The following is a 72089-nucleotide window of genomic DNA, read 5'->3' as shown; positions in this document are numbered from 1 at the left end:
TCAGAGTTTTCATTCTCCAGAGTAGGCAGGGCTAAAGAATTTGCAGAATTCGGTGGTCCTGGCTGTTTGTTCTCCTCGGTAGGTATTTCAGCACAGTTCGCAGCTAGTCCCATTCCTGATGAGGTGCACACAGCTGGGCACAGCTGGAGCTGCTGATGGACAGCTCCAGTGAGTGCAGTGTCATAGAAAGCCAGGATTGGGGTGGGCTCAAACTGGGCCTTTGTTTCCATGCTGGAGACAGGAAATGGCTTTAACTGTTCTTTGGATGCTGTTGATTCACAGGAATTCCCTGCTTTAGAGGTTTTGCTTTTGGACTTTGTAGGCTGAAAAGCTGTTAACTTCAAGCAGTTGTTTTCCAGGCTCCTATGATGGCTGTGTTCTGAACTCTCTTGTAAACAGGGAATTACTGCAGCCTTTTCTTTAAAGACAGAAACTGATCTCTGGGTGGCTGCTCGTTTGCTAATGACCTTACTATCTCCATGCATTTGCAGTTCCTCCTCAGTAAATGCTGCTTTATTCTGGAATACCCTTTCAGAATCACAATTACTTCTGCGTAGTTGGTCTCCTGTATCTGTTTCAAATTCTTCTTCATCAGAGATGTCTTGCAGGTCCTCCCTGCTTTCTGGCTCTTCATTACCGTGGTCAGTTTTGGCATGATAGTCAGTTGATGGAAGACTCAGTTCTGCAGCAAAGCATGACCTCATGGAATAGCTGTCTTTCTGAGGAACTACTCCACTCTGCTTTTCTTTTGTCATTGTATCAGAGATTACACAGAACGTGTCCTCTTTCTTCTGCATTATTTCGGGGGATCTGCTGCATGAGCCCATGTTAACTGAATCAGCTTTCTTTTTTTCAAAAGGTGAGGCTACCCTGTACTTCTTTTCACTTAAATTATGTTCCATTGACCAGGAGTCATAGCTTCTGGACCTCTTTTTCCGTTCTGCAGCTTCCTCCCTTTCCTCCTGGCTTCTGAAGTATAATGCCCCACAGGGCCAATGATATGCATGTCCAGATTCACATATCCACAAAACAGAATTGTCCCTGGTGGCATTTCCCATATTCTGTATAATTTCCAAGCTTGGGATTTGACTGCATATAGTTCCATGAGTATGTGCCCAAGTCACTAAATTAGATAGATCCATGGCAACTGAGCTCACATTGTTGTACATGTCATCACAAACGTTCTCGTTCTGAAAAAGGGTTAGAATTATCTTAAGCTACGTAAGAAAAACAGGATGATTTTAGCAACAGTTAGTGGGAGCTGTTCTCAATCCCATCTATTTAAATGTTAAATATTAGAATAATTAGCTTGACAAAACTTGTGAAATTTTTCAAATGATTTGTTTGAACAGTTTCTTTGCTCAGCTATAAGAGATGGAAGGGAATTTGTGGATGTATTTATTAACTTATTTGATGAATTTCACAACAGACATAACATACAACTTGCACGTGTATCCAATGATCTGAGCAAACTCACGGCTGAGGGGTTCTTATTCAATGAAATGGGAATTCTGAATGGAAGATGCATGTATTGGATGAAACCATTCAGGTTAGCATTCAGCCAGTTTACCATCCTGAAAATAATTATACTCATTCAAAACTAAAAAATATTTTAATTTATAAATCATCCCCCATGCACCAAGGTGTTCAGTGGCCCTGTAAAATAACTTCATAATTTTTATATAATATGTATTTAATAAAAAAAACTCAAAACTACTCACAAGGCTAAACAGCAGGGAATTTTTACATAAGAAAAAAGGCAAAGGATTTTTTTTTTAGTTCACATAAATATATATTTAAGAAAACACGGTTGAATGTGCAATTATCTATGAGGTCATTTAAAGTGTACTCACCATGCTGCTGTTTTTATTTGATGGAATATGCTTTCAATGGGGATTCAAGGGATAAATGTCTCCAGATCTTTAAGCAGTCCTTTCTTTCACAGAACCTAAAATAAGTATCATATATATTTTTACTTTTTTTATTTTTGGAGGCAAGTTCCATTCCACTAAACTTTACAATATTCACTGAGCACAAACTAAATGGTCCCAGTCCTGCAAATACTTCACTTATGTGAGCAGTACCATTAAGCTTAATGGGACTACACACAGGAGGGGTCACTCAGGCCAATTTAAAGGGAAACAAAATATTAATCATGAAAACAGAATTTTTAAAATTTAAACGTCCCTCCGGACTACTGGAAACCTGACCACAATAGCACTGTGATGGGTCTTGTTTAATTCTTCAAGCTGAGGAAAAAGCAGAAAAAGAAATATAAACATTGAAAAGCATATTAAATTTTAATAATTTAACTTTTAATAAAGTTGCTAGCTACACAAGTGAGGAATTTTCTGTGTAATTCCTATTTATCCCAATAGACTTAGAAGAATCTCTTAAAAGTTGCACCTGTAACAACAAAGAGTCCCGTGGCATCTTATAGACTAACAGATGTATTGGAGCATAAGCTTTTGTGGGTGAATATTCACTTCGTCTATACATAGGCTCTTTTGAAAATCCTAGCCTTAATTCATTAACACTTGTGTGGTGGGATGGAGAAGAGCATCAGTTAAAGTTACTGTTAGTATGTACATGGTGGTAGAGTCAAGAGCAGCGGTTCTCAAACTCTGGGTCAGGATCCCAAAGTGGGTCACAATCCTGTTTTAAAGGAGTCACCAGGTCTGGTGTTAGACTTGCCTGGAGCTGAAGCCAAAGCGGTTTGCTTTGATGTTCTACCTCTGGCTCCTTGCTGAGCTCACTGGCCTGGTTTTGGGCAGCAGGGCAAACAGAGCTGGAAAACTGACATCAAGGAGTATTTGCTGGATAAAGGTAACACCCGCTCTAGGGTGTTTGGGGGCTGTTCAGGGGAACAAACCCGCACAGACACAAACCGCTGTAGGGCTGAAGATGGTAAGCTGTCCTAGGTTCACCATAGAGGGTGGGGATGGTAAGCCTCTAGGTAAGTCAGGCGTGTGTATGGACTATTTTACAAAACCTCCTCCTCTAATGCTGGTTCCTCCTGCAAAGATTAAACAATACTTTGGGGTCAGAACGCGGCGTGGTCACTGCCTTCCCCAGTGACCAGACTCCTGAAGGGGTACCGAACCCAGTCGGACTTGCTGGGTAAGCACGTGCATAGTACCGTAGCCCACGGCCTGGTCTGAGAGCGGCAGAATTGCAGGATTCCACGGCACGCAAGCGCAAGGCGTGAGGCCGGACAGCTGCGGGTGTGCCCCCAGAGAGGGTTCAGAGGTGCCGCTAGCCCTGCAGTTGTGACACCCTGTACCCGTAAAAAGCAGGTAGTGGGAGGGGGTTGGGGGAGCCAGGGCCTCTGTGGGGCGGGGGCTGGCAGAGACAGAGGAGCTGGGGACAGGGGGGGAACTGGAGGGTTACCAGGAGAGTGACCCTGGATGTGGGGGGAGTCCTGCCCCTGCTCCCTCCCCCACTCGCTGCCTGGCCCCGGCCTCCTCCCCTCCCTGGCAGGGCAGAGGCTGCCCTGCCCCGCCTGCACCTCCACACTGGTGGCTGGCTCCAGCCCAGGGAGGTGGTGGGAGAGGAGGCCAGCTCAGAGGCTTGCAATTCCCCCGCCGCAGCAGCCCCTGGCGGCCAGGAGGAGGAACTGACGGGGAGAGCTCTGAGCCCGGCTGCAAGCCATTCCAGCAGGGCTCTGGGGAGGCGCCACTGGAGCTGCCACATGGGATGGATGTCATGCTCTTGGCCTGAGATTTGGCACAGACTGGGAACAGATGAATGATAGCAGTGCAGCCTTCCCCACAATACCCTGCAAATGTGCCTCAAGCATGACCTGAAGGGAGCCCATGGAGGGGGAGAGAGTAGCTCCATCTTATTCAGTGGTTGGCCTCTCCCTTGGGACTGCCCAGCAAGGGGCTTGTTCGTGCTGGCGAGGATGCACGTTCTGTGATATATGGGCACCTGTCCACTGGGAACTGGACTGAGATCTACCAAACTCCTAACACTTTTTCTTTTCTTTTTTTAATTGCTGCCCAAATCCTATGGGGCCAAGCCCCTCAGAAGAGTGAGTAATAGATACACATTTTACCAATCTACAACTTCCAAATAACTTGGTTTTGATGCTCTCGCAGTGTAAGGCTCTGAACTGGCAAGGCAATGAAGCGCTCATTTAAAGTTAAGCATGTGCTTAAGTCCCCGTGATTCAAAAATTAAGCATGTGCTTTGCTGAATTCAGGCTCAGGGCCTAAAAGAGGGCAAGATCAAAAACAGTGAGAAGTCTTAAAAGCCCTTTGTCTCAAGGGGGAAGAAGGCTTTAAAAATGGCCTAAAACAATTAATCAAAAATAATGAGTGATCTTGTTCCAGATGATGGGGACTAGGGTTAATAACCCAATGACAAATACCTGAGAGGAACACTGAATGAATTAGCAGCAGCTCAGCAAGGTAACTACAGTTCTAACAGGGAGGGAAACAAAAGTGCCACTGACAGTTCTGGGTCAAATTCTCTCTTGCCAAGTGTATTTTACCGCCTAACAGGGAATGGGTAATAGTCAGGAGAACTCTTCCTGCTTAGGTGTGAAACGTCCTGTATGTTAGCAATGCTGTGACATTGCTGCACTGGGGCCCCTTGTAAAGCTCTTTTACACAACTGTATCTCACTAGTGTGTCTCCCCAACTTTTCCTATTTATGGCTTTCCAATGATGATAGGGATAGCTTTAGCCTGCAATGCTGTTTCTAACAGGATTTTTGCCTGTGCTGGGCATTTGAACCACATGTAAGGCTAAGATTTTCAAAGGTGCTTGAGGGAGTTAGGTGCCCATTCCCACTAAAATTCATTGGCTTCTTTGAAAAGTGCTGGCTAAAACATTTTAGCTGAAACCGTGTTTAAACTGAGTCTTATGCCACTTCAGCCAATGCACTTTGAACCCCGGGCCTGTCTTAATTTAGGGGAGGCATTACATTGAGCCTACCATGATCCTTGTCCCATTCTTGCCTATGGGTCTGCACCTGTTCCCATTGATGTCGGTGGGAGGTATGACACTGACTTTAGTGAATAGTTTCCCCCTAAAGGGCTGCACTACCTGGACAGAGCAAAAGAAACTTCCACGTCAGTACTTTGGCATTTACAGTTACTGTGGAACAAGCGTAATAAAAACAGAAGCTCTGCCTGGTCGTAAAGCATGGAGTTATTAACTTGGCAGCTAATTGCTATCATGTCCTTCTCGAAATTGGACCTTTTGATCTCCCTCTATCTGTAAGCATGTCTTCCCTTTCCTGATCTCTCCTGAAAAGCCTTTTCTTTTGATACTTCGCTCCTAATAAAACTCCAATGATCGGCTATAGTACCTTCAGAGTCCAGATCTGCTCTGATGTTGGTGTCAATCTGGAGTAACTCCATAGAAGTCAATGGGGTTACTCTGGATTTACACCAATGTAACTGAGAGGAGAACTTTGCCTTTACAGTTAAATATTTACTAAATAAGAATGAGTCAGATCCGCACCTGGTATAAGTCAGCAAAGCTTCAGCAAAGCCACTAGAGCCACACCAATGTACCTCAGATACAGATCTGGCCTGATGCCTATAATTTAAAAAGAATCTTTATAAATAGCAGTTGCTGCTTGAGTATCTTGTAACTGTGAATACTGGGACATTTTAATGATATTCCAGCAAGCACTTCCATTTGATAATGGACTTCACAGTGTGAAAACGATATTCCAAAGTTGTAAGGTAAATGCTCTCTTCAGATGAAATGAGCAGGGGTTAAAACTAGTATTAAATAAACCCCACCCTCACCAAGAAATGAACTTACATAAATAAAAAGAATGAACCTTCTTAAATGGCTATAAGATTCTTACAGTCCTACTCTGAATAATTGAACAGTCAAGATGTCAGTTTCTTATTCGGTAACTTTTTCCATTCAGTATTAAAGATGGCTGAGTGTCCCTAGCCTCTGTTTGCCAGCAGCTGGGAGTGGATGACATGGCATGGATCACTGAAGCACCTGGCACTGATCTGACCCAGTATGACTGTTCTTATGTAAGATAATTTAGGCTTGGCATTTTCAAAGGGGCCTAAATGAGTTAGGCACCCAGCCTCTGTTGAATTTCAATACCAGTTTTGAAAATCTCATCCTTTAAAGATTTTTTTGGCCTAAATTTTCAAAAATGGCTAGTGATTTTGTGTGCGCAATCATGCCCAATTCAACACATTTCAAAGGGGCCCGAATTTCATAGGGTAGGTGCTCAGTGCTTTCTGAAAATCTGTCTACTGCAAGGTACCACAAAAACTGAGGCACCCAAAATCACCAATCACTTTTGAAAATGTGAAACTGTGATTTATTCCACTTTCATAATTAGATGACAAAGTCATTATGGTTCATAATACATCAAAGGTTCCTTGAAATCTCCTATAACAGACTTATAGTTTCTTTATTTGGTTATGCTTCTTGCATTTGTACAGATCTTAGAAACCTCCTTAAGTGACATTTGCTTTGGTTTTAGTTCCTTTTCCCCCTCCTTTCCTAATAGTCTTGGTTCTGTTTCTCTTTGGTCTTTTATTGTCTATTTCACAGTTTTAGTTCAAGAGGCAGGAGCAGATCCACCTCCTGACAGGACAAAACAGGAAACTGGAACAATCCTAGTAAGAAAAAACAGGATTTAGAGCCTGTCCACTTAGTCCTGTGAGGGACAGCAGGTTCTCACTGCATGTGCCAGCTTTGGGAGACACTCTGCTGGTAAGTGCTACTCCACAGAAACCTCATTATGTGACTTGATATATTTTCATAGAATCAGGCACTGTTTTGTTTTTACTTCCTTCAGATCCCACATCATCTTCCCCACAGCTGCCCTGAATTACATCTCCTCTCTCAAGTACCTGTTACAGAGACACTATTCTTGCAGTGCTCCCTGAGGCAATTATTTATTATTATTATTATTACTTTAATTTTTTAAGTCTGACAGACACTAAAAAACAGATTTATGGGGGAAAATTAATTACAAAATATCCACTTATATAAACAGAGCCTCTTATTTTATCACACTGAGAAGGAGCATGAGGGAAATTGAAATTAATGGGAAACAAATTATGAAGCAGCTTGTCAAACATTTTTACTAAAAACTCTCAAATGTAGAAAATAATTTCAAGTCGTGATCCTGCAAACACTTACACACGTGAGTAACTCCATTAATATGAGTAGTTGCACAAGGGAACAACTTGTGTTATGTAAAGTTACATGCAAGTTTGCAGAACTGGGTTTTTTTGCATAAGATTTTTTCTGGGCATCACTCTTGGAATGTTAGGCCCCAATCCTGTACTGTACATGAGCATACCCCCACAGTGCTCATTGCAGGATCAGGGCCTTACTTTGTTCTTCAGACCCATATATGCAAATAGTATCATAGAACTGGAAGAGACCTCAAGAGGTCATCTAGTTCAGTCCCCTGCACTCAAGGCAGGACGAAGTATTATCTAGACCATCCCTGACAGGTGTTTGTCCAATCTGCTCTTAAAAATCCCCAATGACAGAGATTCCACAACCTCCCTAGGCAATTTATTCCAGTGCTTAACCACTCTGTCAGTTAATGAAATTTTTCCTAATGTCCAACCTAAACTGCCTTTGCTGCAATTTAAGCCTGTTGCTTCTTGTCCTGTCCTCAGAGGTTAAGAACAATTTTTCTCCCTCCTCCTGTAACAGCCTTTTATGTACTTGAAATAATCCATCTTTCATCACTGAAGAACTGGAAGAGGGATATCAGATGTCAAAAGTGCATTTCTCAAAGACATTAAAGGAGTGTTGTCAACTCATAATTTTCAAAAATCGCATGATATTTTATCTGCCTTAAAGCACCAGCTTCTGGAGTCGTGTCCTCTGCTTTAATTTATTTAAATAAGCTTCAGTCCTTATGGTTGCAGAAAAACACTTGAGCTCAGAAGGCAAATAAAACCCCCCAAAATGCATACATTTGTTTTTAAATCATGATTTTGGGGGCTTGACTCATGATTCTTGAATACTGGGGTTGGTAATCCTGCAGTAGTAATTTGTTTTCTGAAAACAACAGATGCTAACTTAAATTTAAATTCAAGATGTCTTTTGTATTTAACAATTTAGGTGGCAAAGTCTTGCTGAAATTTACAGCAGAACAAAGCTGTGAATTAACAGTTCTTCTCCACCAGAGGCTGCTACATTGTTAACAATAATAGTGAAACCTGGCTAGGAAGAGCCAATTGATTTCAGTCCTATTTTAGGCTCACACCCAATCCAGACAGAAAGCATTCCGTTTGTGCAGGGTAGGCTGACTGAAAAGAGTGTTTACACATTTCCCTTTGGCCTAGGCCTAACAAGGAAAGCAATGTCCTGATCCTGAGTCCGAGAAAAATCTTACTACTAATCCATGGTCCACTCTTCTGCTAAACATAAACTTTGCAAGGGTGAAAAAACCCTCCCAAAATACTGTTCTCCATAGCTGCGCAAAAAAAAAAAAAAAAAAAGCTTGCTATCTTAATACTAAAAGTACAATGCAATTCTAGGTTGACTAGTAGTGTTATTTTAGCTGAATACAGAAGCGACTCCATTTATAATCCTTGTATGCAGGGGCGGCTCCAGGCCCCATCACGCCAAGCGCATGCTTGGGGCGGCAAGCTGCGGGGGGTGCTTTGCCAGCACCGCGAGGGCGGCAGGCAGGGTGCCTTCGGCAGCTTGCCTGCGGAGGGTCCACTGGTCCGTGGCTTTGGAGGACCTCTCTCGGGACCAGCGGACCTCTGTAGGCAAGCCGCCAAAGGCAGCCTGCCTGCCGTACTTGAGGCGGCACAGTACAATGGCCTCATAACACATGGAGTGATAGGAAAGCCTTGGAATGAATAGGGAAGAGTGAGGGATTTGGTTACTGTCCTTCAGAATGATAAAACAGCTTTCCCATGTGCTGCTCAAATGATGTAGGAGTGAAATGGGAAGCAGAAAAGGAGGCAGTTTCTCCACACTATGGCCAGCATTTTCAAAAGTGTGAGGAGAGTTGCCCTAATAGAAATGTTTAGTTATTAAAATTTAGTTTGAATTTTTAGTGCCAAAACTGCCTGAGTACACAATGCTGGATGCGGTTTTCAAATGTTCTCTTAGAAATTCCCTGCTTTGGGTTGAATAGAAATGCCCACAAGGTGCATATTCGCTTATGTAACTAATCGCTTTACATATGCCAATTAGGCCTGGATCTTCAGTTGTGAGCAAGGCTCCTGAAAATCTGCCTTTCTATCTTTCTCCCCTCAGCTCAGCACAGATGTGCTGGTGGATGGCTTCATGTGTGAGCCTGTGCATCTGTATGACCCATGCTTCAGTGAGGGTGAAGAATGTCCTATCAAGCTGAAAGATCCTCTGACCCTTTGCTTGCCATTTTCTTTCCCTGAGATGTCTCATGATGCTCAGACCATGTGGTTAGACACTGTCCCTCCTAACTCTTGCCTCTTCCAGCTTTATCTGAATTTCAGCTCTGCCTCTCCTTCCCTGGAGCTAATCTACAACTTCCTCAGTAAATCCAGTCTGTCTGTCTTTGTCCTTTCACGTCTGTCCCTCTCTTGTGTGGACATGGTGGCGAAGGAGAGGGACAGACTGGATTGAGGGACTCATTGTGATGTCTGTTTTCAGCTTTGCACAGACTGCAGAGCAGTCAGTGAGAATATTACTCAAGAACCTTAACCTGCATCATCATGAGATCAATTTAAATTAATTGAGTTAAACCAGTGCAAACTCCTGTGTGGGCACTCTTATTTTGGTTTGAATGTTTTGGAAGGGTTTTATTTTGTTTTTTCAGTTTAGCTTAGGATGATTGGGAGCAGGTTTAAGTAAACTTTAAAACACTGAAATTAATGTCCATACAGGGATTTGCACCACTTTAATTAAATCACTTTGAAATACTGATTTAAGGTAAATGGGTACAATCTTCCAATATAGACAAGGCCTTAGCTGTGTCTCTGACGTGACTACCTTTGAGCACCTGGACCAGCCCTTCAGTGTCCCAGGCCCTTCAGAAAATACAGTTTGGCCACTCATTCTTCTGCCCACAAATCCACCCAACTCTACATCTGGACTGCTTCAGCCAACAGGCTCACTGATAACAAGGACATAACTAAACATCAGTTTCAAAAATCACCCAGGCACTCTGCTCAAAAGGCTATTTGTTTTTAGAAACACAGGCCTTATTTGTTAGAGGGCTGCATTGTAACCAGAGGGATGCTCTTTCTGTTCATGTAAAACCCTTTTTGTTTTTATGACCACTTGTGTACTGAAGTCCTCAGGTATGAAATCGAGAGAGAACCATTACCTTGCTGACTGACTTTTTATTGTTGCTGAAGTATCTGACCAACTTACAAGTACAGAATTAAATGTAGTGCTACACCTTTACCCCGATATAACGCGACCCAATATAACACGAATTTGGATATAACACGGTAAAGCAGCACTCCGGGGGCGGGGGGCTGCACACTCCGGTTGATCAAAGCAAGTTCAATATAGCGCAGTTTCACTTATAATGCAGTAAGACCGCGTTATATCAGGGTAGAGGTGTATTATAAAATGTAGCACTTTTTAAATATAACTCTTATGGTCTGATTTTAAAGTAATTAAAGCAAGGAAATCAATTAAAATAAATTTAAATTAAACTAAAATTACATTAATTTAGCCTCCTGGAGAAATATTGTAGCACTATTGCATTAGCAAGGGCATATCTGAGAAACCTGCAGAACACAGATAATATGAAGTCAAAGACAGACATACACTGTATTTAAAGATACCATTTTGATTTTTTGGTTTCAATTGTTAGTTATGGTTTCAAAGTTTAATCTTACTGATCTATGCTGTGCCTGCAGAACATGCACAAACATGTAATGGTATATACAAACCAGGAAACCGATCTTACAAATGACAGTTGTGCAAACACATACCAATTTATTGATGCAATTACCTAGTTTTGCACACACAGATTAAGCCCTTATGATTGACATTTCAGGCCCAATTCTGTAAGGTATTAAGTACCTCCTGCATGGTGCTATCTGTCATTATGTTCACATTATACTCATTGCCAGAGTATCTGAGCATCTTAAACATTCAAGAGGATATTACGATGTTTTTCATTCCTTTGGCTGTTGAAGTCTGAGTGCCCCCAATTCCCACTGACTTTAGCATCTTGCAGGATCAGTCCTTTTGTCAATATTCTTTTAATGTTCTAAAGGTATTTTAATACGCAGCAGAATTGGAAATATGCACTACACTAACTTCAGATGAGTTAAAAATTCAGCATAAACTAAATAACAGCAAGGATTCTTAGCATGAGGCAAGCAGCAGCATTCACTTTCAGAGACAATCTGGAAATGTGAAAATAATTTAATGAGAGTATATGGCCAGCCTCTCTTGCTTTAGACCCGTTGTTTAATTTATTTATGACACAAGCCATTTCTCTTCATGCACTTCCATCTAGATAGTTCAAGTAAGAGTAATGATAGTTTAATTATCAGACCAAAATTGGAACATTAGTTCTCAACATTTTTCAGCTGAAACATAAGCAAGTCCTCATGCCACAACAGAAAAACTGCATAGCTTTGGGAACGAAGCACCACTGTGTTTTTCCATGACATAACATCCTTCAGGAACATATGGGCCGGCAAATAGAAGATGCCCGCTGCATAATTAAGGCACTGACAAACCAATTGAACCTCAGCAGCTGCCACTGGGGAGGTTTAATTCATTCCTGGTATTCTTGCCTTTTAAACTTAAGTGGCACTGGAACAAACCCATCTTTGATCCAAGCAGGAAATCACTTGGAGCTTGATGTTTAATAGCGCTTAAGATCTGAGAAAATGATGTCTTTATTAGCCTGTGTGACAATGCAGGACTCATGGCAGGCATGGTATACACAAAGGTTTGGTGTCTGAACTGAACTCTATTACTCTTTTGGACATACTTGAGTAAATGCGTTACTATATCAATAAAGAGATGATTACAATAATACATTGTGTTTCATTAGCACATGCACTGAGCATCCCTGACTCTGCAGGGAAGCTTAAAGGAGCTGCACAACTCTCACAACCGTGCCAGCTGACTGCTTCCAAAGAGGGCGAAAACCTCTCTGTAGCCTGGACAATAGAAGGAAGGGGCTGGGATAGACCTCCCCCCACCACAACTCCCTGTGGGGACCACTTAATTTCTCCTTTTGTCTCCCATGGCAGCTCCATGGGGGTTACTACAGCATCAGGCTTAGAGCAGCTTCCATAGGACTTGTACAAAGAAGAGAGAGGGCACCAGGACCCCACAGTAAGTCACCAGGTGGGCATCGGAGATCACTGGCATCAGCTCCTCACCCCATCCAGGAATTTGAGTCCACCCATGCCCTTTCTATGCCTGCCTAGCCATCCTCAGGATTACTCAGGGCAGTACAGAGCCCCAGTCAGGGGTACGACGAACTCCTGCCATTTACTGTAGCAAAAGATGTTGTCAGTATTTATCCCTAAGAGAAACGTGATCTGACTTCATTTTGATTGAATGTACTTTTTGCACACAACATAAGGATGATACAGTGTGTTGCATTACATAATTCAGTAATTTATGAGGTGGTTAGATACTATGGTAATGAGGGAGCATATAAGCACCTTATATAAACAGTCCTTCTCTGATGGAACTAAAATGTCTGATCGTAACTTTGTTGATATAATTTCATGGCAAATATTAAATAGCCATAGGAGAACTCTTCACACAGCTGTGTAACTATGTAGTGTGTGCTCCAGGACATTCATTATAACTTGCAAGCTTAGAATTAAAATTCTACCCAGAATGAATCTGGTGTAGGGGAGGTAGTGGTGAATTGCCAGCTGCATGATCAGCATGAAGTTGAGAGTTCAATCCTTGAGGGGGTGATTTGGGGATTGGTCCTGCTTTGAGCAGGGGGTTGGACTAGATGATCTTCTGAGGTCCCTTCCAACCCTAATAATCTCTGATTCTATGAAGTTGTTCTACCCCACCAGAGCAGGATGTCTCAGAACACATGTTGTTGCTGATGGTAGCATATGATGTACTCAGTCAGAACCTAGCCTACCCCTTTTCCTGCATACAACACCCCTGAAGACCATAGTACACGGCCTTGCGTGTCATGAGTGTATTATGATAAAAAGGAGCAAACCTGTCGTCTGTATCCTATGTAACTATAATTTGATAAGGAAGGGCAGGATTTAGCCCTAATACCACAGCAATGGCTTGTGCATTTGCAAGCCTTGCAACAGTGTAGTTATTGAAAAGCTAATAAATCAGAGCCATAAAAAGACCAGTAATGATTCAGTGAATACAGGCAGAGAGAACTTATGCTCAGAGTTCATTCATTAGAACAGTTCATCACTCTCTGGTTGTGAAACATTAGGAAAGATGCCAGTACTCCCCTTCTGAAAAGCCAGTATCAAGTGTGTATTTTTTAAAATAAATTTCACTTCCCTCTTGCGTTTTAACAATATTCCACCTATGTACTTGAGACACCATTTTAAAAAATCCTAAATACATTATGTTTTCAAAAGCTGGTTCAGAAATGCTGACAAGCAAGTGCCCAATCAAGCTGTGATTGATCAAATACATTGGTGGATTTAATTTTAAAAGAGATGGAACCCAAGTTCTGCTCTTAATTAGTTCAACTAAGAGCATTTGGTGTATGCTCAGGGCAAATTTTGACATCTTTAGACAAGATAGTGAGTAGCTTGCAGATATATTTGTCTATTAAGACACAAATTAAAGAAATTATCTGTATAGGGCCCCAGTTTCCTTTACATTGGCTGCATTCAGATCTTGAAACTAGCCTGTTGTAGTCATCTAGCAGCTGTGTAATCCACAATTAAACAGCAGATGCAATGGGAGGTGGCCTGCTGCCACAAGCACACGGGTGATGAGCTAGCATTTCGGTGAATGATACTGCTATCTGACAGGTGAGAGATGGAGAACTGGAAGAAATAATATATGAGCTTTAACTTTGAGTTGTGTTACCCTTCTTGATGGTGGCCAGATGCTGTTTCATCTACCACTCTGATCACTTTCACACTGTCAGCTTGTGCATTCAAGTGTTGAAATAATTAATATACACCTCTACCCCAAAATAACAGGACCCAATATAACACGAATTCGGATATAACCTGGTAAAGCAGCGCTCCAGGGTGGGCGGGGCTGTGCGCTCCAGCGGATCAAAGCAAGTTCGATATAACGTGGTTTAACCTATAATGTGGTAAGATTTTTTGGCTCCAGAGGACAGCGTTATATCAGGGTAGAGGTGTACCTCCATGGCCTGCTCAGAGGTTTGCGGAAAACTGGGTTCTCAGAGTGACTGAGAACAAACAAGCCCTAGGGTTCTGGAGACTGAGTTTCTAAAAGATACACAGAGACACTGGGATCCTAACCTGTACCAGGACTATTTTTTAAAGGAAATTGTCACCATCATTAGAGGGTACAAAAAAATATAATTGGAGTAGGGAAATGGACCAGAATGCTCTTTCATTTTTTAACAGATTTGCAGCCATGGGGAAGTGACTGAACTGTGCTAATCTTTAATTGAAGAATTGCCTCCTGATAAAATGTCTAGCAATGCAGCAGTGCAAAGGAGAACAGAAAGAAAAATGATGTTTATTGCTCTGCCTTAGGATAGCACACTGAGATGTGCTTGCAAGCATGGATGTTTGTATAAATAAATGTTCATTCTTGACTGTGGAATGCAAACTATGCTGCAGGGTTGGAAACAAACCACTTTGTAAAGTTGAGGCCAGGGTAAGGGAAAGACACAGGGATTGTGGGGAAGAAATTCACATTCATTTTTAGCAATTTAGGAGAGTTTCTCAAGCATTTTTGACATTTTTAATTATGCTGTGGAGTCTATTCCAAGAACAATAGTCATGCTTTTTCAGGAGACTAAAGGGTAAACAATTAAGAAACTTAACGCAGATCAACCTAATGGTGGTGGTACTGGTTGTGGGATAGGAAACCTAGCTTCAGCACAACTTAATATCTTGTGTTTTGTGGACAAATGGACTTCAGATGAATTGTACAAATCATGTGCAAGGGACAGTGGATTCCCAGGGAATTAGGGCCCAATCCTGCAAACATTTTCTACTGGGATAGTAACTACTACTAAGAGTAGTCCAATTGCATTGAACAAGACAAGGAATGGATGAGTTCATGCTGTTGCTATTTGATCAGAGAATTTCCTGCAAGGCTGGGAAACAACACATTGCTGTGTTTACATTGGCCGAGTTAGGACCTGTAGCTTTGCAATGGGAAAAGGCAGAAACTAAAATTTATTTTTTTAGACATAATATTTAATTCTGCTGAAAGGCATTTCCACAATTTAAAAATCACAGAAGCCACAGGGTTGAGCTTTTTTTTTTATGTCCGTGATTTACTACTAACCTTGCAAGCGCACCTTTCATGGTTATACCATTGAGAAGGGTGTGATGGAATACCCATCCACCTTCCTTACTGAAAAAAGACAGGGAGTTAGAAAATATTGTATATAATATAAAAATATTATAATTCCATCTGCCTGACTTTGATTAGGTCTGGCATTGGAGAGGAATGTGCTCCTATTCGTGGCTGAGTACAAATATTACTAAATAGTACGGGTGTGGTTTTGTGCACACACACCTGCTCTAAGTAGCTGAAGTATATTTGATAGATGCCACATTTTGAGTGCTAACGAATAGAAGACAAGGGCTGCTGTGGGTCCTTGTACAATATATTCAATTTCATTCTATTAAAGTTAATGGAAAATAACAGAGGAGGTATCCAGCTCTTGTGCATGAATCAATCATTAAGGGTATGAATTATTCAGTGATAATCCACACAGCAGTGCTATATGCAAACTCAAAAAGGGCAGTATCCCTAACCCAACAATTCTATTGTTTAATTTCCTTCAACACGTAACAGATGTATGACAGGCGAGTAAACAGGAATATTTAAAAAAAAAATAATGGGAGAAGACTTTAAAAGGAGTAAATCGCTTTGGAGCAACAAGGTATTATTTGAAAGAGTTGAGACACTGCAGGCTGGGGAGAACACTACTGTCAATTGGGTCACCACAGCAAGGCCAGCCTCTAGAACAAGGGTCTCCAACGCTGTGCCGGCAGACACCCACATCCTGGCCGGCGGTCGAGCATCCACCAAAATGCCACTGAAATCGGCAGTATTTCGGCAGTGATGCCTCTCGATGATGCCGCTTGCCGCTGACAAGCGGCGTCATCAAGAGGCATAGCTGCCAAAATTCAGCAGCATTTCGGCAGATGCTCGACCACCACCACAGTCCTTCGTTTGGCGCCCGCCAGACGAAAAGATTGGGGACCACTGCTCTAGAATAAGACATTTTGCCCAAGGTAGCTTTCCACATCATAGTTATAGGGTCGCACTAAGATGAATAATTGGGAAATAGTTGTGCAAGAAACTAAGGGTCTGGGGATGGAGGTAAACTGAAATTATAAAAACAAAATTAAGAGAAAAGAACAATGTCAAACAATGTCCTATTTGCATGCATTGAAAATGATTGGATTAAATTAAGAAAAGGTTTTGGTTCTCGTGCACTAAGGTATAGTACCATTAAATTTGGATGTATGGGATTATTTTAATTCCAACACACATAAAAAGGATATTGAAACCCAGACTGTAGGGGGCATACTAATGATCCCAAAGCAACATTGTGACAATCTGGCAACATTACCCTTTCATAACATTGAAATCAACATTCACAGTTCCAGCCTAACTTGGAGGGGAGGTGTCTGACCAAACAATAGATCAACCCACTCAGATACTTAGTGCTGACTGGTAGAAGAAGTTCCTGAATTCAATAGCCAGGAAATGGCTGGTTCATGCTGCACAGGAAATGAGTCAACCAAACGCATCCAAGAGGAGCAATGAAGACAGGAAAGAGCTGAAACAACATGAACTGATAAAGACTGGAATAGCATGGACCAGTGGTTTTCAACCTTTTTTTCATTTGTGGACCCCTAAAATATTTTGTATCATGGTACCCCATGTGGAAATCCTAGACAAAGTCTGTGGACACCATAGATTGAAAACCACTGTTCTGTGGTAATGACAGCCTTTTGCAGACACCTTTAGACATAGTCTGCAGAACCCTAGGGCATAGACAGATAGCACTCTCTCAGCTTGTAAAGGATTAAAGAGGGAAAGAAAAATAGTCACTAGGTTTTGTAGTTAAACTTGGAATTTTCATTTGTTCAGTTTTATACCTACAAATTATATCTAGGTTTGATTTGATACAGTTATCACATTAAAACCCAAAACCCAAAATTTATAATGGAAACACAGATAGACATTTCAAGAATAGTGCTTGGGTAGTACAATGCTTAAGGCCCTACTTGAATTGCGGGATGAACGTCAAAAAATTGTAGCTGAGTTGTGAACATGCCTTGGAAAATTGGAGAAAAGTAATAATGGATTTTATTATTTTGGGTAATAAAGTCCATTATTACTTTTCCATGATTTTCTGTTGTTGGGCGCCTGGGGCTGAGAGCCGGGATCCTGCTGTTGGCCACCCAGGGCTCAGATTGAGGGTCCAGGGCTGAGAGTGGGGACTCTTGCTGTCGGCCACCTGGGGCTGAAAGTGGGGGCCCAGGCCTGAGAGTGGGGAGTTCAGGTTGACAACAGGGGCTCCGCTTTCACCCTCTGGGTGGCCAGGGCTCCCACTATCAGCCCTGTGCATGGTGGTGGCTCCCACTGTCAAAATTGTGGTGGAAGTCTAATATTGCAGAATCCACAATTTCCACAATATTGCAAGTTAAGTTGGGCCTTTACAATGTATTAACTGATCTCCGAAAGAGAAGTAGCCGGAAGTACCAGCATTGGGCTGTGCCACCAAAGCAATTCCATTATAAAAGTCTATTTTAGGGAGTCGTTAGCCTGGTTATAAAAAATTCACTCCTCGTTGAAACTTAATATCAATATAAAGGTCTCAGTTCCAAACCCAATTTATTTAGTAATACAGTGTTGCTACTTGTAAGATACAGTTACAGAATGCAAGCCCACTAATTTAATTTATTTTCATTTTTAATGCTTCTATATCCCCAAACTTTTGAACCAATGGGGAAAATCCTCCAGTTTCTATCTAGGTTGCTTCTGAATCCATATCTGAGAAATATGTAAAAAACCAACCAAACAAAAACGCAAGGAGTGTTTTAGCAGGACTGACAGCAATACAAAGATACTTCTGCAACAGAAACACAACAGGAAGTGCTCTCTCCACTACGTCCAGCCTAAGGATTTCCAGAGCTGCACTGTGATATCATTAATAATGCACAAGAGAATGTTCTGGCATCTTAAATTGCTGCAAAAGTTGCAAATTTTGTTTAAAACAAAACAGCCATGTTAATTGTAGGCCCCTTTTAAAAAATAAGGGGACTATTTTTTGCCATTTGGCAGAATGATAGAAGTGCCTTGGGGATGATTTTTAAAAAAGTCAAAGGCCTCATTCCTTCAAACACTTGCAAGCATGCATCTGCACTGGTGCACACCCTTCCACCCCAATTTACTACCGTGACTAGTTCCATTGATTTCAGTGACACTAGTCACAGCAGTAAAGTTATACAAATACATGTTTGCAGGATCAGGACCTAAGAAACTATTATAAACAATGAGGAGGATAAGGAAAAATAGAAAGTGACTATGTTTTTTCTATAACAAATTGTTTAAAATCTTATCATTGTGTACAGTATATTTGAATGCAGACGACCTTCTTGGAGAGAGAAGAATTGTTTGTTTTCATTTATCTTGAAAAGCAGAGCAGCTGTCAGGAAAGCAAGGTCATGGGGGCTGCTTGTTTTCACAGAAAAAAAATACATGGAAAAATTACCTGCACAAAGCATTTTCAGTTTGAAAACCATTTAAAAAAATTCATAGAGAGAGAGGCAGGTAAAGTTTCTGTGAAGAATGGGTTAAAATCATCAGAAGATAACACATATAGTAAAGGTTTAAAAGGGGGGAAATAACCTGGGTGTCTCTCCCAAAGAACCTTCAACCGAGACATGAACAACCATAGGACTGGGGGTCAGGGAGAGGCTCTGTAAATCAGGCAGGGCTCCCTGCTGACCTGTGCAAAAGAGGCTGAATCATGCTGGAGTTTAGCCCATTTTAGTTGGGTGGCTGTTTTTTGTTTTTGGTGGAGAGAAGGTGAGGCAATTCCTTTTTCCATTAAGTTTCCTAGGGAATGGATATTTTTAAAATGCATCATGTTCACGCCAAAGAAAAATTGTATATTACCAGATGGTATATTTACTAAATGCACTAATTTTCTCTGTCAAAAGAAAAAGACATGATAAAAAAATAATTTAAACAAATTGAGTAACTTTATTACCTGGGCAACACCCTTACCAGTACACACAGGACTGAACAAATGAGTAGCTGAGTAACCTAGGACACTTCAAAATCAGACTTCCTTTTATGTTGTCCACAATGAAGCGCTGTAGGAAGAAAGCTGGTAAAATATTGCTCAATCTGAAAATCTGTTTATCTGATATATTTCTGGAAATCTGAAGAGGAGTGCATGACATTAAATAACAAGTTTCAGTTACATTTCATTCATTCTTTCTGTTTTTTATAAACCACATCATGACTATGTGAAAGATGGCTTGCACGAGCAATAGATTCTTGATGCCGAGTGCCTGTTTTTGTTCAAAATAAGTGGGATGTCTGCATATGCTATAAATTGATTTGTTAATTTTAATAATTGTCAGTAAATTGAGTTTATTTTGTATAATTAATCAGTGGATTTAGTGCTAATGAAATTTCCCTTGCTAATTTGTTGCTTCCATATCTTTCCATATTGTGAAATGAGGATAATAATCCTTTCTTTTCCCCCATCCTTTGGATATGTTTATGCTACAAGCACTACAGTGGCACAGCTGCAGTGCTGGAGTGTAGACACTAGAGTGATAGAAACGGTTTTTCTGTCACTGTAATAAATCCTGCACCCTAGAGAGGTGGAAGTTGGAAGAATTCTTCCATCAACCTAGTTCTATCTACAGTAGGGGTTAGGTTGACCTAACTACATTGCATAGCGCATGCAATTTTTCACAGCTCTGAGTGAAGTAACCTAGATCGACCTACATTTTAGATGTAGATCAGGCCTTTGTCATGTTAGATTGTAAACTCGCTGGAGCACAGTCTGTGCTTCTTATTTTTAGTACCTATAATAACAGGATTTTGGTTTGAGGACATTAGGTGCTATTTAATACAAATAAGTATTAACAGGTAAGAACTTACCTTTTCCACACCACAGGGGCAGTAATTAACACAGTGATCCATATTTGAGGAAAAGTGATGGTATGTTCCAACACTTTCACAACTTTTTTTGACCTTCTCTTTCAATCTGACAGCAGTAAAGCCTTAGGCTAAGAAATGCACTTATGGTATACTCGACCAATTTGCCTGAAGCTACATGGAATCAGCAGCCTGCAAGATTTGCCTCCAAATCTATGCTAGACTATTATTTTTATACATCTATATTTATATATCTTCTGTCGTTACAGATCCACCAGTGGTAGCAATGACGGGATGGCTAGACAGAATTCAGGCATTTCTACCACGGTGTCACTGGCATTCTTTTACCCATGTGCTTCCATTTTGCTACCACCAGTGAAGCTATGCAAGTGCAAGTGCAACAGTGAGAACTTTTACAGAAAAATTTCTAGAGTGGGCCCAGCAAGAGAAGGAAACATGTCATACTAAAGATCCTGTCTACAGGGCGATCAGAAACATGTCAGTTACAACAACCTTTCAAACACAGTTGTAACCAATGCAGCCCTGATCCCAGGGTGGATGAAGCATTTAATTCAGTGCTGCAAAAGGGGATTTCAGTGAGCTCTGAGCCTTTACTGAAGGATATGGCAGAGGTTAAGAGATGGGATTATTACAGATAAGAACAATGAAAGTTAACTGCTGCTAGAATTCCAGATGAACAGACCTTATCCAAATTTAAGCAGAAAATTATCATTGTGTCTACGGAAGCATGCTGTTGTACAGCAAAACAAGCTAGAGAAAGGAAACCAAATAACTAAGGTGCACCATAAACAGGTTAGTAAGGGGGAAGAGGAGTGATTATTATTTGAATTACAGTGAGCGCTAGAGGACCTGCTTAAGGTCCCCTTTGTGCTGCATAGAGGCAAAGTAAAAATACAGTGCCTGTCCTAGAAAGCTTACAGTGGGATTTCATTTGGGCACAAGCAGCTATCTGCATGAATCTCTCTGAAGGAGTAGGGCCTAAATGCACACAGCATGATTGAAAGACAGCTATCTCTGGAGTGGAAGGCATCAACTAATCCAGGGGTTCTCAAACTTCATTACACCGCGACCCCCTTCTGACAAAAAAAAAAAAAAATTACTAAACAACCCAGGAGAGGGGACCAAGCCTCAACCCATCTGAGCCCTGCTGCCCCAGGCAAGAGGGCCTAAGTCAGACCCCGATCCCCACTTTTCCAAGTGGGGGCACCAAAGGCAAAGCCCAAGGGTTTCAGCCTCATATGCGGGACCTGTAATCTGAGCACCACCACCCAGGGCTGAAGCCCTTGGCCTTTTGCCCTGCATGGTAGGGCTCGGGATTCAGCTTCAGCCCCAGGCCACAGCAAGTCTAACACCAGCCCTGGCGCCCCCCCTTAAAACGGGGTTGCGATCAGGGCAGGCTCCAGCTCTTTTGCCGCCCCAAGCGACAAAGAAAAAAAAAAAGAAAAGAAAAACCGGATTGAGCTGCCGCCGAAGTGCTGCCAAAGGTGAAGAGAGGGAGTGAAGCATCCACCACCGAATTGCCACCGAAGACCTGGACGTGCCTCCCCCAAAACGGACAGAGCGCTGACCCTTTCTATTGGCTGCCCCAGGCACCTCCTTCCTTCATTAGTGCCTGGAACTGGCCCTGGTTGCAATCCACTTTGGGGTCCTGATCCACAGTGTTGGGGGGGGGCAGGCCCCGAATAATTGGCAATATGGCGTGGGGTTAAAAGTTTACATTCTCAGGCCTGCCATCGCCCTCGAATTACCCCTTAGATTAATCAATATGTTCCTTTAAAGCTAGCATGAGTACATGTAATCATTTATCATTTTCTTTTGTTTATGGTATAAAATGTAATCAAGCAAAGGGGGGCTCTGTAGTGTGGGTTAAAGGATATAGTTTAATTAAAGGATCCGGTACTTAATAAATTGTAAATGATAAATTGTGGCACCTGTAAGCATCTTTGTAAACAAGTGGGGTATATAAGGTGGGAAAAAGAATAGTAATTCGTGCATAATCTAAGATTGTATATCTCCTTGCACCTTATTTGACTCAAATAAAGATACTTGCTTCTCCACTCCGGTGTGGTCATTGGAAATACGCACACCGGGCAAACGAATTCCAACTGTTGCCCGGCTGCAACAACAGCACCGGCTTTATGACCCGCGGGGCCCAACTGGAATATCTGGCGGCGGCCCAGGTCTTCGGCAGCACTTCGGCGAGGGGGGTGTGTTCTGGGTTTTCTGTGGCACCGAAGGATCCCCGGAGCAGGGCCCGATTCCGGGGAATCGGGTGAATTGGCTTAAAGCCGGCCCTGCTGATCCACAGTTTGAGAACCACTGAACTAATCAATGCAACCCACGATGGGTGGGGGTGGGTAATGAAAGGGGAGATGTTGGTCAAGGAAGCTAGTGCAACCCTGACTCTTATGAAGAGAATCCTAATGTCTGGACTGAGCAGATACTGTAGTTCTTTATCTTTTTCATGAAATATTTTTGTGCTCTCCCAGACACAAAGAATAATTTTCTCCCCAAAACACCAACTCCAGTTAAAATAAAGTTGATTTTATTCTATAATTTTTAAAAAGTAAAATAATTTGATGTATTTGTAAACGTTAATTAACTGCATTAAAAAAAATGACAAAACGTGCTCAATATTTTAGTAGTTACAATGTACTTTTATAACAGGCACATGGGCCTTTTAGCTTCCTGTCCACACTGGTTGCCCAGTGAGTGAGGCCCTTTTGGGCTTCCTTGCCCACATTCACTATGGCTGCCTAGCGTGGTCTTTGGACTGTTTCCCCATATTTAAGATGGCTACCCCCTGCACGCGTACCCATATTTAATATAACAGCCCAACAGGCACGTTGGAGATCTTGCCCATATTCAAGATGGCTGCCCACTGTTGTTATTCTGTTCTTTGCCCCTATTCAAGATGGCTACCCAGTGTGACCATTGGGCTTCCTACCCGCTCTCAAAATGGCTTCCCTTAACAATGCCGGACGTTCATCCAATCTCGCTGCGCACCCACTCTTCAGCCCGCCCCTTACCTCCCTTCTAGCCAATAGACTTCGCAGCAGCATCCCCACGCCCCGCCCCGTGAGACGAGTGATGCCCGCCTGTGTCGTCAGGCCGACACCGGCGGCAGCCAATGGGGTGTTGGCGCGGGTGAGGCGGGCCGGACGGCGCCGCCATTTTGTGAGTCTATAACACGGAGCCGTTGGGTTCGTTCCTGCTATTCCGGCGCCTCCACTCCGTTCCCTGCGGGTCTCCTCTGTGTGCAATGGACGGGTGAGTTCCCGCTGGGCCGGGCCCTGCTACGGGCGGAGACAGGAGGGGAGATGTTGGAGCCCTCACCGGGCCGTGGGGAACTCGGGACCTCCTGAGGGGGCTCGGGCGTTACCTGCGGGGGCGGCGGCGGCGAGCGTGTGGGGGAAGGGTTACCTGAGAGGGGTCCGTTGTGGCGGGGGGTTCCCGACTGGATCCCCGCCGTCGCCGCCGCCTCCTACTTCCGCCCCGGTTCCCTGTGTCGCCGTGCGGGGCCGCAGTAAGGGGGAGGGGCGGTCCCCCGATGCCTCCGCTCCGAAAGTGAGGCGAGGCGCGGAGCGCGTGCGGTGCCTCGCGCGGCCACCCCGGCGTTCGGAGCCGCGCGCGCTCGGAACTTCCCTGCTCTTCTCTCCCCCCTCCCCGCTCCCCCCTCCAGCTGCCTCGCGCTCGGCTGCCCGGGCCTGTTCGCCCCCCAGTGCGTCCGCATACGGGGGCGCGTGATACTGGCGTCCTCGTCGGCGCGTGGCTGGGCCCTGCCCTGGGCCGTGCACCTGGGGGTGGGGACGCGCGCTCACCCCTGGTGGCGCCCCCATTCCGTGCACCCAGGGAAGGGGGATGGCTCTTTCACCCCCCCCTTCCCCAAAGGAATCCAGACTCCCTCGTGCGGTCGTGGAGTGAGTGGGAGGAGGTTTGCCATGTTTCCTGTAAATTGCCTGGGTGTGGGCCGTAGCGTCTGCTTGGGGAGGTGCCTGGGAAGCGCTGCAACATGCACCCACTCACCTTAGGAGCAGCGATCATTCAGGATTGTACCGGGCGGGGACTCTTTCAAGCGGCAAGATTGTGGAGCTGCCTCAGTAATGGGTTACACTGCCATTGTCCTGGCCTTTCCACAAACGCATTTTGAAGTGTAATTTGGCTTATACACTCTAGGCTTTGAGGAGCTTTAATGCCTTCAGGCATAGTTCGGGAATTTATTGGAAATATGGCTTCCCTTGCGTGCTACCTGGGTATCTCAGGTTAAGCTGTAACAACACAACAATCCTTGTGGTAGTGTTTCCTTGCCCTTCTGTAGGTTTTCCAGATAAAATGTGCCTTGCTAATGATGTGGCTCCTGTAGCTTTGCAGGGAGCAACATTTGTATGCCAAGTAATGTTGCTTCTCACTCTAATGACCACCCCATCTATTTTAGATGCATCTGAGGAAGTGGGTATTCACCCACAAAAGCTCATGCTCCAAAATGTCTGTTAGTCTCTAAGGTGCCACAGAATTCTTTGCTGCATCTATTTTAGAGGCATTTCAAAATGTGATGCTTAATGAAGATATCACTGAATAACCTTGTTAGTCAACCCAAAATATTTGGCACTTCCAAAGAGACAGTATTTAAATATCCCAAAACCGTCAATTAGAGAGCCTAAATTAATGACTGGCTTCATAAAAAAAATCATTTACTACTTCAGATCAGAAAGGGGTCAGAGTCTGGTTCTTTATGTGAAGACTGCCTTCCTTTGCTCAGGAACTTCAGTTCAGCTTGTTACATTTTTAATGTAACTGCTCAACTTGTTGAGTTGGTATAAAAGTTATAGAAAAACTTTAATAATTTACAGCTGTAACTAATTTGAAAACCTCTTGTTTTTGTGGTGAGTATTCTTTCTACACTCAGGGTAGATTGTAGGAAAGCTGGCTTAGTTATGTAAATTAAAATATTTATTTAGACAGTTGTAGCTTTTCATCCTGTGTAGTAGAAGCAACAATATGGGCTGAAGCATAAAATTTTAATTATTCCATGTCAGTTAAAGATCCCAGGACATGGTTCACTTTCCTTTCAGAGCCTAACTGTTGTTTGCTGGGCTTGTGATAAGATGTGGGGAGTTTTTCTTCTGGAAATTGTTCCACTTCTGCATTGCTAACTGTCCATGACGTTTCATCAGTATTTCTCATGCTTACGATCCTGCTTAGTTGCATTTTTTCCTTAATTGTTTTTGGTATAAATTGTCTTGTTAAATATGCAAGGGGGCTTGATATGGCAAAGATGCATATTAGAAAATGGCCCAAAAGTGTGTCATCCCAGATCACTACTTTTGGTTTTCTGTCAATTATTCCAAAGGAAGTGGTGTTCTTTCTAAGTGAAATTAAATTTTGCTAGAATTGGTGGCCCATAGTGCTAAACTAGGAGAAAACTAGGTAACTGATTTGGTTGTGAGGACCAGTGAAACTTGCTTGAGAAACTGCTGTTTAAAAGTGTATTCAAACTGAAAATTGATGGCATACTTCTTTTTAAAAAATTGTCTAAAAGCTGTTGATGTGTTGTGTGCTATTCATGTGACCTCAGTTATCAGATAAATATACAAAAATATTCCGGAACCGAACAGTTTTTGGCAGATAAAAAAGCTGCTCTTGCAGATAATTTTAAATACCATTCCCTGTAAAGGCTACTTTATGTAAAACATTTCCTGTGTGTGAGGCCCTCAAGAGGAACAGGAAGCAAAAGAAATTGCTCAAGGATAACTTTGAGAGGCTTGGAACTTTAGATGCTCATTATTTTTCTGCCTCTGGGAGGTTTTTCTTTGATTCAGGTGTGCAAAAAGCACTCTGGCATAAATGGTATTTTTTTAAACTGAAGAAACACTAGTATGTTAAATAACTTTGGAGTGGTTACGTGCAGCAGCATTCAGTTGAATTTTCCACTGATGTACAGATGGGTTTAATTACTCCACTAAAGCTCTCCCCCTCATGATAAAACAAAACCCATCTGTCTTCATTGGTGACTCTGAACACCAGTGGGATTGTAAAATCCTGTAGTCTCATTCAGAGCTTTTTTTAATAGCAGTCTGAGCTAGCGAAACCATAGTGTAGTTTCCTGGCATCAGCCATTGGAGTAGATTGTGACTCCAGCTGTAAAATTGCTGGGTTATGATGACATGGCAGGCTGGTTCTGAGGAGAAAGTATGAGAAGTCGAGCTGGCTTATGCTAGTACCAGGGATTGTTTAAATCAGTGAAACCTGAATGATTTTGTAATAAGTGTGAGCAGTGTTTAATTACCTGAAAAATTACTAAAATGCAAGGGAAAGTGTAGAAAATGTAGGTTATGGCAGAATTAAATCCCTTTGAATTCTAAAATTTTTCCTGCTGCAAGTAGAGTTACTTTTTTCATTGCTATGCAGGACTTAGTAGAACCCAACTTCTAGCTGTTTTCTGTGATTCAGTAGTGGGTCACTGCAGACCTATTGGCTTGTGACTGACTGCAGGATCCTCTATCATTCCAAGTATTTGTACGATGCACCCTGTACTGGGGAAGGCTGACATTAGTATTCAAGGTTCATGGCATGGTGTGTACCCTGAAGGGCTACAGGGTCAATGGGTGTCTGCTGCCCAACTTTACATCACTACTTTACCAATTTTTGGACTTCCTGCAGCACAGTACTTTAGTTATGCTCAACCAGTGGTTCTCAAACTGTCATGATCTTGAAGTGGGTCGCAACTCCGTTTTAATTGGGTCACCAAGGCTAGTGTTAGATTTGCTGGGGCAGCAGGACTCAGGTTACAGGCCCCCTTGCGCGGGGCTTTGGCTTTCGTCCTCCCTTCCTGGGGTTGTGTAGTGTCAGAAGGGGGTTGCGGTGCAATGAAGTTGGAAAAGCCCTGTGCTAGAGAACCTCAAACATAATGAAAGAATTCTCCATCCATCTTGAACCGTTTTACAAAAAAGGTGTAAATGTTGGTAATATGAGTATCTCATTACCCTGAACTGCATTCTCCGTTTGGCAGAGTAGTGACTGTCAATAACAGGAGTTGCTATACAAGATCTGATCAGTGGTCCATCTAGTCCAGTATCCTGTCTCTGATAGTGTCCAGTGCAATATGCTTTGGAGGAAGGTATAAAAACCCTGTGGTAGGCCGATGTAGAATAACCTGTATCCACCACTAGTTTTCATCCAGGTCTCTAATGGTGGTCTACAGAGGGATACAAAACTTGCGGCTGGCCAGGGTCAGCTGACTCAGATTTTCAAGGCTTAGTCTCTGGGGCTGAAAAATTGCTGTGTAGATGTTTGGGCTGGGGCTGAAGTCCAAATTCTGGGACCCAGCCTGAGTCTGAACATCTACATAGTGATTTTTAGCCCCACCAGCCTCAGTCAGGTGATCTGGGCCAGCTTTGGCTGTGCCAGGGGTCTTTTATCCCTGTGCAGATGTACCCCAACAGATTAAACCTCATGCATGAGGGCATACGTCAGTGTTCTTTACAAAATTTGTTAAGCTATGTCTATACCACCGCTTTCAGTGCTAAAACTTTAGTTGTTCAGGGGTGTGAAAAAACACCCCACTGAGTGACAAAAGTTGCTGAGAAGTGCCAGTATAGACAGTGCTTTATTGCCAGGAGTGACCACCCATCATTTGAGCTGGAGTATTTTATTGCCAGGAGAGCTCTCCCCTGGTAATGAAGCATGTCTACACTGCACATGTCACAGCGCTGCTATGCTGTAATGTGGGCAGGGTAGAAATACTTTAATAATCACACTCAATATTCCTGATATCCATATAACACTGGGGGTCAACAAGATTTTGTTTTCACTAAACACTTTTAGCAGTCATTCTGCTATTACTCTAATAACTGCTGTCACTAGTGGAGCTGCACTATGGTGGAAGGGCTACTGTAAATCAGGCACAGGCTGTTTTATTCAGGTTTAGATGAGGCAGTGGCATAAAAGCCTGTCTAGTCTACTATGCAAGCAGTTCCCCTGTTGCTTGCACCATTGGTATTGCATCATTCTTGGGCAAATTCTGGATGCATTACTAACTCATCTTTGTAGAGGTAGCCACCCCGAGGGTCAGCTCCCTTGAATTCTTCTGCTGAATATTTGTGCCAGCTTGATAGTCTAAATATAAAGTTTTGTTTTAAGAATGCTCTAGATATGGATTGTATGGACTATACAGGTGAATACTAGTGACTGTAGGAGAGTAATTTTGACACTCATTCTTGCTGTGACTTGGCTCAAGACACTGTTTGTTGTACATTCCTGTGAATACTGGCTTTGGTACCTGCATACTCCTTTCTATGGTTCACTGGCAAAAAGGGGGAAGTTCCATTGTTACAAGTGGAAGAGGTGCGCATTCCTAACACTTTGGGGCATTGGGTCTTCACCACAACCTAATTTTTTTTTTCTTGGATGAACTCTTTGACTCACTTGTGAAGATGGGTGCACTTTGACTAGCTTTTTTCCTTACTGCTGGATATTTGTGGCAAACCTATGTAACTTAATCCTCTTCTTTCTTTTTTTCTACAGCATTGTCCAAGATATAACAGTTGGTACAAAGGTAGGCACTTCTCACTTTTTCTCTTTTTCCACTTGCTCAGCATTTGACCTAGTTTAGTGTTAGTTATAAACTTACAAAAAGTAACACTTCAATTTTAAAGGGTCTGTTTCTTTATAGTACATCTCAATTGTTTTTTAACCAGAAGGCGCATTTAATTTTCATATGTATGGCCTTGTTTTTACTCTGCTGTTGGAGGACAGAAAGGCTGTTATTGTCAGACAAGATGTTTAAAAACAGAACACAAATGATATTGGTGGTCAGACAAACTTGTGTTATATCTATATAATGGACAATACATCTTGAAAGAGAAATTGACAGTTCATTGAATTGAGAACGCTCAACTTTATTTTTGTGGATCTCCTGTTCATTTGGATGTTGTGATAATCCTTTTAATGCTAAAATAAAAAGCATTTTACACATTCTTATCTCTTGGGAGTACAGTAAATATGACCTTTACCCTGCTAGTGTCTGGTTTTGAAAGTGCAGCCCTAACCCTGAGGCCATGTCTACATCTAAAATTTTGCAGCGCTGGTTGTTACAGCTGTATTAGTACAGCTGTATAGGGCCAGCGCTGCAGAGTGAGACTCAAAGTGCTGACAGGAGCCTCCTTATCAATGGAGTGTGATAATAGGCTGCTGTTCATAGGAGGAAACTTGGTTCCTGAGAACTGCTAAACTGGAATGTTCAGGATAGACTAGCACTCCTCAGCTTAGTTCATTGTCAGGATCATAATTGTTAGTTTAAAGAGTTAAATTGGAAAGATTCATCAGAGGTGGCAAATGTGAAAAGTTGAACTGTTGGTGAAATGATGCAGTTTGGGACAGGACTAAGAATTTAAACTGAGCTAAAGATTCATCGTGAGACAGGTAGCTTATGTTACTTCATTTATCTATTTTATATATTGTCTTAAGCACAGGGCCATTTTTGCTACATAAAATCTAAAAGTACTACAGGGAAGCTATTAAAGCATAGTGTCTTTCATATTGAAAGAACAGAACCAAATACTAGTAATGCCATAACTATGGGCAAGTCTGTTAAAGTTCTGCATGGTTTTAGTGAGCTGCAGACAGATGGAGAAGAGATCGGTTTAACATCTATAGGGGAGAGGTTACCGCTTGTGCTATTATTAAAAAGTATGAAAATGGCTTAGTGTGTGTAGTTTCTGCTGTGACTGAATTTATCCTGGCATGCAGTTCTTGTATGTTGCATGATTTTAATCCTTAAGGAGGGTATGGTTTGTCATCAAAATGGGGATTGGAAGAAGTCACGTCAGCACTTCCATTTCTAGCACAAGACAGAACTACTGTCGCTTTTATTCTGCAAGTGCCATGGGGCATGAGAGATGGGCGAGGATAAGAGGAAAATATATACACCAGAAATAGTACTTCTTGTCAGTCAGGCACCCTACTTTTAGAAAACCAGTTCAGGTAGAAGATGACAGGAGCAAAAGAGAGGATTGAATTACATGAACTAGGGTAAGAAGTTCTCTGCTCATAAATCTTGGGAAATTTCACCCTATTTAGATAAGTTTAGTGTCATGCCTAAAGTAGTGTTTGAAGGGGTACCTTCCACAGCAAATAATGCAATACATTCTGTAATACTACACCAAAATGTGCCTTTGACTTTAGAATAAGTGCTTGGTTATTTACAGTTAAATTTTGATTTCTAAAGTCTCTTAGTTTTAGAGCAATGGAATGCTTTTCTTCTGTGACCAGTGCCACTCTTGCCCGTGCTTTATTATAGGCAATCTTCTAATTCAACACTAGCATGTCCAAAGGAATAGGAGTCCTTTCATTAAATCTCAAAAACCATATAACTTTGTATGAGAATAGTTGAAAATGAGTTCATACTTACCTTTTAAAAGAACTAACTGACAACAACATGTGCAATTGCTCTTACTAGGATCCTCACTTCATTGTAACTTCCCGTGGGTTTTTTTGAGTAATTGGGTTACTGAGTAGTGTGCAGAGGAAACTTTCTGTACAATCCTGGAAGCATTTCAGCAGGATTTCTGTTGAAATACTTTTTGAATGAGCTCTGTTCTTCGCTGCAGCTGTTAAGTGAGATTCTTAGGGCATCCATTGTTAGCAATCACTTTATTAACTTCATTTTTTCCTCCTTTCAGAAATAGGTGTTCCTTATCATTGTCCAGTAACTTAAAGTAATAAAGTTGAACAGCAGCTGAGACTTTTACCACTATTGAATCTGTAAAAGATTAAAATAGGAATAAGATTGACTTAGGAATGAAAGAAGCTACACCTCTAGCATCTGCTCCTGAAAACTGTTCTTAGAGATTGTTTGCTGGCTGTGCCCCTAAATTGTTGGTGTGGGTATTAGAGAAATATCTTTTAAATCAGAAGTGTTAAATGATCTCCTTCCCTATCATCCCAAATTATATTCAGGATATGCGTGAGCAGAGACGGCAGAAACCATATTCCTTTCAGTTCATTGTAAGCTTGAAAGATCATAGATTTTTAGTGACTTTTTTTTCCAGACTGTCTTGGTCCTTTTGTTAAGCAGCACTGTAGAGAGAGAATGGTAAACATCTCTTGAACTATACTGTTAGTCAATGTACTGGAAAAAAAAAAGTGAAGACAAACCCAGCAGACTAATGTGGAAAGGTGGAAGGAGCAAAAAGCAATAGGGGAATGAAATGTTACAAGTTATTCTCCTGAAGTCTCCTTTTAGGTTGTCAGTCCTAATGTTTTAGAAGCTTACAGGCAGCTCCTGTGTGGTGTTCGTACTCAGGTTCTTTAAATCAGGTGCTTAGATTAGATGGGTGTGCTGTACTTGGTCCAGCCCAGGAGGCACACAGTAATTGAGTAATCCTCTCCACACGTAATCTGTTTTAGATACTTGGGTGGGCTCTTTTTTCATTATTCTGAAGTCTTTGAAATATTATACTTCAGTAATTTTGCTGTTGAGAACACTGAGCAATATTTCAGTCTCCAGAATAATAGTACTGTAATCTAATTTTATTGTGCTTTAGTGCATTGCTGGATAATCTTAAGTATTTTCTGGATCATAGTACAAGTTAGCCAGTCCAGAGGTTTAAAATATGCATATCATGTGTCCTATCTGTGGGTTTCTTCACATCTTAATATGCAGATACAGCTAGTTTAGGAAATGTATTACTGTTCTGTTGCTCACAAAGCCCTGCAATTATTGGAGACCCTGATGGAAAAAGAGTTGCAGCCATAAACATGTGATCTGCTTAAGACTTCCTCTTTCACCTAACTGACTCACTTCCTGAAAAGAAAGGAAGAGGTGGCATTGTGGTTGAGACATTAATTTGGACTTCAAGATGGATTATTTTTCTGGCCATGTTGAAGACTCCATTTGATTTTGGGTGAATTACTTAATCTCTTCATGCTTCAGTTCTCCATCTGTAAAATGGAAGTAATATAGTCTCTCCATTTTGTTTGTTTAGATTGTAAGCATTTCAGTTCAGAGATTGTTTTATTAAGTGTATGCAGTGGGACGTTGATCTCAGTTGACATTCCTAGACCTTCTAGTAATACAAATAATTAATGATGGTGATTTACTATTGTGCCAATGCACCGTTCTTTGGGAAGAGAACAAATGGTATTGTATTTCATAACAAGGAATTGCTGTAAAAATAGCCATCTATTGGATAATCCTAAACATGAAGCTCCGTTGTGGATAGGCCTATACACAAAGCTCCATAGTACCAGACCCTGAGCTATGTCTGCACTACCATTTATGTCGCTCAGGCTTGTAGAAAACACCCCTATGAGCAACGCAAGTTTCTCTGGCATAAGTGCTTATGTACACAGTGCTACTGTCAGTGGGAGAGCTTCTCCCGCTGGCATACTTGCTGGCAGTCATTGAGGTGGTTTTATTATGTTGACGGGTCCTGTCGGCATAAAGTGACTGCACGAGTGATCTTACAGTGTCACAGCTATATCGGTACAGCTGTGCCACTGTAAGTCTGCTAGTGTAGACACATGACCTTAGAAATATACAGTTTGAAAACAGAAGTAGCATCTGCAAAATTAACTCTTAAAATATTGTAGAACAAGTTTTGTTAGAGTATGATACAGGCTGACTGCATAGAAGTGGTTTTGTGGTCAAGCCAGGCTCTTTGCCATGGGAACAAGTAATTATGGCTTCAGGCAGTAGACCAAGAATGTGGTGAGGAAATTCCAGTCCCCTCTTATGGCTCTAGTTCAAAGGCTACAACAAGCTGGCTCTTGTGGACTTGCTGTTACAGGCGTGATCACACATGTAAGCCACATGTGTTTAATATGGACACAAGAAAAGCAATATTCCAGTGGCATGGTGATCAGAAATTAAGGCAAATAGCTGCATGTAACAGGAATGGTAACATGTTTTGTGGAAGGAACATAAGGAATCTAATGTCATCTGATATGATTTTTATGTACAGCTACTTCAATTTATGAATAGATTATTCATCTTTATGAGCAAATGGAAAACTCCCTCTAATGGAGTATAGGAACCCAATTGTTTTATTTGCAACAACAAATTGTACATATTGCTTCAACCTGTATCAAGGGTTGTAAGCAAGAGATTCCAGGTAGCACATATTCATCTGCCAATAAATCATAGTGGAGAAGTGTCTTGAATCACATCTAAAACTTAGTTTACACTAAATTACTCATTCATTCTTTATGTAGAAATTGATTAGAATGACGTGATTCATAGCTTGCTTAAGCTCCTGCTCTGGTTACTATTATAACTTAATTTTTCCATGAGGGAATTCTTAAGAAAACCCCATGTGATGAAATGGTTAAATGAAAACATTTCTCTCCAGATCTGAAACTTGAATTTTATTTTGTAGACTAGCTGTTGTAGTTAAAAATACTTGAGACAATATTTCACAGGCATTGAGTAATTCTCCTCACTCCTGTGATTTATCATCTCAATTAATAGGTGGGGAAACTGAAGAGAAGATATTCAATGACTCATCAAAGGCTACAGAAGGAGTCAGAGTCTGTGGTAGAATTAGAAGTAATGAGTTTTCCTGGCTCCTAGTCCTGTGATCTCTGTACTTAGACCAGGATAAAGGGGCTCTATCTGAAATCTAAACTCCAAGTGATCAGTTTCTTTTCCAGCTTCATAATCAAAATCTGATTTGAAATTGGTCTTCATCTCTAACATAACAATGTTTTGTTTATAGAAATTCTGACTTAAAGGTTACTTAGTATTTACCAAAGCAGGTTTTTGACACACCTCACTATTGTGTAATTGCACTTTTTAGGTTAGTCTTTGATCTAAACTGTGTAGGCATTCCTTAAACTGTATGTACACAGTGAAAATTTATAGAATAATTCATGCAGTCACAAGATGTTAAAGCTCTCCGAAGTGATCTCTTATTTTGCTAAGCAAGGTGTCATTCAGTTAACAATTATTTTATGGCATGTAGAAAAGCACTAATTGTAGTAAGTGTTTCCTATTAATGCTATATAAAATAACTTTTTGGTTTTAATCACTCTCAAATAATCTTTAAACATCTTGTCAGTCACAAAAGTTAGATAGGAAGCCTGGAACGTGATATAAATGCTGAAGGCTATTAGCTGGGGCGTGTATTACCTAAAGAGCAAGAAATGACTACCTTACATCACTACTTTTAGCACAGGAATTTTGGACCAGTTAAAATGGCCACACCTTTTGTTCGCTCAAAGGTCAGGTTTGTTTTATAGGGTGTCTCCATAGTAGCTGTCAAGACTAGCTTTTGTGAGAATGAAGGTTAGGGAGAGGCAGACTAGGTTGAGGAGCAGGGACTTCCTGTTAGTGCAGAAAGTCTTTAGCTTATCATTGAGCTGAGACAGGAATAGAATAGGGGTTTAAATCTTAAGGGGGGGCAGAAGCAGCAAGTAGCCATGATACCTCTGTGTAAAAGCATGACAAAAGGTATACTTTGTGATGCTACAGAAAACCCTCAATAGCTGTATAAGTTGCTGTGTACTCAATCTTGTAACAGATTTTAAGCAGAAATCCTTTAAAGCTTTGGTTCACTTAATGTTAACTATATACTGTTCTGCATTCAGGACCTCAAGTCAGCTTGTTTATTGCAAGGTGTAATCTGAAGTAGCTGTTAAAAAGTGACTTAAAGTAGAAACTCAAGGATGTGCTAACCACCATAGCAGTGCTTAAACTAGGAAAAAGGTATTTTTAAAATTGCTAGCTAAATATATTTGAAACATCTCTTAAGATCTAATATAGGTGCAGTTTAATCTCTTCAAAGTTGGGTTAGCTGTTCAGAGTGGATCCTAGAGGTAACCTAGAGTTTGACTCCATTTTTAATGTGTGGGGGTTCTCTAGACAAGGGTACAAGTCTTAAAAATGCGTTAATGTTTTAGCTACAATTTTTAAAAAAAAACAACCCTTTATCCTAATCTGCGTATGCCTTAGGGTAGTATTAAATAGTGTTTCAAATGGGACCAGCGAATGTTTAGATTTTTTTAGAAGAATCTTTTTTTCCTAAAAGAATAAAGTTCATGTGGTACCACTTGTAGGCCAATAACATCTCTGAGTGCAGTCAACAGGGAAGAGGCATTACAACCACCACTGGTTCAGATTTTCTTGGAGTTATGATACACACTTGGTTATGGCTGAATTTGAAGATCACTGGAGCAGCTACAGAGTGCCAAGCACTTGTTTTGAGTTCAGTTGGTCAGAAAAGCCTCCAGAAACATCTAAGCTGAAGTTTAGATATTTGACAACTGACACATGCTTTGCAATCATAGCTGCAAACCAATTTTAAAACTACTGGTCTAAAGTGTTAAAAATACTATAGATAACTTTCATGTACAGGTTGAACCTCTATAGTCCAGCACCCTTGGGACCTGGCTGGTGCTGAACCAGAGAATTTGCTGAACCACTGGAGGTAAATGCAGAGTGTCACAGGTCTCCATAGGCACAGGGAGTAAGGGGGGGAGGTGCTGCAGCACACCCAGGCTTTGTGCCCAGCATGGCCTGTCAACCGGGGTCCTGGCCGCCAGCCCCCTGCCTGGGGGCTCTGATGCTGGTCCCAGCTGCCAGCCCCAGGTCCTCTCCCTTCCTCCTGGAGCTTGAATGCTGCAGTGCTGTGGAAGTGCTGGGAGAGTGGAGGAGGCGTTGGTAAATATGGGGCTGCAGCAGTGCACGGGGGGAGGGGGCAGAGGGGGGAACTTGGCTCTGGTGGAAACTTTGCACCCGCTAATTTTTCCCCATGGGTACTCCAGTGCCTATGCTGGACCAGGGAGTGCTGGATTAGAGGTGTTCAACCTGTACAGTCATCACAGTTCATCTGTAAGATCTGAGGGCACACGGATAGGTGAACTCATCCAGTGTTGAGATTCCAATCTTTAGAATTGGCACAAGATCATTTTGCACCATTTTGTCAGAAGCTGGGACTGTCCAACAAGATGGATCACTCAGTAGTTCCCTGTTTTGCCCCTTCCCTCTGAAGCATGTGGCCACTGTTAGAAGATTAGATACTGGGCTGAGTAGACTGTTAGTCTGACCCAGTATGGCCATTCTGATGTTCTTAATGTTAGGTTCTGCTTCTCTTTCAATTCTGAGCTCAGGAAGGAAGTAATTCTGTATTCCAATTGTTCTTCTGGTGCATTTCCACATAAATGAGTTAACGTTGTTTCAGTGTGACCCAGACTGTTCTAATTTCCTGTGACATTGATCATCTTGCCTGTAGATTAGTAGGAGGTAGGAGGGAAAGACTATGCGAATAGGAACTAGTCCCTTACTGGAGGCAATCTCCTGTATAAAATCAGGAAAATAGACATGAGATTTGCCCTAGTAATTCAGACAATTCCTTTTTCTGGGTGAACTCTCTTGAATCTCAACTCCACAAAGAGTATTGGCATATAACAGCATCATAATTCATGTTCACACCATTAAGAATTCATTTGTCCTGTCAACTTCTATTCTAATATATCTGATATGTGAAATCAAATCTCATAGATGCACATCTGGTTGAATCGTCTTACGAAAAAACTCTAGCAGTGATCTTTTTCTGGGTGGTGGTTTTTTAAGAGTGGGAAAGAGGAGGAGGTGAATCATCCCTGTTGAATGAAAAATGTTTAGCTGAGACAACCTGGAATTTTCCTTCATACCTCATAAAGAAGCCTCTAAAAATACTCATTAAAGAGCATGTATATCCAGCAAGTGTTTCAAAATTTGTTCTTGGTAGATCACTTTGAAAGCTCCCACAGTGGTACAGTTTTGAGGAGCTCACTGTTTTGTGTGCTATGTACTAGATGACCTGTAGCTATGGGAGCTATTAAAATTTAAATTTAGTCTCTCATTTTACTGACGTGGATTCCTCTTGTATCTTGAAAGTCTAACTTAACCCTTCAAAAAACAGATACGTCGGTTTTCTCCAGGCCTGTAGACAAAATTCCTGTCTGCAAGGAAAATGGCCTGTTGACAATGGCTGTCAGCCACAGTCTCCCCAATGACCTTATCAATTAGTGTTGAAAGCTGTTTAGCTGGCATAGATATTCCGTGTGTTACAGAATGTGATAGATGGAGCGTGGTTTTTGTAGCATTGCTTCAATCTGTGCTATCAGCTCAAACTTTTTACATTGAACAGAGGGCATCTGATTTTTTTAAACTATTCGTAGTTCCTTAGTGCACAGGAGCCCTAGTCATGCAGCGGAACTCCATCGTGCTAAGTCAGTGGTCCCCAACCTTTTTGTCTAGTGAGCGCTAACAAGTGGTGTCATCGAAAGGCATCGCTGCTGAAACACTGCAGAAATTCGGCGGCATTTTGGCGGATGCTCGACCGCTGGCCAGGATAACAGGTGCATTTAGATGCCCCCACAGGCACCGCGTTGGGGAACCCTGTGCTAAGTGCTCTACAAACAGAACAAAAAGATGGGCCCTGCCCCAGAGATCTTACAATCTAATTATGATTCATTTTAGTGTGTATGTGACATAGAAGGAAGCTGTTGCAGGGGCATGGACTTAAATAGTCTGTCTCCCTCGTTCTCACAACAGTAATTCTGGTTCTCAGTACCACAGTTGGATGGCAGTTTCAATGCAAGCCTTGCAACAGGTCTGCACTTAAAAAGCTGCAGTGGCTGGTGCAGCTGTGCAAAGATGCTGCTGTGCTAATGGGATAGTGTTTCCCATTGGTGTCATTAATCCACCTCTGCAAGGTGGTAGCTATGTCTACCTGAGGAGCCCTCCCATCCACAAAGTGCTGTCTACTGAGATGGCGAGGGGAGGAAGTTTGTCAGTATAACTGTGCATTCGGGGTTAGAACTTTTCACACCCCTGAGCGATGTAGTTATGCTGATATAAGTTTATAGTGTAGACCTGGCCTTGATGTGTCTATCAATTCAGGAATTTGGGGGTAACTTTCATATAAAGATAAAGCACTGTGGTGCAGCAGCAAAGCCTTATGTGCTTTTTAAAATTGGTGTCAGTACTGTCTCATTGGCATAAACAATATAGCGGTTGAGAGCTGCATACCTGTACAAAAGGATACGTTCTTCATGGTGTGTACAAGATTAACTTCAGACATTTATGTAAGGGAAGTGGAGTATGGAGATCTGAGTTGTGGCTGGTCACTGTGTTAAAGGATAAAAGCCTTAATTAGGGATTTTCTTGTGATAAATTTATCAGGTCAAACAAGTTGAATTTACCATTTGACAGTTTTCTCTATGGTTGGGTGCAGGGGAGAGGAGGTGTGGTGTTCAGAGGTGCAAATGAGTTGTGTGCCCAACTCCCATTGAAAGTCAATAGGAATTAAGCACTTGCCTGCCTTTTTGTGCCTTTGGGTATGTCTACATCTACAATTTTGCAGCGCTGGTTGTTACAGCTGTATTAGTACAGCTGTATAGGGCCAGCGCTGCAGAGTGGCCACACTTACAGCAACCAGCGCTGCAAGTGGTGTTAGATGTGGCCACGCTGCAGCGCTGTTGCACACCGCGGGGAAGGAGACCTGCTTGGAGGGGGGGTCGGGGAACGCCAGAGCACACCGCGAGGAAGGAGACCTGCTTGGAGGCGGGGGTCGGGGAATGCCAGAGCACACCGCGGGGAAGGAGACCTGCTTGGAGGGGGGGTCGGGGAACGCCAGAGCACACTGCGGGGAAGGAGACCTGCTTGGAGGGCAGTTGAGTTTGCTTAATTACCAGAGAGGCTTCCTCAGGTATGCTGGGGTACCTGCTTATTCCATGGAGGTCAACAAAAACGCTGGTGAGTGACTACACCTGATGACCAGTGCTGGTGATCCAGCACTGGATCCTCTACACCCGAGGCACGACCGGGTGTACGGCCAGCGCTGCAAACAGGGAGTTGCAGCGCTGGTAATGCCCTGCAGGTGTGTACACATCCTAAGTTGCAGCGCTGTAACCCCCTCACCAGTGCAACATTTCCCCCCCAGGATCCTAAAGACAGGCGGCTTAACAAATGCTGTTCCTTCCATCTTCCCATACAGTTGATGGAACAGTGTAAGGCACTTCATATCCAAGGGCTGGGTGTACTGCTGCTTTGCAGTATTTACCATTGTTTGACCCAGAGTTAAATTGATTTTGTATATCTGTATTTTATACTGCCAGTAAACCAGCAGAGTAGCCTTTTTCTAATTCTTGTCAGTTTAAACATTATCTCTGCCCCTGCTGACAGGCTGTGTAATACAATATTCCGGAAGTACAGGTTTAATTCTGTGTAATAGCTTGAAACTGTGGAGGAGTCCCACAATTTCATGGCCTGTCTAAATGCTTGCTAAAGCTTTATTACAGTTTTCTCTCATTAGTAGCTTTGATGTAGAACATATTGGTATTCAGGTTTTCAATTAGCTACCACCATGCAACATCACTAGGTTTAGTCTTTAAATTATTCATGACTAAACAGTCTGTCTAGCTTGGATTGCTTTATAGCTCTTTGGTCAGACAGAATGCAAGTAATTTATTTTTTATGGGTGACTGATCTTTGAGTAGATGGATTATACAGATCAGCTGAAAATTTATGGAGTTCCATAGGTATGCTTTGAGACGCATGCAAGGGCCTACCCTAAGATGTTTGTATTCATACAAGCACTCTGTCTTTGCTCAGAAACTCAAGCTAGCTAATTGGAAGTAAAAGTCTAATGAAGACAAGGCAGTTTGTAATTTTCACATGAGTTAGCGGGTTGAATTAAATTGGGGTTTCCCCCATAGTGTTTAACTTGACCCACTAACTTATGTGAAAAATACTAATTGCCTTGTCTTTTACCTTGAGTTAACACACGCTTTTTTCTTAGTGAAGACAAGGCTTTGTCTTTATTTCACAAGAAGAGGGGAAATGGGAGCTGGCATTTGAGAATTAAAAACTATAATTTAGAATGTGTGTGAATGTTTATATATTTTATTCCACAGCAACTTCCACTTTTGGGAGTATAGACCTTCCCTTCCCAACATTTTGTGGAAAGAATTATTTGAAGTTATATTGTACAGCTAGACTACATGGTGTGTAGGTGCATTTTATTAGATAGCTGTGTGTGGTAGACAAAAGTAGGCTGCTGCCATAGAAAAACCCACAGACAGTATTTAATCTGTTAATATTTTATGATGTAGCTAATCATCAGTGATTTTTTTGGACTACAAAGACAAGGTATACAGCTACCCTGGACAAGACTTATCAGCATATTTAAATGCACCTGCTATGTTTTGTTTTCTGCAAACAAGAAGAAAAGTAATATTTCAATAGCTATAATAGAAAATATGAATTAATAGGAGTTCTTACACTAGCATTAACACCATTCCTCATGGTGTTCGGTTACTCTTCTGAAATACCAGGTGGGTAAGGGAGATGGCTTTCAGAAATTGCACTGCAAGATGAATAACGTAGTGTTACCTGTCATCATAAATGTTAACTTCAGTATCTGAAGAGCTTTTTGTGCAGAGATATAATCCTGGGCCTTTGGGAGAGTAGTCTGGGAACAAAATTGCAGGGTTCTTGTAAAAAGTGATGATGCAGCAATTAGAAGGGGAAGAATGCACTACAGTATAAGATCTACAGAAAGTAGGGCTGTTGGTTGATCGCAGTTTACTTTTCAGTTAATCGCATAAGTTATTACATTTAATCACACTGTTAAAATAATAGAATACCAATTGAAATTTATAATATTTTTGGGTGGTTTTTCTACATTTTCAAATACATAGATTTCAATTACAATACAGAATGCAAAGTGTACTGTGCTCACTTTATATTATTTTTGATTACAAAAATTTGCACTGTAAAAATGAGATTTTTCAATTCACCTCCTACAAGTACTGTAGTGCAATCTCCTTATCATGAAAGTGCAAGTTACAAATACATTTTTTGTTACATAACTGAACTCAAACAAAATGTAAAACTTTATAGAGCTGCAAGTCCACTCAGTCCTGCTGCTTGTTCTGCCAATTGCTAAGAGAAACAAGTTCATTTACATTTACAGGAGATAATGCTGCTCACTTAATTACAATGTCACCTGAAAGTGAGAACAGGCATTCCTATGATACTGTTGTAGCTGGCATTGCAAGATATTTACCCGCCAGATATGCTAAAGATTCATATGCCTCTTCATGTTTCGGCCATCATTCCAGAGAATATACTTCCATGCTGATGACACTTGTTTAAAAAATGTGTTAATGTTATAGCAGTCTCGGATGACCCAGCATGTTTGTTTTAAGAACACACTGCTGGTTTAATAAAACACAAAGACAGTACCAATGTGAGGAGGTTTCTAAAGATAGCTACAGCACTCAACCCAAGATTTAAGAATCTGAAACGTCTTCCCAAATCTGAAAGGGATGAGATGTAGAGCATGCTTTCAGAAGTCTTAAAAGAGCAACACTTTGCGTAAACTAGAGAACTCAAACCACCAAAAAAGAAAATCAACTTTCTGCTCGTGGCATTTGACTCAAACAATGAAAATGAACATGAGTTGGTTCACACTGCTTTGCATAGTTATCGAGTAGAACCCATCAGCATGGATGCATGTCCTCTGGAATGGTGGATGAAGCATGAAGGAACATATCAATGTGTGCAAAAAATTCATATCTTGCGAAGCGATGCCAGTGACAACAGTGTGATATAAACACCTTTTCTCACTTTCAAAGTGATACTGTAAATAAGCAGCAGGCAGCATTACCTTCTGCAGGTGTAAACAAACTTGTTTGTCTGAGCAATTGACTGAACAAGTAGTAGGACTGATTGGGACTTGTGGGCTTTAAAGTTTTACATTGTTTTATTTTTGATTGCAGTTTTTTGTCCATAATTGTACATTTGTAAGTTCAATTTCCATGATAGAGATTGCACTACAGTACTTGTGTGAGGTGAATTGAAAAATACATTCTTTTTTACAGTCCAAATATTTGTAATAAAAATAAATATAAAATGAGCACTGTACGCTTTGTATTCTTGTGGTGTAATTGAAATCAAAATATTTGAAAATGTAGAAAACATCCAAAAAAATTTAAATACATGGTATTCTATTGTTTGTTAGCGTGATTAATCGTGCAATTTTTTGTTATCGCTTGACAGCTCTAACAGGAAGTAAAAGAGGAATCAGTTTACTAAGCTTTTTTAGTTATTTTGTTTTTTAAAACACATGTAGACTTCTGAGTCTTCAGACATCCAGTATTAAGAATCACTCAATGCTGGCTCTTTAAGTATAAATTGCATTCCTTGGTTCCAAAACTTAAGAAATGGCTGAACCTTTTTGTTTAATGGCAAGAGACTTTAAAGAGCACCAAATTGGTTGGCTGGCTTCCTGAAGTTGCTTTTTGTGGAATAATATTACTAGTACAACTTGAAGCTTATGCATAGCATATCATGTGCTAAACTGAAAAAGGCCACTATTATTCCGAACAAATATATACACAATTATATGGGTACAGTAATTCTGTAAATTTCCCCATGTAGGCAAGACAGTGTAATTGTAGTTTTCCAGTCTCTTCAGTTCTCCCTCTTCATTAGCTCACATTTCCAGCTGGGAAGCTTACAAATAGGCTGCTGCTTCTTTTGGTGTAAAACGGTCTTCCCCCTCTACCTTCTGGCTCTTGTCACAGCAGGCATTTAGAATGTCTTGAAGATAAGAGGGGTGTAGATTTGTGAAGTTACATTTTGATTAAAGAAACCCTGAAGTGAGGAAAACTAGCCGCAGTAAGCATTTCTTGCTTATATACACTTGACATATATTTTTAAGTGCAAGAAGAAAATGGTGTAACTCTTCAAAGTAATACAAAAGCATCATTCAGGCTGGCAGATTTGGAGGAGCCAAATTTTTTCTGCCATAGTACAAATATTTTGTTTTTCCAGTTGATAGTTTCCTAAACTTATCTCCCACAGAGGGCTAGTAAGTGGCTTATTCTTCTAGTGTTTCTATAGATATCAAGAGGACTTACTGTGTGAGCAGAGCCAATTTCTGCATGCCATCAGCTTGATACTGGAGACTTCTGATTCCATAAAACCTTGCCTGGTCTGTAAATAGAAAATTTAGCAATCATGGTGATTTTTTTTCAAAGATACTTGGGTTAAAAGCTGGGATTTGCAAAGGCGTTTCAGGGAATGAGGCAGTCAACCTCCCTTGGAGATCTTGAAAATCCCAACCAAAAGTCTTTTTCTTTTTAAATAAATCTTATGAATGCCATCATAGATGGACACTTAAACAGTGAAATGTGAACCAAGATTATGCTGCTTTAGTTTGTATTGGACAATGAAAAGAAACTAATTAGGTGCACTTGTTAATAACCAGTTGCAATTTGACTCCTAGTTTCTCATGCACTAGCAATGTTGCAGTGTTTAGGTATAGCAGAGGAATGTTCCTGAGAAGAGATTTATTGGGATTTTTAAAATGTAATGGAACAACTTTATCTTAAGTTTTACAAAGGTTTATTATTTTTTTTAAACACCCTATAAATTTAAAATGGTGTAATACTTCAGTTCCAATTGCTGTGGTTCGGGGATTCCCAAACTTTTGCAAGATGGACTGCATCTTACTAGTGAAGTTGTTCTTAATGCAGTTTATTGATAGGAAACAACGAGAAATAATCTAGTGTATCTAGTCCACTCTCTGCAGACCCCAACAAAATGCTTTGCAGATCATCAATGATGCATAGACCACAAACTAGATCAGGTTCTCAAGTTATCTTGTGATGTTCACTAAAGTATTACATTTGGCTTTGGAAAGTAGTTAGCAAGTCGCCCAACAAGGTATTCAACACACAAAGATAAAATTTATTTAGAATATAACTCCAGTTCATTTTGAGCTTCTTGTATGACCTACTTTTTTAAACCTGCTCACAGATGCAGTGAGCAGAGTGCTTTTGTCTTTACACAGATACTGTTACTCCTTCAATTGTCACTAGATAGCTGCCATGTTGAGAGATTGTTTCTAGTAATTGGAGTGTGTGATGATAAAGGAGTATGGTTTCATTAAGATGTTGGAAAACAGAACAACTTCCCGTTTGATTGAGGCAGAGACTATAGAAGTAGATAAACCAAGTTCTCAGTTACCAGGGGAAGTTTTTGTTGTGCAGTAATTTCATGTGTGGATCAAGATAAAAAATAATTGACCTACAGCTAAAAAAAAAAGCCCTATTTGGTAATATCCAACTTACTTATTCTGAGTTTTCAAATCTCCTATATAATGTTTAGACTTCAGCGTTGAGACTGTTTTGCTGTGTAGCACTAACTTAAATTAAAATTAAAGAGATGATTAGCTTGTTCTAAAACTACATACATCAATATGAATATAAGCCAGACTGATAGTTAATGAGTTTGAGATTATATGCAGTTTTGCTTTTTTCTTCATAGTAAAAATAGTGTGACCAGCCAATGCTGTTTAAGATTGGCCTTGATCAACAGAAGTAAACTAGGTGGTTGAATCATTTGAATACTTACACAGTCACTGTCAACTGTGTCACAGATCTGTCTGGTTTCTCTGAGGATGTTCTTTTGACTGTTGATCCCAAGGTATTGGGAGATAAAGTACCAGACTGTTCAGTATTGTAATTGCATTAGGGTCAAGGGTCAGAATTGTCATAGTTGTGATCCGTGAAAAATGTGGAATTTTTAACTGTCTCCGTTAAATTTACAGTAGCAATCAGAAGTTTGTCTATGTAGTCTCACTGGTAGAAACGCAATTTCTGTTAATGAAAGCAACAGTAGTTTGTATCCAAACTGATTTTAAAGATTAGCTCTAGAAAGAAAATGTGTATGTTGTCTCATATAGAAATGTAACTTTACAATGAGTTACTCAGAAGCTGCAGGTTGTGCCACCTTTATGTTCATTGGATAGTTACTTGCTCAACAAGTAGCCCTGCTGATTGCACAGTACCTTATGCCTTGAGTAGTCCCACTGAAAAGTGATGGTATCAGTCTGGCCCAGTGCTTTGGTAATAAATATTGTCTGTATTTCAAATAGTTTAGTCTGTTCAGCATTTTTATTAGACTAAACTTGTGCATTATCCACACTTATTTAATATGGAAATTTGGGTGCTCTTTGTTCCACTCTAAACTCTAGCTCCTGAGATACAAATTAAAGGACTTAAAAAGTAAGATGGCAGACAAAGGGCCACAATACTTTTTGCTGAAATTGTACATGTGGACTCGGATATCTGGAGATAATTTAATAAAATAAAACATCCCTTAGGCTTATAATAGGACAATATCAAATAAATGGCAAAAACTATCTGGGGAAAGACTTGTAGCATTGCATTTTCAGTTCCTGATCTGTCTTTGTAACCCATATCTTCTCCTTGCCACTGAAAAACATGCATCATATGTCTTTAGCAGAACCTCACAGTGTGTGTGACTTAATGTCATACAATAGTGTTTTTAGATGGCGTGGTTTTAGACCTTATAAGTAAGGGTTTAACTAGCAGTAGCATTTAGAGCTTTTTGACTTGTTCTTTGTAACCTAAGGCAAATATTAGGAAGGGTGGGATAGTTTAATATTGCTGCCAGGGTGACTGGAATATTGTTGTTTTTTTAAACTAAAGAGTGGATGAAAATCTTGTCTGGTATAGGCAATTCTGCCACTAGAGTTTCAGTGCCTGTTATCCTGATAGCTCAGGAAGGTATGCAGTCAGGAGGTTTTTATTCCTGGTGGTCTTCACACTTTACTCCCCCCCCCCCCACACACACACACCAAATTTATGTAGCTCTACACATTTGTGTGACTTAAAATTACATACAGGTGAATGAAAGGCCAAGTAGATCTACTGTCAAAGTATTTTCACTTACACACTTCTGCTTGGTTTCTCTACCATCTTAATTTCTAAATTGTCCTCCTGTTCTCAAAGTACCTGAATAGAATTTAGAAAAATGCTGTCAACTTACCCTTTTCCATCTTTTTCTTTTCCAGCGGGGATCTGACGAGCTTTTCTCTACTTGTGTTACTAACGGACCCTTTATCATGAGCAGCAACTCTGCTTCTGCAGGTAAAATTGCTAGCAAAAAAGTATAGCAACCCACGATGAGTATTGAAGGTACAATTAGCAGGGCTACTTTATTCCACTTGCTCTTGGTTTAAAATCTCTGCTTTCATTCTCACTGCTTGTTCTGGTTAGGGTTTGTGTAAGATTACACAAAATATCTGACTAGCTGCTGTCCTACATCCTTAAAAGGCCCAGCAGCTTAAACAAAATTGGTATCACAGGACAACTGCTAAAATGGCCCTTTCAGGGATTAGACCACACAGTTCATAGTATAAATCTCTGCAGTTAAGCATAAATTGATCCTTAGGTTGATTTTGGACATACACCTCTACCTCGATATAACACTGTCCTCGGGAGCCAAAAAATCTTACCGCATTATAGGTGAAACCACGTATCGAACTTGCTTTGATCCACCAGAGTGCGCAGCCTCTCTCCTTCTCTTCCCCCCCCCTCCCCCCGGAGCGCTGCTTTACTGTGTTGTATCCGAATTCGTGTTTTATCGGGTCACGTTATATTGAAGTAGAAGTGTATATAGTCACCATGATGGGTATTACTGCGCAAGGCTGTTTCAATATGGAGGTGAGGTCATAATCCTGCTCTAGAAAAACTCATTAGTATTTGAGTGCAGAATGCTGCATTTCATGGTTTGCTTTATTTGCCTCAAATTCTGCAACTTTGAGCTAACACAATCCTCCAGAATTATCTTATGTTCTGCTTAACTTCTGGTCTTTCTGCCAAGCTATATCATCTAGTGTATGTTAGTATACAGCTAACAATGTATGGCTAGCAATCGGATGATGCAGAATCCAGCTGAGCTAAGATGAAGTCTAGAGTTGCCATATGTTTGCTTTTTGATATTGCCTATTTAAGGCATGAGCCCCCTCAAAAAGCAGCTTCACCACCAATAATACTAGTCAAAGTGAAAAGGACAAAGCAGACTAAGTGTCTCAAACCTCAGAAGAAATAAGGGCTGTGACATGCTGTAAACAAATGGTAAAATGGCCACTTGAGAGTTAACTTGTGATTCCATTGCTGCTAAGTCACTCAGCTCACTTATATAATTTGAAAAAATGAGTAGAACCATGTGTCTTCTTATTTGGGTTGCCTTAGACTGAGCATGGAATTTCTCTTAATTTGGTGAGTTGGAAACTGAATGTGGGAGGCAAAATGCAAGACAGTGGTAACCTGATGCCCTGTCTCAGATCATCTGGAACTGTAACAACCAACAATGCTTGTTCGTTCTTTTCAGCTAATGGAAACGACAGCAAAAAATTCAAAGGTGACAGTAGAAGTGCGGGGGTCCCTTCGCGAGTAATCCACGTCCGTAAACTCCCCAGTGACGTCACAGAGGCAGAAGTCATATCTTTGGGATTACCTTTTGGCAAAGTCACCAATCTTCTAATGCTGAAAGGAAAAAATCAGGTACTGTCCCAAAAGTTGTAAGTGGGGATTTTATGGGAGATTTGATTGAAACCATTGTCATGGCATCAGCAAATAAGATGTATGTTGCAAATACAGCTTTCACAACTGCCAGATAATAGTTACTGAGTTCAGATACATTTTTTGTTTCAAGATGATTTTAATTTAAGAGCTATTAAAAAACACCGCCTTTCTGATTTCAGGCACTTCAAACACTGCTTGCATGCAGTCACGTCTCTATATTATAATTGATTGTAAAATACAAAGCAGGAGAGTAGTTTAGACAGGACTGATGTGAGCCAGCTCTTAGTCATGCTGACCCAGTAGCCTCTTTGGACTTCTAACTTTTGAAGTTAAAGGAGGCCTAAAAATGTAACGAATAGTCAAAGCCAAGCCCTGGTTGGACAATGTAGTAGGTTAGTGCTAACATGGTGACCAGGAAATCCATTGTGGATTATAAATTGGAAAGCAAAGAAGCAAACAGTTTTACAGTTACTGTATCACATGAAATACTTTTATACTTGAAAAAAATCAGAGAATAAAATGTGGATCTTTTAATTTGATATTTATACTGTATATCATAAAAGTAATGACTCACTGCAGCACATCTGCATCTTTGTTGGAAGTAGTATGAGATCATAAGAATAAGCAGATTTGAAGATTAGCAGAGAATTAGTGAGGTTCTATGTTACATGTGTTAATACGTAGTTCATGTGGTTTCATGCAACAATCAGTTATTGTTTAGTTAAATGCTATTTTTAAAAAGCGGGCGATTTTAGCTAGTAAATTAAAAATATAAATCAGGCCTTACTCTTGTATATCTACAAATGAAAAAAAGTGAAAGTAGGCTCAAATCTGGGGTAATGCTTCAGTCTGAGCTAGTGTCACTGTCACAGTTTTGGCGCTGTCAGAATTGATGTTCTCTTCAGTCTGATTACTGAAATTCTTTTGCAAACTGTTTTTATAGCAGATCTGTTGCCAGAAATTGCAATCTGAAGTCCTAAAAATGAGACCCAAGCAAATGAAGCTGATATTTGTAACTGCATAGTGAACTCTCACTTGTTTTAACAAGAGACAAACCATATTGAAAACAAGACTTAGTTGAAAACTTCTTGCAATTCTGTTGTACAAGCAAGTGGCCTTGAAAGCTTGCATGTAAACACAGACTCCGAACACACTACTGCTGTACATCTTCCTGAGTCTCACTTAATATTCTGTATAGAAGACCTTCCATTGATCACATCATGGTACCAGTCAGCATTCAAATTGTCACCTTAATGTAAGCAGCTCTGCTAATAACAGGGACATGTCGCATTTGTGATCCTATGCAGGCTTTCATAGAAATGAATACTGAGGAAGCAGCCAACACCATGGTAAGTTACTACACCACAGTCACTCCAGTCCTTCGAAGCCAGCCCATCTACATTCAGTTCTCCAACCACAAGGAACTCAAAACAGACAACTCTCCAAACCAAGCAGTGAGTAGTAATTATTTTTATTGTCCTTCAGTAACAACTGCCTAGCACATAAAGATAGATACTTAAATATTGACAAATTTAAGTGCTTTCATACAAATGCCAGAAGTCTAAATACTAAGATGGGTGAACTTGAGTGCTTGATATTAAATGAGGATAAAACTTGGAACAATGATAATCAACAGGACATGGTAATACATGGGTACAAAATATATAGGAATGACAGTAGGTCATGCTGGTGGGGAAGTGGCACTGTATGTGAAAGAAAGCATAGTCAAATACAGTGTAAAAAACTTAAATGAATCAAACTGTACCATAGAGACTTTCTGGATAGAAATTCTATGCTTGATTGATTTAAGAGTATAGCAATAGGAGTAGACAACCATCCGTCTGACCAGAATGGTGATAGTGATTGTTGTTAGGGGTATTAGAGAGGCTACAAAAACAGAAAAACCAATAATGGGGTGATTTCAACTGTCCCCATATTGACTGGGTACATGCTGCCTCAGGATGGGATGCAGAGACACAATTTCTAGACCACATTAATGTCTACTTCTTGGAGCAGCTAATCCTGGAACCCACAACAGGGGAGGTAATTCTTGGTTTAGCCCGAAGTGACGCACAGAATCTGGTCCAAGATATGAATATAGCTGAACTGCTCAGTAATTGCAAACATAATGTAATTAAATTTAAGCTTCCTGGTAGAGAGAGAAATATAAAAAGCTTTTAACTTCAAAAAAGGGGAACTACACAAAAACGAGTAAGTTAGTTAAAAGGAACAGTCATGAATGAAATGCCTGCAAGCTGCATGGAAACTTTAAGCACCATAATAGAAGCTTAAACTAAATGTTTTCTCTCCTCCTTCCTCCCCCCACCCCCCCCCAAAAATAAAAAAACAAAGAGGACCAAACAAATGCCATCATGGCTAAGCAATAGAGTAAAAGAAGAGGTTAGAGACAGTCTTCCTTTAAAAAATTGGAAGTCAGAGCCTACTGAGGAATATAGAAAGGAACATAAACTCCAGCAAATAAAGTGTAAACATATAATTAGTTAGGCCAAAAAAGAACTTGAGATTTAGCAAAAGACACACAAACAGGAAAAAATTTTAAGAACATCAGAAGCAGGAAGCCTGCCAGACAGTGGGGCCACTGGGTGATTGAAGTGCTAAAGGAGCACTCCAGGAAGACAAGGCTCTTGAGGAGAAGCCAGATGAATTCTTTGCATTGATCTTCGCTGCAGAGAATGACTAGTAACAGAATGGCAGGTGAAATTCAGCATTGCTAAATGCAGAGTAATGCACACTGGAAAACATAATCCCAGTTAGTCCCCATCCTTTAGTACGTATAAGTTAGCTGTTATCACTCAAGAAAGATCTTGGAGTCATTGTGGATAGTTTTTAAATGTCTGCTCAGGCTGCAGCTGCAGTCAAAATAATGAACAATGTTAAGAACGGTTAGGAAAGGGCTAGATAAGGCAATAAGTATCGTAATGTCACTATATAAATCCATGGTATGTCTGCACCCTGAATACTGCATGCAGTTCTAGTTGCACATTTAAAAATATATATATATATATATTAGAATTGGAAAAAACACAAGGAAGGGCAACATAAATGATTAAGGGTGAGGAACAACTTCCATTTGAGGAGAGATTAAAAAGAATAGGACTGTTGAGCATGGAAAAGACATTACAGGTGAAGATATGATAGAGGCCTATAAAATCATGACTGGTATGGAGAAAGTAAATAAGGAAGTGCTGTTTACCCCTTCACATAATGCAAGGACCAAAGGTCACCCAGTGACATTAATAGACAGCAGGTTTAAAACAAACAAGGAAATATTCCTTGGCACAATGTGAATCTCGTTGCCAGGGGATGTCATAAAGGCCAAAATCATAGCTTAGTTCAAAAAAAAATTAGATAAGTTCCTGGAGGATAAATCCATCAATGGTTATTAGCCAAGATGGTCAGAGATGTAATCCCATTTCTAGGTGTCCCTAAATCTCTGACTGCCAGAAGCTGGGACTGGATGACAGGGATGGATCATTTGAACTTGTCCTGTTTTGGTCATTCCCTCTGAAGCATCTGGCATGGACCACTGTCAGAAGCCAGGATATTGGGCTAGATGCACCATTGGTCTGATTCAGTATGGCCATTCTTATGTTAAGTAAAGTGAACATAGATGTGATTCTGAGAGCCCAGGTATCTGAAATAGTAATGTTGTGCCTATTCCAATTTCCAGCGTGTTCTATAAATAGTCTCAGAACAGGAACCCCAAAGAGACTCTCCATTTTATGAAAGTATTTTTTTTCAAGTTTCTTTTAACTTCACTGTCCTTAAAACATCAAGGATTTGTAAACTTGTTTGAACTTCTTAAATAGTTAAAGGTTTCTCATTAATCATTGTTTTCAGTTTCTATAGCTTCTCAAAATCTCAGCTCTGACTTGCCAGTTGTATTTCTTTACAGCAGAAGACACTTGCAAACACCATAACTAGGAGCCTTAATTCTTGTTTAATTCTCAGTCCTGGGGATGAGGGAGTATTCTTTGCACATTTAGAAGGGTAAAGCCCCAGTGTGTTGTTACTTTTAGGATAGTTCTGTCTCCATGCCTTTTTCTGGTTTCCTCACTCCTGTTACATGTGTTTCTAGCATGACCCTAATAACAGTTATAAAATGAAATGTATAATGTTACTGGTGCTGCTTGTTTGGCATGGATCCAAGTAATGATGCTAGTAATCCAGACTCTTCATCTAGGGCGTGGGTGTGCTCAGTCTGAAGTTCTTTATAACAACACAGACCTGGCATCAACAAATGTTGAACAAGATCACTTGGTTTAAGCTTTTGGGAGGGTTGGTGGAGGGGAAGCAATCACTGGTAACGGGATCATAGCAAGGATTAACTCTAGCTGTCTTTTCCTGTAAGCAGTTCATGCGTGTGAACGTCTAGTTTGCATTTTTATGTTGCAATGCTCTTGGCTCTGAAGTGTGCAGCCACTGCCAGAAACTTTGAAATGTACTGATACACGAACAGGCTCTTAGTTATAAGTTTCCTTATACAAACTCCTAGACTCCGGTTGTGGTGATCAGTGTTGTGTTCTATGGTAGTTTCCAAGTGGGGAACTTGCAACAAAAAAATTACACTTGAGTACTTCTACCTGCAGTATTATTAACCGGACAGGATGTTTCTTTGCACAGCGGGCCCAGGCAGCTCTGCAAGCAGTGAACTCTGTTCAGTCTGGAAACCTGGCACTGTCAGCCTCTGCTGCTGCAGTGGATGCAGGAATGGCAATGGCAGGTCAGAGCCCTGTCTTGAGGATCATTGTGGAAAATCTCTTCTATCCTGTCACTCTGGATGTCCTGCATCAGGTGAGCTCATGCTCAAATTTCCTCTTTCAGATCAATGTGGAAGAAATGGCAACAGCAGTTCGTATGGAGCAGTGTTGCTTTATCCAAAACCACCTTCATGTGATCATCCCTTCAATTTTTTTCTCTTTTGTCTGAGGTTAAGTCCTTGCATCCCGGAATGTTTACATCTGTAAAGCACTGTCTGCCTTTACAGTGATACATAAATGTGTTTTAGCAGTGTAAAACACAAAAGCATCTCTGAGAATCCAGATAAATTGTTGACTGGCACATCAAAATTTTCACATTGCCAGCTGTTTTTAAAGCTGAATAGTCAATGACAAAGTAATAGCACTTCCTATAGTATCCCCTCATTTTTAATTGCCAAGTCACATTCACAGTATTGGATTGCATTGCATTAATTTGCTAGTGTTCACTCCCCACCTGAAATCTAGTCCTGTGAAGTCTGAGGTGATAGGAGTGCAAGACTTGTGGTCCAATAAACACACGAGCATCCTTCATGCAGTGAAGCAAAAAATAAGGAATACAGAATAGGTCAAAAATTCTGTCTAGGAAAATTTTGAAGTATAGGCAGTGGTAAGGCAGACTACACTCGGCAAAACTGTCTCAATGAGACTACTGGTAAAGTTAGGGAGTTTGTCAGTGAAATAGTGTCATGGCTTAAACCAGGAAACTTTAGTTGATGGACATTACATACAATGCTAGTAAAATGTGCCACATTTAAATTCTTATAGATGCTGTCAACCATAACACAAACTAGTGTAGCACAAGTGCAACAAAAGCATACATTTAAAATAGAAACTTAAAATTTTACTTTTGTGCAACTAAACCAGGCTAATTTCTTTAATTGCAAAGGACACCAGGGACAATAATTTTGCTCTGTTCAGTGTCTCTTCAGTTTAAAATGCAAAGCTTGATTTTTGTATGTAAAGCATCCTCTTCCTTCAAACACTTATTCAGAAATACACTAAGTGCAAATACTAAAACACATGCTTTAACTGCACAATTATCCAGCTAGAAGGTGAGTTTAAAGTAATTTTGAGAAGAGCGCCACTTCAAAATAGTAGCTGGTCATGATTCAGACACACAGGGAAAGGACCTAATCATATCTTTTAAAAGGTAGCTAGTTATGAATGCATAATTTTCTCACATTGGTAAGCATGCGTGCAGTGGCAAGTACAAACTGTCACAGATGTTTCTATTAGTTGGAGGAAGCATTCGGGTCTTTTTTTTGAAGAATGCATATTAAACTATTTGCCATACATGGTATTAGTCACCTTGACTTCAAGACAAAGATGCAAATTAAAGTTACCAGTTTTTTAACTGAACAAAACAGGAAAGTGGCTTTGCTTAAAAATCTTTAACTCCAGTGGAAGTAAATAACTCTTCAGGGAAACTACTAAAATATTTCTCTTAGCAGAGTTTCAGCATTGTCATACTAAAGTTTTTTACACAGGAAAGCTAAAATCATGCATAATACAGCTTTGGAAATTCAAATTCAGTAAGCCTTTGCAGAGATGCACAAGCCATTCATTAAACAGAATCAGAACATAATTGAGCAATATGTTTTAACACCCGGTTTCCTAAGTTACTTTTCCATTCTGATCTTAATAAAAACTAGATGAAAAGATGAAAGTGGCTTTATTTGCAGTTTCTTATTGTGAAAAGCAGAGGTACAAAGAGAAAACTATTAGAAACATGAGATGATATGCAAACTTTATCTTGCAGATTTTTTCCAAGTTTGGCACAGTGCTGAAAATAATTACATTCACCAAGAACAACCAGTTCCAGGCCCTGTTACAATATGCTGACCCTGTGAGTGCTCAGCATGCCAAACTGGTGAGTACACTGGCATCTCCACACATCTAAACTCCTTAAGGGATGACTTGTAAAAGAGGGTTTCAACAGATCTAGGAACAGCTGTGTCTTGCTTCTGTCGCATGGAAATGTTCATAATAGTACAGGGTCAAATCCTGCTCTTACACATGTGCAACTGTTTCACTGAGGTTTTCTGTGTAATTGGGAGAGAATTTCACCAATAAGTGCATGGAAAGTGAAATTTTAAGTGTCAGGATATTGTTAAATAATTTTATAGCATGTTATCTAAGCAAGCTATTTGCTCTTATTCTCACAGCTTTAAGATGTCTGAATAACTATCCAGGCTAATCAGATTTGTTCTTTAGCATAAAGGTACCTTTGACAAGGTAAAAGAGCTCTGGTTTGTTTTTCTGCAGTCTTTAGATGGGCAGAATATCTACAATGCCTGTTGCACATTGCGCATTGACTTCTCCAAACTCACAAGCCTCAATGTTAAATACAACAATGATAAGAGCAGAGATTACACACGACCAGATTTACCTTCTGGGGATAGCCAGCCCTCTCTTGATCAAACCATGGCAGCTGCTTTTGGTAAGAAAGCCCCTCTAATAATATATTGACTTCTTCCTAAAAGTCTGCGTATTGTGGGCTTCAACATTTAGAACTTGAGTCAAGTAGTGAAGGTCTGAGTGTTGACACCTCACAAATCGTAATTGCTCATTGCACTGTTGATTCAAACCACTTTCTGTACAGAATGAGATGTTGTTCCCTGAATAACAATAAGTATCAATCTTTAGTGGAGTACATCTGGTTCCTCCTTTTCATTTCATAATTACCACCTCTATAGTGAAATTAACTGTTGGCTCTGAAACCGCATTTTGCAAAGCGGAAAGTTGGCAGTAACCCATTAATGCATTTTTAGCAACAGCTCCTTACTTCCATTCAGAAGAGTTACCCCTGTAGACAGTATTTGTCTTTTTTTTCCTGCCGGTTCGATTTGTTTGGTAACCAAGACTTCTGTCTAAAGTTGGATTTACTGCTTAACCAACAGATTATTCTGCATTGGATCGGTCAATTTAATCTCCATTTAGTCTCTTTGGTGGCATATAAGTCTTAAGATAATAACATGGAACACTAATATGGTTGTACTCTTTATTTTACCATGCATCTTTGATAAGTCATCTTGCTTCCATTTACCAAGAATCCTTGCAGATGCTTGTCCATTTGCTGTGCCATTAGTGCCACCTGGTGGTCTGTCAATGATTTGGAGTGACTGGAGTTACTAGTTATATCCCTGGCTCCTTGAGAATGGTGTCATACTGAAATTGATATGACATAGGAAAAAGTAGTAGCCTTTTCAAAAGTACAAGGTAGATAGAACAGTTTTTTATTTGCTGCTTCAAAGCAGGAAAGTGTCTTCAAAACTAAACTTGGAATAGGAAACTGGTTCTTGGCATTCAATGGTGACACTCTTAAAAGAAACATTTAGTAGCTTCATTTGGTTTTAGAGACCGTTCTTATTTTGTGATCTGTCTAGGATCTTAGTCTGTAGTCCGTTACATGCATTTCAAGACGTGACTATACAGACTGGCTGTCTGAAGTGGGGTTGTCTTGTCTATTGGAATTAAATTGATAGACTTACTGTCTTACTCTTTCTTTCACAGGAGCTCCAGGAATAATTTCTGCCTCTCCGTATGCAGGAGCTGGCTTTCCTCCTGCCTTTGCAATTCCTCAAGCAGGTACTATATTCCAAACATTAAACTTGAATTCCTTAGGTTCCTTGCAAATGCTGGCCATTGCTAGAGCAGTGCCTTTTTAAACATTTGGTCACTGAACAGCCACTTCAACCCAAGTTGTCTTAAGATCATTAGATTAGAAAAATAAATATTAATTCCCTCTGAACTGTTAAGTCTGTGTGCTGATTACAGGATATGGAATGAGTTGGTCCTGTAATAAGTAGACAAAATAGGGAAATGGAAGATACTGAAGTCCTTGAATCCATCTACATGGACAAGTGTGGCTGTAGTAAATGAAGTAATCAACATAGTGGGAGAGGAAAGAAGCCAAGACACACATAGTAGTCATGAGTAGTATTTGAAAGTAACGATAATTACATCTGTTTCTGAAGTCTGTACCAAGTGTAGCAAATTTGGTATGTTAGTGGCACTAGAATTTTAACTTTATAGCACTTAACACGGAAGCTGCTTCTGAAACTGGAAACTACTTTCCATTCTGTTTTAATACTTTTAATTGAATAAAGATTTAATATTTAAACTTAAGTGTGGTAAATAGCCCTATGAACTTCAGGGATCATTGCAGATATCAAAATGATGCATATATGACTGATGTGCCAGTTTTAATAAATGTCATTCTCAAACCCTTCTCAGTTTTTGGGTAGTAAATACTTGTATTGAACTTCAAATAGTAGGCTAAGCACTAGGTTGGCTCCTTTTTACTATAGTAAACTATGGAATGAGTTACCAATAAACTGTAGAAACAGCATAGCTAAATGAAATTTGAGACGTCTATGGGCAAATGTAGTCATGAACCAGGTGGTCTGTTGGCCATCAATTCCTCTTTAATGTGTCATCCCTCTAAGGAGGTTGTACATGTGCCCCATAGATGATGATCATCATTTATGAAAGAAATCAACCAGTAGCTCTATCAGTGCTTAAAGATTGAAAGCGCTAAATTGAAAGGAATCTGTGCTGCAAAAAAACCTAAAAACCTCGACAGTCTCAGAGCCTGGGTCAGCTGTCCCTGGCTCCAAAATCTGGTGAGGGGGGTTGGTCTCAGAGCTCAGGCTCCAGCCTGAGGGAGAACATCTCTATTTTTAGCTTTGTAGCACAAGCCCAAGTCAGTCGACCCAGGCACTGAGACTTGCTTCTACACCGGTTTTTTTCAGTATAGATGTAGCTTTAGAGATGTATGTTTGATATTGTGAGCATCGCGTACCTACAAAGAGCACCATAGAAATGTCTGTACATAAAATTAATCCTTTCTCAGATTGAGTAATGCATAACTGGTAGGAGTGTATATTTGTTTTCATTGCATGCATGGTAACCGAATGAAGCACTTGTGGCATGCATTGGTTGGAGTAGTGTTACAAATGCACTGCTTGTAGTACCTTTCCTGCACCCACAGAATTGAGGCTTTGCACTCATAAAGTTCTGCAGCCTGTGGAACATGTAAGATATTAAAACCAGCCAGATCGCATCCAGAGGCATCTGTCATGCAGCTGGCACCACAAGAGAGCGAAATAAACTGTTAGAAGAACCGATGACTATTTCCTTCTTAGTTGTATCAGAATTGGAGGCACTTGTCATTGTTAGAGTAAATGCTTTTGGACTGTGATTGGTGGATTTGAAGTGCTCCCTTCTAGTGCAGCAGACAGAGTACATGCTGTTAATTTCTTTACTGGCTAATATTCTTTAATTTCCAGGCTTGTCAGTTCCAAATGTTCATGGAGCACTTGCTCCTTTGGCTATCCCATCAGCAGCAGCTGCAGCGGCTGCAGCAGGACGGATGGGCATTCCCGGCCTCACTGGGGCAGGGAACTCCGTTCTGCTGGTTAGCAATCTGAACCCTGAGGTTAGTGGAGTTGTAATTTCACTTTTTTTCTCCTTCCAGTTACCTCTGCTTTCACTTTCTGAACACTTAAGATTGTGGTGGAACTTACTGAAAGTGAAATCTTAAACCGTGTCCTAAAGGAAACGGCAAAACTAGAAAAGCAGATCAATACTCTAGCCACTAAAAGGGAAATGGGAAGGTCTATCTTTTAAATTGAAATCTTCGCTCTTCCTTGGTTGATAGCCAAGGGTGTTGCCTGTCTGCTGTGGTCCCGTAAAGCTACAGAGTGTGTCCCTCCCTTGTTTTTTTTACAATCTCCCACCCACTCCCATGGATCTTGTGTGATTTGGGTCACAGAATAGCAAAGTCCCTCCCTTCCTTCCTTGGCATGTTCTAATTTTATACATTAATTCAAAACTACAGAGAGAGTTCATTCTGCCCTTTACTCTTTCTGTTTAATGTCTTGACCCCCGCCAGCTTGGCTTCATTGTACCTCTGCAGTGTTCCCTCTGCCATGTGCTCGCACATGTATTTTTTTCCTTTCCAAGATTCCTTGAAGTTTTTCTTTATTTATGCTCTTAACTCACAAATTTACATTTTCAATTCCATTTACCTTTTCTCACAGTTGAAAATTTGTTTTTTTTAATGAAGGCAAGTAAAATTGGAACAATCCTTCTAATAAAAAAGGATGAAATATAAAATCATTTGATAAGAATTAAATGTATTTCTATTAAGTCAGCTTTTGGCTGCTTGTTGGATTGAAAGTGTAGACTATATTTCAGTTTGTGTGCATTAGAAAATAAGTCTTTACTGCCTGAAAAATAATGCTTTACTATATCTGGTAAGACTGCCCATAAAACTTAATTCCTACTATGTGTAATTATAAAACTTTTATCAGTCATGTCAAAGTAACTGTAAAACTTCTTTTGCTTCAAAAGGGAAGTCTGGATGAGATAAGGAATAATCAAGATATTTAATTCATTGATTAACAAATTTAATCTATCAAATTTCAGACTTTTCTTTTCACCTGACTATCATTACTGTTTTCTTCAGGGCATGAGATAATGCCAATGGTGCTCTTAGGGTGCTCTGATTACAGGCTAGATATTGTCCCTAGAGTGGAAATTCTTGTTATGATGCTTCAGGAGTTAACAGTGACTTCCTAAACAAAACAAATGGAGAGCCACTTAACTGGCAAAGGGCTGGCATTATAATTTTCAGATCAATATCGTGAAATTAGATGCACTTTGATTCCAGATATTATGTGCTATGCTCAGGTGTCAATGACAGGCACAGCAGAATCCATTTTTCTGTATAGGCATTTAAAATTTGGAATTTTGATTAGTGTTTTGTAAACTGATTAGGCTTCTAAAGAGCCATTTCTGAACAGTGTGAACAAATGTTTTTGCCTGAATGTAGGAATTAATCAATTACATCATGCCTTGCATTTTTGATGGCCTCTTCACTATCCATCCAGCTTGTCTTTGGGTTAGAGAGACTTTGATACCTATAGTAAACTAACAGACTTAAACTTTTTTCACTGCTTGTATAATCAGTATTTTAGAAACTTACCTATGCAACAACTAGATAGTTAAGAGACCGTATTTCCCTGGAGTGACTCTTCCTCTAGTAATGTGTGAAATTTCTTTTTAAATCCTAAGAGCTAAAGTGGGATAGGTAGGGAGAAGTCCAGATTTCTCCCATTTGCATTGTTTCTATGTTTATTGTAGACTGAGAGCTGGTGTTTGCCTGCAGGTTGAATTATCATTGCCCTGGGAGGACAGGCTCCTCCTGCTTACTGCCCTTGCTGATTAGTATTTGCACACTGACCTCTGCAGTAAGATACTTGCTTCATTAATGTGTTGAGTATGTGGAAATCTCCTTCCCCTCCAGTACCTGTGGTGGTGTCCCCTTACAGCAGACACTTCTCCTTTAGCAATTCATTCTGATATATAGTTAGTGGTGCAGCAGTTATTCCAGTTAATCTTTGGCTTTGGAAGCAATGATTCATGTCGAGACTGCTCTCCTTTAGTTTAGTTTAGTTGCAGTGAAGTGTGCAACACGAATCATGTCCACTAAACATTCCTCTGTTAAGCAGATACTTCAGAGTGTTGTCATGCTGTTTTCAGTTTGACGGTTAGTACAGGTTTCATTCTCTCTTAGAGGCCAAAAAAGTCTTGAATCATTCCTTTGAGGAGGGCAGTTGGGATATCATTAATGTTACCTTTCTAGAAGTCACTCCGCATTGATACTGTCTCTTACCTTCTATGTATATCTTAAGTAAAAATGCTTTTCTTTATCATTGTGTTCCACTAGGTAAAACCTATTAACTATTCCTATAAAACAAATATTGTATGTAGAAATCTGTAAATCTGACTGATGGAACACTACATATTCCTTATGTATTTACTGACCTGTGTTTTTTGCTACTTTTTCTTTTCTCCCCCATCCCTGAATTTTTTTTCTTCCCCTGATCCGGAATTTCTTTGCCAACTGACTGCACGGTACTTCTGCTTCCTGTTGTTGCTTGAAACAAAAAAAAATAAAATAAAATCCCCCCTCCAAAAAACCCTGCTCTTCGGAAACCAACCTGCCCTTCAATATTAACCATCTTGAAAACTTCATCATCCATCAACCAATTTCGCCATTTCCTGCGGGGACTCTGCCCTTCCTCGTTGTGGACGATTTGTGCAACCTCGCTCTCCCCTTCGATTCCTTACCTCTTCCCTGTCCCTCCGCTGCCTTGCTCTGCTGTTCTCTAAAGAGAGTTACACCCCAATGCCTCTTTATTCTTTTCGGTATGTTATTATTCACACTTTTTATTACCTTGTTTTTCATTTATTTGAGATTACTTTTTTGATACTTCAAAAATGTACAGTTTGCAGTTTGCCATTTTTGAATGCGTAATTTCATTCTTTTACATTGTTACATAGTTTGCCGTTTAGTTTAGTTTGCCTTTATTTTTATGTTCAGTTATGCATGGTTTATTGCTTTGCATGTCTTTTTATAAGAGTTTAAAATTTGTGGTAGCATGCTAAATTGTCCAGTTCAATTCTTTGGCAGTTAAATTTTTTTCTTTTTGCTGAAACCCAGTATCTATTTTCTTTATTGTATTGTTCCATTATTATTCTGCTGTGTGTAAGTTTCTCCCCCTAAGTAGAGCAGAATAAATAAACTTGGTTGGAATGAGATCAATCTGGTTGTGGATGATTTTGGTGTTGAATTGATTTGTTATAAACTTGGATGAGACTTTTCTTTTCCTGCCTAAAGACTTTTTTCCTTGTCTCCTCACTTTCTGAAGGAGTCTATGGTGATGTGCAAAGGGTGAAGATCTTATTTAATAAGAAGGAGAATGCCTTAGTTCAAATGGCTGACGGAAACCAGGCCCAGCTTGGTAAGCATGTTCTGTTGCATCACTCTGGTAGCATAGAATATCCAGGTTGGAATGGACCTCAGGTCATCTAGTCCAATCCCCTGCTCAAAGCAGGACCAATCCCCAGACAGATTTTTGCCCCAGATCCCTAAATGGTCCCCTCAAGGATTGAACTCACAACCCTGGGTTTAGCAGGCCAATGCTCAAACCACTGAGCTATCCCTCCCCTTGACTTCTTGTTGCAGTCTTTCATAGCACTGCTGCTTGTTTAAAGGTTTAACATCCAACAAAGGACCATATTGTTATGGCAGTCAAGTTAGCAATAAATCAAAATACCTCCTCCATGGAAGAGTGATAGTCAATACTAATGTTGCTCTTCAGAAGGTGCAGAATAAGTATCCATGCGCTGAACTGCTTGCCTACATAATAGGCTGGGGTTTGGTGTTGCACTCAAGTAGATATTCTTATGCTGGACAATCTGCTAATTGTAAAACGAGAATGGGCAAAGCCTATAAAAAGATGCAGGTTAATAAATAGTAGTAATGATAGGTGTCTTGGTGTTTGGACAGTCTGTATAGGGAAGTGGATTTGATTGGAATTCTAGGTTTGGGTTAAATGCCAGCCTTAACTAGTCGTCTTGTTCCCTTATGCTATTTTTTTAACTGTTGTAGCGATGAGTCACTTAAATGGTCAGAAGCTTAATGGGAAACCCATCCGTATCACCCTGTCCAAGCATCAGACAGTACAGCTTCCCCGTGAGGGACAGGAAGACCAAGGATTGACTAAAGACTATGGAAACTCTCCTCTACATCGTTTCAAGAAACCAGGCTCCAAAAACTTCCAGAATATCTTCCCGCCTTCTGCTACCCTTCACCTCTCCAATATCCCGTAAGTACCCATGTGAGGAATGTACATATGCTCTGAAAAAGGGACACGCGTTGCAAGTGAAGAGGGTATTGGGTACCAGGTTCTGTGGAGATTAATATAAGATCGGCATTCTCTAGGTGTAGCTAAGTTTGACCACACTCATCTTAAAACGGGGACAGTCAGCTCTTGCGCATGCCTAACTTGCATTGTGTCAGCTCGTCTAGATTTCCCCACAGCAGTTCTAGTTCTGAGGGCCATTTCTTTCAGAAACCTGAAGGCACCAGCTGTCCAAGTTGGTCCCCTTAGTCATCAGTCCTGGAGTAGATTTGTGCTTCTATGGTCTTTTAGAAAATAATTTGATATTGGTAGCACTTCTTAGTGATTTGCACATATCCATTCTACTTCAGGTGTGTATGCATCCAGTGAACTTGAGTCAGATATTTTTTCCCCAATAGTACCCTTGGAGTGGCACATGCTCCGCTCCCTCTTCTGCCTCGCATTGCTGCTTGGTAGTATAAAAGGCAGAACTACCCCCACCCCCCTCTCAGTTCCTTCTTACCATATGTGACAGTTGAAACATTCTACCTTGCTTCTGTTTCCCTCTTTTTTAGCATTTCTATTTTATATAGTTGATACTCGTTAATAGTTGATAGTCCTAAACTAGTGATTTCCTTTTTGTACTAGTGTACTTAGTGTACACTCCTGGTTCTTGCCTGTTCGAAGTACCAACGCACCGTGTCATGGTATGCTTTGGTCCCCAGGCTTCAAATCTTGAGATGCAAGAGGCTGATGCCTAAAGTATCTAGGAGAAGCACACATCAGGGCAGGGGCCACATCTGCACCTTATACTTTAAGCCCAGAAGTAAAAAGGGCTAGACAGTCACACTAAAGCACCTCTTCATGGAAGGAGTCCATGTTCCCATCTTCATAACCTTTCCCTTTGGGGTGGGCATCAGATGCCTCTGCTTCAGTTAGGAGCACTCCTTCAGTCATGGCAGTGCCTTGGTGCCAGTCTCCTTCTCCAGTACTGAAAAAGGACGACTGCAAGACTGCACCCTGGTATTCGGCATCCAGGAAATTAAGGTCCCTAGCATGGAAGTCCAGTGAACCAGCTGGAAAGGAGATTAGTGTGCTTGGTGCTGAGACACTAGTGCATATTTCAGTGCACCTCCGGCAGGGTCTTCAACTCTAGCATGGGTACTCATGCCATGGAGACCAGTCTCTAAGGAAGCACTTTCCTGTTGAGTGGTGCTATAGTCTGTCTCCTCTTTGCTTTGCAGCAAGAGAATCTCCCAGTGCCATCAATGTCTGAGACATATACCATAGCACCCAGTCTAAGTCTCTTTGGCGCTGGCTTTGCCAGTGGTTCAAGAATCATTTTGCATGGTGCCAACAGACACTTGTGGATCTGCCAGCCCCTTGGGTTCAGTGCCAAGTACCATGGGCACCTCTGGTACCTCTTGTACAGTGCTGTTGAATGGCAAGCCACATAAGATTTCCTTAATGCCATCCTCTCCAGACTGCTGCACAACTCCTTGGTTCAGAGAGGCACCATGCCTGCTTGCTCAGACGACTCCAGTTCATAGTTCAAGTTGGAAGTGGAATCTTATGTCACAGTTGTAAGCAATCACTCTCCCAAGGGATTTTCACCCCTGGTATCCAGCAGAGCTTCCCTATTAGTCTGCTTCTAGGAAGCCATGACTTGGAAGAAATTGGGCTCTGGCACCATATTAGTTGCCATATTGGAACCCATGAGGGTTTCCTCGTGCCTCCAGATCCTCTGCACATCCTCCAGTAGACATCGCGAAGCTCTGCAGCAAGAGCTGCAGGAAGCCGCTCCTGAGCTTGGTACCAAACATGGGCAATCTGCTTTAGTGAATCCCTCTTTGGAGCTCCACCTCAGTCATTCTTGGGTTCTGCCTCATCATCTTAGGAGGCAATAGTGTGTAGCGTTTTCTCTCCCCCCCCCCGCCCCCCGCTGTTACAGGGCTCACCAGGACCTCTTAAAGAGGATGACTTCCTCCCTAGATGTACAGTTGAAAGTAGTTCAGGAGGGCTCAGACAGATTAGTTCGTCTTTGGATCTGTGGGGCCTTCACATGGTGCTCCCCATAAATGAAGTTATTTAGGTGCCCAAGTAGAAAATTCCATGTTCCTTGCCTCCTACAGCTAAAAGGACTGAGTGGAGGTATCAGGGTGCAGCTTGCTGCTACCTCTGCTTTATAGCTCTTGGTTGTCACTTACTTTTCTCCAAACCCATGTCACTAAGGTTTTTGAAGTCTGGGCTGATTATATCCCCAACTAGACAGCCCTATTCCCCCTGGAGACTTAAACTTGGTGAACCTCTGGCTACCTGTTCATTGCTTCATCTGTCAGTGAAGACAGCCTTTTTGGTAACAGTTACCTCTGCATGGAGAGTTGGAGAATTGAGAGGCCTGGTATCTGACCCACTGTAGATAGTCTTCTACAAGGACAGGAGGGTATACCTTTGCCCTCATCCAGTTTTTTTCACTTCCACATCAATCACACAATATACTTACCAACTTTCTTTCCTGAACCTCATGCTCATAAGGATGAGAAGAATGTTAGGAGTGCATTAGCATTTCACTTGGATAGCCCTCAACAGTTTAGGCCCCATGTTTGTGGTGGTTGTGGACAGAATGAAGGGCCTTCCAGTCTCATCTCAAAGAATTTTGTTGTTGACTTCCTCCTCCTTTATACATTTGTAACGTGACATGGCTGATATAACTCCACTGGACAAGGTGCTAGCACTTTCAGCAAAATCACATGCAACCTTTCTAGGTCAATTGCTTGTTCTGGACATTTGTAGAGCTGTAATTTGGTCTTCAATACATATTTCTGCTTCTCATTGTACATCTCTCAGCAGTCTAGAGATGGTGCCAGATTTGCGCATGTAGTCTGTCATCATTCAGATACTCTGATCCCACTTCCAGATTGAACAGCTAGTGAGTACCCTGAAGTAGAACAGAGACGTGCATCACTTCCAAGAAGAAAACTATACTAATGTGTCCTGTAATTGTTGTTGTTTGAGATGTTGCATATGTCTATTCCACCACTCACCCTCCTTCCCATCTAAAGAACTGAGGGAGTCGGTAGTCAGGTGTCAACTGTGCCCTTTTATGCCATCACGCAGCAGCGCGAGACAGCAGAAGGTGCATGCTCTGCCCTGTTGGGTACTGCTAAGGGGAAAATATCTAACACTAACGCACTGGCCATGCACACAATTGAAGTGGAATTGACATGGGCAACACATCTCAAAAAAAAGTTACAGAATAGGTTTGTAACTTTGGGGGGGGGGGTTAAATAAAAAAAAATAGTTACAGCTAAATCCCAGTGCTCCTGTGAACTGTTTAGTGGTGGCAATATGGCAAATTATAGTAACGTAGAGATCAGTTTATTTCTGAAAAATCTGGCGGGGGAGAGTCCTACGTAAGTCATGTTTTTGGATCTGTGGTTGCTTGTCTGCTTTTATTTTCGGGGTGTTTTTTCTGCCCATAGCAAACCTTAGTGGCTCACTTCTCTGATTCAGAAAGTTGCAGCATTTCAGGGGAAATATTTCCAGAGGGAGGAAAATGTGTAATAGTGGCAAGGCAGGAGCACATAGTCACTCTGAAAAGGATGCATATGCAAGACAAGCATCAAAACTCTGCTAAAATTTAGAATTGCAATGTTACCAGAATGCGTCTCATAGTGTAAAGTAATGACTCATCAGGAGTAAGGGAAATGCCATATTCCATGGGTAGCAAGAAGAAATGCTTATCCATCGTTCTGCAGTCTGGCATCTTGGATGCCAGTGTAAGAACGACAGTAGAAAAGAGTTCAGGAAAGGAACTTGTAAAATATATAGTTAAGACATACATTCCTAGTTCAGACCAGTTGACTGGAAAACTGACTAATTTCTTGACTTTTTTAGACCTTCGATAACTGAAGAAGACCTTAAGATGCTGTTCTCAAGCAATGGTGGGATGGTGAAAGGATTCAAATTCTTCCAGTAAGTCTAAGATTTTAAAACTGTCCTCTTGAGAGAGAACTGGTAAAGCTAAATGAAATCTACCAGTGAGTTCTCCACAAATTTGAAGATGCTAAAAGCACTGGATAGTAACTGTCTCAAACCAGAAATTTAGCTTGGCTGAATTATTGGTTGTATGGAACTGTCATTCCTGGATAGCTCTGGGTTAGGGAATGGGGGCAAGGATAATAAGTGCACATAGAGTGCTGGAGATGAAATCCAGTCTAAGATGACTGGGTTAGTGGCTGGGATGCATGTTTTCATTGTAGAGACGACTCAGTCCTGTGGGAGGAAAGGAATAAACCTTTTAATGAGCAGTTTTGCCTGCTGAGGTGTCTGTTTGGCTTTCAGCATCAGACAAGAAAACTTCTATTGAGTTAGCAAGAGTGAGGCTATACAGATACAGTACCAAACATGACTTAAAACTGACTGACTTGTCTTGGCAGGAAGGACCGTAAGATGGCTCTAATCCAGATGGGCTCTGTGGAAGAAGCCATTCAGTCACTCATTGAGCTCCATAATCATGATCTTGGTGAGAATCACCACCTGCGTGTGTCCTTCTCAAAGTCCACCATTTAAAGCTTTGGAAGGCATGAGACAGAATGGACCTGACTAAAACTTCGTGGGTTCAGCCCTGACCTAAAAGGGCTGAATGCTAGGAGACAACTTCCATCATTCCAGAAAAAAAAAAGCCACTTTAAAAATGCAGCTGAAGTGACCTTAAAGACCAGAGATTTTATTTTTTTAAAGAGAAATCAGTTTACCGGTTTTTAAAAAAATTAAATCTAATTCATATTGCTAACCTTGCGGTGATGGGATAACAATCTTGATGGCTGTTCAAACAAAAAAATCACAAGTTAAAGTTTACACTTTGGAAACTGCTCTGGGAATTTTCCTCTTCCTCCCTCCGTCGCGTCCCCCTCAAAAAAAAAAACAAACAAAAACCCCACAGAAACTGATCCTAACAAGCTTATCAGGTTTCACATTGATGCCTTTTTTATTTTCTTTACCCATGCAAGCCTTGGAAGACCCAGAAACCACTGTGTGAATTCACATTAGCGCCTTTGAGTCAGGATCTTGCAAAGTACGTGGTGTGCAGGAGATCCTAACCCACCCAGTGCAAAGGGTTTTAGGGTAATGTTTTCTAAGCTGTGCATCTGCTATCCTGTGCCTTAAATTCTTTTTATTGGGGGAAGAACATCATCTGAACTGTTAAGATTAGATTGGGGGGGTTGAGGAGAACAAGTGAGTTCTGGTTGTTGGATCAACTCGTAATGAAGGACAAGTAAAGCTGGCAGAGTGGATAAAGAAAATATTGGGCTTTAATTCCTTAGGCAATTGATTGTCCCACTGTCCATGAAATGTCTAATAATCTGCATAGTATCATGTATCTTCTTGCCACTTTTCTAGTCCTCATGTGGTTTTATCTCCATCTCTACACTCTTCTAGGTGGGAGTTAATTATGCTTGGTTTATTTCATTCAAACTAAGCAGAAAGGTCTGCCTGGGGAAACGTTCCTATGGCCTCATTATATTCCAATGTTGGTAGCAAGGTGACAGGCTCCCTCTTCACAAGAGCCTTAATCAAGCTATAAAATTAACCACTGTTGGAAACTTGTGAAGAAAACGAATCAGTATGAGCTTCTCTGAATTGTACATAAATCTAAACACTTGACTAGGATTTGAAGAATTTTTGGCTATCCCATGGTTAGAAAGATGTTCATCTGTCACCTTCATGCCCCTAATTTGACAATTAACAAGACCAGTGTAGCTCCGCCGTCATTCTTGTAGCATGTCTTCAGCATTTGAGCTTTTGTTTTAATCCTTGTATTATACTTTTTGATGCAGTTGCTGTCATCTGTACCTAGCAATATTTCCAGTTGACCAAATATTCTAATCTCTTTATATGCAAAAGAAATAGTTTAAGTGACTTTTTTATAGATCAATAAGATATAAACGTAATCTAAATTTACTCCTTTTGTTGGTATTACCCTTGTATACTGTACTTATTTTATTCTTTTTTTGTAATTGAAACTGTAGGGCAGGAATTTAGTTTCAGGCTGAGGTCATGACTGAGGATGAGTAATGTAATGAAACAAATCCAACATGTTAAGCTAAGCAGAGCTTTTTTAAAAAGCAAAAGGTGTTCAAAGTAGTGATTACGACTGAGTAAATGGACCAGGCTAAAGTTTTTTTACTTTTTTTTTTAAACCTATAAGCCCAGATCTTTTTAAGTTATAGGAAGGAAATTTGTTAAAAGTAGTAGAATGTGGCAAGTTGGATTTTTCCCAAATGACAAAACCACTGTTAAACTGAAACACCATTCCTCTGGCTTACAATTCTTTCCCATGCCGTTCTGCCTTCTATTTTGTATAATCCGATGTTGCCTTACATTTCCCTTTAACATGCAACCTGTGTGGATGCAAAAATAACAATAATCTTATACTCTTTCAGGGTTTTTCTGCAAATAGTGGACCAAAGTTTGTTTTTTAATTGTCTCTCTTTGTGTTGCAAGTTATGTTTTCCTTGCCTAGCATGGAAGCTCCTGACTTGCCTGTCACTGAGGGGCTGGAAAAGTCTTAACCTTTCTTAGTTCCTCTCTGAGCTCTTGTGGTTGTGAACTATGCTGGAGAAGTGTGTGATGTCTGAGTGAGGGTTCCGCTTGGGTTGCTGGCATGAGGTTGGTAGTACTGGCCTGCCTTATCTCCATCTTCTCCTGGCTTGTGGCTGAAAGGAGTTTGAAGCCATCTTAAATGAAACAATAGTGTTGCCCACAATTTTGAACTGAAAAAGGACTCGGCTAACCAGTAGATGCCGGCTCCAATTACCATAGATCCTTATAAGCTTGTTACAGAAGAGTCTTATCTCCTTATCTGAAAAGCTCCAGATTTTCTTGGCCAGCATCTTGCACTCAGAGCAAATTAACAGTCGTTCTAGTCATTGCTATCAACCAGAGTTAATTTGCTTCATCTCCCTTTCCTCAAATCAAAAACAGTAAAACAATTTCCCTTGTAGCTAGGGGACACTAGCTATTGAATGTGTACCCTTGGACATGCCACAGGCAGCATTCTACCTTGAGGAGAGATCCATGCGCAACCCAAGTGGAACAGCTGCAGTTTAATCTTTAAATGCATTCAATCAACCTCACCCAAGAAACTGGGAAGAGGCTTATTGGAATGAAACCTGTTTGCTGGCTGCTAACATTGGATCGGTCAGCAAATGGACTATATATTTTGTAAGATGCAAGCAAATGAATTGGTGACCCCAGAACCCAGACAACTGTGGGTTTATCCTTTGGATCCCTATGTTTGCATGTAAAGAATGAGTAACAAAAGGGTGTAAATATTTATAATTTTTTTATACCTGTTGTAAGACATGAGGGGGCAGCAAAACCCAGTTTTTTATGGTGAACAGATGTATTGTATATTTTGATAACAGCTATTACAGGTTCAGTATTGTGGGAGGGTGACCACATATAACATCAAAATTCCATTGCCTCTTTCAAAGAATGTTTGTAATGCAAAAAGAATTGAAATTAAAACTATTTTATAACAAACTTTGTACCTTTCTGTAGATCTATTATTTACTGTTCAGATTGTAGAAAGCAGTTATTGGTCAGTCTGTATTTGTGCTTTCAATAAATTTCTTCTGTATTCTTTGCTTCTGATTTTCCTATCTTTTTATTGTGCTTTTTTTTGTTTTTGCTTCTGATTTTTCCTTCTAATGTAATTTCAGCTGCCTCATTTTATATAACTTTGACTTTTGCATACCTCTGGGCTGGTGGAGTGTTTACATTAGCATGTTTGACTACACTGAGTAAAGGGTGATAATGAGACAGATTAAGAACCAGAAAGGACAAATATAGCACACTTAAATAATCCACTCCAAACTCTTCACACTCCAGTCCTTCCATGTTTGAATGGGTGAAGTTCAGAGGTATGAGGTTACAGGGCCCATAACTGATGCTCTGCCTCTGTCAACATTCCAACACTTTTTACTTCATGTTCCTAAACTTTCCATATACTCTGGCTAATATCCATGGAATAACCTAACCTTCAAGTTAAACGTAATACCCTTTGCAGTATTCTACTCTAGAGATGTCTAAAGTTTTGGTTAGCTTGATATCAAAGCAGTGAGTGATCCATGGCCTGTGTTCTTGTCTCTAACCCAGTGAGACTCCTGTTCCAGTCACACCAACGTAGCACATTTCAGAGGTAATATGAGAGAGGCTCTTGATGGTTGCATGTGATTTCAGTGTGCACCTGCACGGACAGCCAATATCCTGTGTTTCTGAGTTGATTATGACAATAACAGATAAGAATTTTTCTTGAACAACTCAGTGAATTAACAGTTCTGGATTACCAAAGGTAAACCTTAAACAATTCATCTGGAGATCTAAGGATATAAACTGAAACACTTATTTCTCTTTTGTTGAGTTTACATCTCATTAAAAATGTTAGTGAATTTCCCAGAGGAAGCTATGGTAACCCAAACACTTAAAACTAGACCGTACTCAACAAAGCTGTGTTGCTATATCGTGGGCAAAATGGGTATTCTCATTTCTATGAAAGTGTGATGGGTGGCTGCTCCATTAATACTTCTCGCCTAAGTTCTTTAACAATACACTTTCATCCCTGGACTCTCAATACAGTGTCAGAGAAGTGCTTGAGAGAAACATGCTTTGCATTCTTGGAAGTGTTGGTGCAGCACGAGGGGGCTGCATTGTTGTGCACTGGGCCTAGTAAGTGATGAAAACCCAGTTGCATTTGACTAAACAGTCCCCAGGGGGAATAAGGATGGTAGAAGATAAGCTCATTGAACTGGGTTCAAAATATGAATTTGGGTCTCTGCAGTTTAACTGTTTTTAGTGGAGGGTTAATGAACATTAGCATTATTCCTGCCTGTGTCTCTTCTGTAGACCGATCAGTAAGACCAGCCTCCAGGGTTGCCAAGCTGACATTTTTCAGGAGCTTTAAATGTCTAATAGAAGAAAAAGATCTCCCATGCCCTGGTGTCATGGGATTTTCAGTAGCCTCATTCCCCCACCTGGGCTCATAGTGAGGTGGATGTGTCACACAAGCTATAAACAGCATCACCCACAAGACCAAGTGAGCTGATCACGATTCATGGAAGTAGTGTGCAAGAGAAGTTCCTGTCGATGAGGGGGTTACCAGGGCTGTAGCCCAGTGCCAAATGTCAGATTTAGTTAGACAAAACTATTCTTTTTAGTGACTTTAGGCAGAGTGGATTCTCTAGCCTTGCCATCAAGTTTCCAGATGGTAAAACGGTCTCCATTCATTGCTGTCAGGAAGTCCATTATGACCTAACCTTTTCTGTAGAAGAAGAAAGTGCTCCTCAATAGAAAATGCAGCACAGCTGCTGTGCCCAGGTAATTCCAATATTATCCCAACCCAGGCTGAGTAAATTGTGGCTGTGATACAAAGACACACTTCTGGCCCTCGGACCACACCTGTGCTGCAGCAGGCACATATAAGCTCCCCAAGGGGTCCTGCTTTGTCCTGAAAAGTTGTTTCCTTTCTCATTTAGTTCTTCCTTCCAGTCAGTATTTCTAGAGGGCCCTTCTGCTGTGCTGTAAACCCGCCAGCCACCCTCTGCAATATCTTGTTGGTCTGAGGCCTGTGTTAGGGGATCCCCCTGTTCAGGAAATGTCCCTGAAACGGAAGTATTGACCTTCCTAGAGCAGACTGTGACTGCCTAGGAGGGGAGGAATCAGGGCTTGTCCTGAATTCCTGTCCTGTCAGCCTTGCACAGTAATGAATTGCTAATTATCAGCTGTCTGGTGCAGTAACTATGCCCTCCCAGATCTGCCACTCTGGGCAAAGCAAATATGGATTGAAGGGAAAGGCAGGAGCATACAGTTGGGACCATATCTCCATGGAGACGGCTGCGGCTGTCAGAATGGGTGTATCCTGAGCTCCTGGCAGCTATTCCATCTTATTCCTACACACA

The 72089-nt window shown here is 40.8% G+C and overlaps 2 protein-coding genes across 2 annotated transcripts in view; one reads left to right on the top strand and one right to left on the bottom strand.

Moving 5' to 3' along the window:
* The window catches only part of LOC115638772 (uncharacterized protein KIAA1958-like), an 8373-nt gene extending 6448 nt beyond the window's left edge, over positions 1-1925 (bottom strand). The window contains exons 1-2 of the mRNA XM_030540753.1: positions 1854-1925; positions 1-1190 (exon numbers count right to left, since the gene is read on the bottom strand). The exon at positions 1-1190 is cut by the window's left edge and continues 29 nt beyond it. Of these exons, the coding sequence (XP_030396613.1) occupies positions 1-1190; positions 1854-1856 (1193 nt within the window). The 5' untranslated portion in view covers positions 1857-1925. The remainder of the gene's footprint in view (positions 1191-1853) is intronic.
* Positions 1926-23399: 21474 nt separating this feature from the next.
* On the top strand, positions 23400-69105 carry PTBP1 (polypyrimidine tract binding protein 1). Its single transcript, XM_030540776.1, has 15 exons — positions 23400-23531; positions 28785-28815; positions 46136-46211; positions 47458-47630; positions 48959-49105; positions 52296-52466; positions 54192-54302; positions 54698-54872; positions 55946-56020; positions 57724-57872; positions 60616-60649; positions 61153-61245; positions 61896-62112; positions 66025-66102; positions 66567-69105. Exons 1-15 carry the CDS (start codon positions 23524-23526, stop codon positions 66697-66699), a joined length of 1671 nt encoding a protein of 556 aa, XP_030396636.1. The 5' UTR covers positions 23400-23523; the 3' UTR covers positions 66700-69105.
* The last annotated feature ends 2984 nt before the right edge of the window (positions 69106-72089 follow it).

The sequence above is a fragment of the Gopherus evgoodei genome, chromosome 22, assembly GCF_007399415.2.
Source record: "Gopherus evgoodei ecotype Sinaloan lineage chromosome 22, rGopEvg1_v1.p, whole genome shotgun sequence".
Taxonomy (NCBI): Eukaryota; Metazoa; Chordata; order Testudines; family Testudinidae; genus Gopherus; species Gopherus evgoodei.
The sequence above is the reverse complement of the archived record's forward strand: the minus strand, read 5'-3'. Positions and strand labels throughout refer to the sequence as shown.

Coding starts and splice junctions, on each gene's coding strand:
- PTBP1 (XM_030540776.1), top strand. Junction 49,106..52,295: donor ACAACTCTCCAAACCAAGCA/GTGAGTAGTAAT, acceptor TTCTTTGCACAG/CGGGCCCAGGCAGCTCTGCA. Junction 66,103..66,566: donor AAAGGATTCAAATTCTTCCA/GTAAGTCTAAGA, acceptor TTGTCTTGGCAG/GAAGGACCGTAAGATGGCTC.